Consider the following 66,277-nt stretch of genomic DNA (forward strand, 5'->3'; position numbering starts at 1 on the left):
CTCTGTGATCAACTTCTTACCCACGTTTTCTATAAGAACCATCACGCAGACAAGGGATTACATGTTTAACAGCATAATTTGTTGCGACTTCTGGATGGACCAATTATTTTGAATTCATTTTACTTGCTGTGGTTTCAGATGCTTCTTTTTGAAACAAATAGGCTTTTAAAAATAGAAGAGCCCCAGCTTATTTCTGAGGCTTGGTATCTGCTGGCCATTGACAAGGGCCAGGCCGGCTTGCTCAGTGAGAGGCAGCATGCCCACCTCTCTCAAAGCCGGCCGGGGCTCCCCAGACCAACTCTCAGCATTTTGGAGCCCTGCTCAGAGGAGCACAGCGAGGAGACCTGCTCTGTAAAGAGCAGGGTCAGGACCACTGGTGGGCTCTGATCAGTGAGCTCATTTATAGCAGTAACAGCTAAACCAAGATAGTTATACCCCAAGAGCAAGGCATGCTATATATATTTGCACACAAGTGACTGGTTCCTTTGAAGCTGGCCGTGCAGAGAGACAAGTTGTCTGTCCCACAGCTGGTCCAGGAGCCAAAATCACTTAGGCAAGGTCATAACGAACGCCACATTTCTATGACCGTTAATTCTGGGCTCTGCATGCCCATCGCCAGCTGTCTAAATCCGACCATAACCTCAGTTCTGTCCAGCTAGCCAGGGCTCACAACAGACACAGCACTGGGTTTGCAATAGCATCAAGACGACGGGCGACGCTCTCGGGTAGCCTGGCGATACAGAGGCAGCCCATCAGAGCCTATATATAGAGCAGTTTGCAGCAGCGGAGGGTTTACATCAGGTCAGCCTGTGGCCACTGTGGGCTTTCAGCACAGCCCAGAGCCCTAAAGCCACCAGGCCACGGCACAGGACAACAGCAAGGACTCAGACGCTATCAAATACCCCACGCTTTCTAAAATGCCTGTGTACGTATGCACGTGCGTTATAGGTACACGGCTTTCTGAAAAAGCAAGCAAGGTTTTCCAGGCCACCATATCTAGTGAGCTCATACTGCTCTACCCCTGTTGTGGCAGCTTCAGTCTGTACAGGTATAACTTTAAAACAGCTCTAGCAAAGCCCAGAAAAGTTTCACAAAGCCTTTCCAGGGTAAATACATTTTTTCTGCTCCTCCACATGCCCCAGCAGCAACAGGAAAAAAAAAACAAACTTGAAAAGCCACTTGTGCTTTCAGATGTTTTCTTCAGAGAGCAAGAGGCAGGGCGGACAGCAGGGCTCGCAGCATAATCCGGGCAGCTGAAACACGGCCAGGTATCTGTGGCTGTTCCTTGTCAGACCAGCCAAATTCAGGAGTGAGGTCACAGCCACCGGTCCCCGTGCGAAATGGTGCAGCGGCGCTGCCAGGTAAGCAGAAAACAAGACCTTGGAGATACCCGAGCAAGCGGCACAAACAGCGCTGAGCTGAGCAGGGCTGCCGAGACCACAGCTGTACTCGTGAAACGGGCTAAATAAGAAGAAATGGGCGCGTTTCGGTTGAAAACTGACCCGTATAGGAACAACTTCACGATATTCAGGGATGTCAGGGGTCCAAAAACGCTAAAGCTGATGCTAAGCAGTTGACAATTTCTGAACAATACAAGGTCTTAGTGCTGGTTCAGCAGCGTGGGAACCTCGACGGAGATCAGACCCTCTGCACCGGGCTGCCTGTGCAGAGCACACCGGGCAGCACACATAAACCGAGCAGACAAGCCAAGGGGAGTGGGAGAAACAAGTCAGGGGAGAAAAATATCTCTTCCCCTGGGCAGACAGCAGACAAGTGGCAAAGCTGCGGTTTTAGTCTTTGTTTTCAGCTCAGGGTAGTGCCCTTATTACCGGACCCTGCTGCCTTTGCCACCTAACTGCTCTTCCTTAAGACTGGGGATGATCTACAGTGCTCATATTGATGAGTTAACACTTCCTCACAGCAGAGTCAGGAGGAACTAAGTGCTACGCAACCACTGGAAAAGAGCCCTCCAGAAGCTCCCAAAGTGCTCCAGAAGTATCTGTGTCCTTGTGCCTCCTTTTACTCAGAGAAAGAGGGAAGGAGAGGCAACCTGCCCGAAGTTACACAGCAGGCAGAGCCAGATACATGAGATTATCGGAATCATTCTTGCGTGTCTACTCTAGGAGTTTATTCTGACCTCTTCTGGCATTCCTGCGCACTACTTGAAACGTCACCATTTCCTTCACAGTTAAAAATCAAAGAAAAAGGCTGAGGTGGAGCAGTGGGGGAAAGTCTACAAGGGGGTTCCAGGTGCTCAGTTCATGCATTTCTGGGCTGGAGTATTTGATCCATACCACCCCCGCGGCCAGACCTGTCCTGCAAATTCTTGTGACATAATTACATCAGGCAAGCATAAAATTAAATGCAATCCCTAACCTCGGAAAAACAACCAATGCCCAGTTTTTACCAGTAAAGTTTATTTTAGGTAAGGAACCGTTCACTGCGGGAGCACAACTGAGCAAGGTGCATCCCTAGCTTTGTGTGGGTCACTCCTGGTGCCCTGCCCATCCCATTTAGATGCAGCCACTGTCTTTACCTGCAAACCACTTGCTGCTGAAGGAGGTCTGATCCCGAGCATCCAGGACAGCAAGATATTCGCATGCTCGAGGAGCAGGCAAGCAGACCAAGATACCCTGTGAAAAAGCTCTAGCTTCCTGACACTGCAACAGCGTTTATCACGAAGGTTCTGCAGAACAGTTGTTTGGAGAACAGAGGAAAACTGGCAGTCCGGACGCAGCTCGGGCAGGAGACCTCAGTCGGTCTCCCTCATCGCCCTCGCTGACCGGCGTCTGTTTGGCTGCCCAGTTCAGAAATGAGACTGGGGAGCAGGATGCTCCTGTTTTAACTGGTGGATGAGCTGTGCCCTCTAGTGGGGTCTGGCTCAGCAGGAGCCAGAGAAGGGCCCATCCAGGAGGCAGGCGCCCAAGCCTGCGCAAGGCGCGCGCTCCCCTGGGCCCCAGAGGACTCGGGGGCATTTACACCAGACAGGCCATAGCGCTTAGTTGCGGGCATCTTTTCTTACACCCTCTCCTTTTATAAAAGCCCTTAACAAAGGCATCCTGAGACATTACATCTGCTCGGGCAGATGAGACTGGTATGAAAATAACAGGGCACGAGACGGGTGCTTATTGCAGCAACGCAAATTGGAAATGCAGTTTCTCTTAGCAGCTACAAAGCAATCCTTTCATAAGGCTTCAAAGCCTTCCAGCCAAGACTGAGCGCCCCGTTTTTTTACTAAGATTTTAAGAATTAGATGCTTAGTTTAGATGCATGATGTTACCCTAGCTTGTAGGTCCAAAACAGTGGGTAAATGGGAGCAGGCTGCCTTTCAGCATCGCTCATTGCTGTGGGCAAGGATTCTTGCAGCAGTAATCTCAGCTTAACATATCCATGCCCCCAGCCCTTCCCAAACCCTGAAAATACCTTTCTACCCCTCTGCTGTGCCGGTGTGACAGGGTCACACTGAAGCTCCCACTGAAGAACTGATCTATCCAAAGCCTTGGGGAAAAAAAATAGGGCTTTAAGTCAGCTCATTTCATAGCACAGCCTTGTGAAACAAGTTATGGGAGAGGGGTGGGAGCACAAACTGCTTCTGTGCTGAAAAAATTATAACCAGCCTCAGAGGGTTTGAGTTTTCATAGCGTTGTTAGGAACGGTCTTCAAAGGATCCCCAGATCTTGTTCTAGGGAAGAGACGTGGGAAGGTAAACGCTTTCCTTCCTTCTGGCAAAAAAGCTGCGTGCAGGCTAAGATCCGCTCTCAGGCTGGAGGCGTACGTGGGTATACTTGAGCCAGTTTTGCTGCAACGGTGCAAATCCGTGCACGGACACATTCCCAGAGGAAGGGAAACACTCGTTTGGCTCACAGACCTAAACCTCTCATGGTGATTCCGCTTGGTGGGGGCACGGCTCCCGTATGACATCTGTGCAAATCCTGTACATGGCATTTCACCATAGGAATGGGAAGTGGTCGAGCCGCAGCAGTCAGGCCGTGGAAGTCACAAGACATGCTCTTCATTTCAAAACTGGGATCACATTTTATTTAAGCTTGTTTGTAGGACTCCTGCTTTTCACCCTGCTCCCTGTGACTATTAGGACTAGGTTTCATAAAGTCTGTTTCACTTCCAGAAAACTTTAGGAGCTGTTACTTGAAGGAAAGACACTGACGGAAATAAAAAACCTATCTTCATTTAGATTTTTAATTATCAGATCTTCCTGTTCTCACTCCAGACCTATTATCTCCAATGCATTAACATGCTGTGATTTCTCTCTCAAGATTTTAGACCTTTAACAAAAGCAGTCTTCTCCAAAGCACCAAGCCCCAGCTGCCCATGGTAACTAGTTATTACCTTAATTAAAAGGCAGTAAAAGCCCAAGTGCTCCGTTTTTGCTCGCTTTGCACCTTCCCAGCTCATCTGCTGAAGCACTGAAGGAAGAGAAGCGGGTGTGCTGTCTGCCAGCAGCTGATAAACCAGCCGTGCTCCTGAAAACAAATTTTTTTTTTTTTTTTTGCCCCCCCTTGGCAAGCCGGAGCCCAGGTTATCTGAGCCTGTACCCTGGCACAAGACAAAAGCCAGGTCTAACACACGTCAGCAGAAATTGCCGTATTATAAAAACCCAGAGAAGGCCAGATTCCTGGCACGCTGTGGCGCCGGCCGGCCCCGCACCCAGCCCTCCCTGATCCTCAACCCCCTGTGCTGGGGCGCGGGCTACTTTTACTCTTCGTGTTGCTGGTAGCCAAGCTGGCCTTGGACCCCGAGGCACCGGGTAAAAACCCATCCATTCATCCATCGCCAAACCCCAGCAGGGGAAGCAGGGAGAGATGGACGGAGGGGGTGCCGGGGGGCATGGCCATCGGCCCCGCTTGGCGTGACGGCAGCCCTGTGGTCCCGCCTTGCCAGTGGGTCTAAGGTTCAGTGATCTCCAGTCACCCTCACCTTTGACATCGCTCCTGGGAGCTGCCGGGTGGTTTCGCTTTTATTTGTCCTCAGCACCGAGAGGCTTGGGCAGCCGGACGGGGCCATCGTCCCACCGTCCCCGACACCACGGACCGGAGTGCTGGGAGGAGAGCAAGGCTTCGGGAAGGTAACGGCACCCTCTGCCCCAACCCTGACCCACCATCTCCGAGGTGCCTTTCCCAGACACGCTCCCGGGACTCTTACCCTCCCATCGGGAAGCAGCCCCGTATCCCAGCCGTAAAGGGACATCCAGCACCATCCTCAGCGGCTCCCTGCCCAAGAGGGGAGATTTTAGGAAGACTTAGGAACCCCTCTGCCCTACCCCCATCCTCTCGAGCAGCCAAAGAGCTGCTGCATAGGTCTTAGAGCACTTGGTCTCACTCGCAGCCCAGGGAGGTCTCCGTTTGTTGTGCCTTATTTCCCCAAGTCGCTCCGGCTGCGCAGTTAATGACCCTTCTTCTGTTCCCCTTAGCTTTGAGGAGGGCTGATTGCATTGAGAAATCAGCACTATGTAAATCTAACACTGTTTACACATTAAGTCATTGCAGTTGAGATTTTTCATATCCCCTGGTAACCTTGGCTTAAGCGAACTTTCCAAGCGGCCACGCTCCTATACCAGCACTGCCAGAGCTTTAGCAGGTAGGAGGAGGCTCCCAAAAGCAGAGGAGTGCTTTGAGATGAATACTAGAAGTTAATTGGGGAGGTAGGTGCATGACCACTGTCCAGGGGTAAAAAAAAAAAAAAAAAAAAAAAAAATCTAGATCTGAAAAAATCTGAAAACATAGTGTCCAAAAATTGCAGGGCTAGATACGGCAGGCTTACATGGGAAGCATTGGGGTCCTGCTTTTTCCCCGAAGAGCTCATTAACTGTGGTTCTTGTTCATGGCTGCACCCCTGCAGAAACTCAGCAAATGTCTTTAAGGGTTTTAGGATCTTGTTGGAGCTTGTGGTTTAGAAAAGTGTAGACATCAGTTAGATATCATTAGACTTAAACATCATGAATTTCCCAGGAGGTTAGGGTCTTAAATAACACTTCTCAGTAGCTCCATCTCCAAAGGTATGCATTTCTTTTCTTTTTTACTGTTTTCCTTTGGAAATAAAAGGCTTATCCCCTGACAATAAATATACCAGGATCCCCCCTCCCTAGGTTAAAAATACTGCAGAGATAGTAATTTATCGAGTGGCAAAAGCCAAGCCCTTGCTGTTGCATTCCAGCGCAAAGATCTACTTTGCCACCTCACGTTTCTGTTTTTTTATTATTAGTGTTTATGCTGGTAAAACATGAGTTTGAAAGGATGCTCCTCAGATAAAGTCTACTTCCTTGCTAATTATAAACAACTGAGTCACCCTCACAAACAGATTTGTCAGGTTCCTTCTTGGAAACAGTGAGGGCAGGCGGTTCAAGTGCAGTATCACTGATCTGGCCCTGCTGCCGTGCACGGCAAACAGGTTACCTTTAAGTTGATTTACATTAAACCAGTGGGCTGCACAGGGGAAGCTGGTTAACGCTGGTCAGAGCTGCCTCCGCATACACATCCATTGCCCACGGGAAGGAGAGAAGAGACGTCGAGACGGGGGAACGAGGGTGTCTGGCTGAGGACAGAGTCTTCTGGGTGCAGTGATGCTTAATCCTCCGTTAGGAAGTGAGAAATGATCTGCGTCGTGGCTGTTTTAGGTACTCACCTTCTAGGTAAGTGTAAGACCTGGCAAGCCTACCCTGAATACCTGCTGCTAGACACAGCTGTCATAAAATATTAAGCTGTGTTTGGAGACTAAATCCACCAACAGTATTTTTACAGCTGATTTATTGAAGAGAAATGCTTGTCTAGACTAACCTCCAGCTCTTTCTATAGAGTCTGAGCAGGTTCAGCTTTCCCTGCCCCTCGGCATGGCCTCTGGGCACGAGGACAGGACTTGTAACACTTCAGCTGCTCCCTAAGTTGTTGCGTTATTCTTTGTCGAACTAAAAAGCCCCGAAATCCAACATCTAAGCAGTCCCAGTGCAGGTTACACCTCAGCCTTGCAAAGCCTGCATGGGAAAAATTTACTAATGCTATTTTGCACGGAAGCATCGGTGACTTCTTCAGAGTTTTGAGTTTGCAGTGAGATAAATCAAACTTGTTCCAGTTACACCGACCGAAGCTTTCTGGCATGCAGGTGCACTCTGCTGGGGCTTAACTCACAGAAATCAGCAGGAAAATTGCTTTCAACGTTTCTCCTGGATATGCTCAGTCAGTCAGTCCCAGCCCAGGGAAGTCAGGGAGGATTCCAGGTGAAGCTTCCTGTGCTTCATTGGCAGCGCAGGCTGAAAGAACAGGGATGCTGTTTGCTGTGAGGCAGCAGCACCCATATCGGCACCCAGAGCGGGCATCGGTAACCATGCTGGAGCGGCATCCTGGCTTTGCAGAGCTGACTGTAACCCTAAGCTGGGTCTCGCCAACAGGCCCTTCCCCAAGGCAGGGAGCAGCCACAGAAGGGGGACTACCAGCCACGTGAGATGTCTGGAGGGCTTTTCCCCACAGTCCCTTACCCAGCGAGCACTGCGTTTTACTCTCTACACTCCTTTTTCCACCAAAAAAAAAAAAAGAAGAAAAAGAAAAAGAAAAGAGTTTCCCCTAAATCCTATTTTCCATTGAATCAAAAAAAACCCACTTGTTTTTCCTTCCTTGCTGTTCTCCTCAGACGGAAAGGGACATTCACCTTCTGCCTCTTAACACGAAACAGAAATTGTTTCAGAGCTTTGGCAAAACTCCCCATCTCTAATAGGTGCGTGCTAGCATGAAAAGTTTGCAAGGAAATTTCTGTCATTATAGTCATTCTCAGGTGAGCTTTATTCCAGCATCAATACAGCCTTCCAGGGTTAAACAGAGAGCAGCAGAGTGAAATAGTGAGAAAGTGAGTTTAGTATAGACAATCTTGGGTGGTTTCATGCAGCTTCTTGCTTCCCTACAGAGTTTTATGGCGTATCACCTATGGTATCTAACGTAACTGCCCAGAAAAGATAGCAGTCTTACTTCCAGGCTTACAAAAAGGCAAATGTATGTAATTAATACCATAAGGAGCACCCTTATGCTGGATTTATGGAATTATCTTTTTCCTGCTTAAAAAAATACTACAGCCCACTCCTAACTAGCTGTTCTGCACCAACTACCATCCTGCCCTTCATCACTGGGCTGTGTGAACTGGGGGAGAAGGATTTACCCCTGGTTTTTAAGGGGATGAAAGCCCATCTCGCACAGAAGTACGACCGCTCCCGTCTAGAGGTAGAGACCCGGGTTCAGCCAGCACCGAGGAACGCTCTTAATGACAGCCTGCTTTGATGACAGCTCAGGGAAGGGAGAAGAATTAAAGGTCTGGAGCCTGCCAGATTGCAGGGGGAAGATAGGCAAAAATAAAGGAGAAATTTGGGATAAGCAGCGCGCGAGAACAAGCGGCTTTTGTCAGACAAGGGAGCTACATTGCTAGCGCCGCTGTTGGGTGTCTTTATAAAGGTACTTTTTCTTGCTTACCTGCAAGTTCTGCGCACCAAAATCCCACCAGCCCCAGGTAGAACTGCAGCAGTTTCACCAAATCTTCATTATAAGTCTTGCAGGTCCCTGCTCTCTGGCTGACCGGGGCATTCTTGTCAAGAATGGCACATCCCATGCCAGCAGCATTCACCCCGGCACGGGAGGCTCTTCACCTGACATGCAATAACGGCGACAGGGTCAGGACGTACAGGCAGGGACCAGCAGCAGGACGTGAACATTTCAGCGTCCTTCGCAAGGCTCCTCTGCTGCCTTTGGGCGTTAGAAGATTAGATCTACGTAAGGAGGACACGTCGCATCCCTGCACACAGCAGTTACAGGCTTGCTGGTGGCATATTTCCCCTTTGCTGCTGTGTGTGAGGTAGGAAAAGCACATGTAAGGTCATTTCATGCCCTCTGCTCCTCAGTTCAACACCCCATGACCCTTCATCTTCAAGCTCTGCATGAACTTCCCTCTCTCCTGCATAGCTCTCCACACGAGCTGAGTACTTTTGGAGTAAGGAGGAGCCAGGACAAAGCTTTGGCTAGCTGCGAGACAGAGTTATTTGCCACCCTGTGCTGACAGTTCCCACGGACAGCAGGGCAGTGTCACTTCCTTGAGCTCAAGGCTGGGAGAAGGGGACACGTGCCACCCAGGAGGGCTCACACCGACCGTCCTCTTCCCAGGGTACGGCCAACACTCTGCAGCGGCTCTCCTTGAGTCAGGTTTGAGGCAACCACCGATATTTTGGGCCATGCTCCCCCACCGTCCTTGGTCAGCGTGCAGCATAGCTCCACCCCGAGTGATGCAGAGTCACGCTCCGTGGTGCAACGGTCATGAGAGCGTGAGACTCCACGGGCTTGGTCTGCCCGGGGTTTCTTAATCCACAGGGGAGGAGCGTGTGCTGCTGTCCTCAAGGGTGCTTGAGTCAAGTCCTCTCACTCCTGCTTTTTTACCCTGGTGAGCAACATGCTGACTCAAAGTGGTGCTGCCACAAAGCCCATCAGCTCCCGAGGTGCCCAGCCATTCCCTGGGCAGTGTCCGTAGCAAGCTGGTAGCAGCATCACCTCCACGCCTGAGCACACTTCCAGCCTGGCTTCGGCTTTCCTGGTATAACTTCCAACCAGGACCCACAATAAATACGGAACATCAGCCTAAGCTCTTCACCAGGACTTTGGGGAGGGAGGTGTGCTCCAGAGCAAGGCACACCCATAAACAATGTCCCTCTGCCATTAACCCCCTCCAGCATGTTCTCTCTTTAAAGGAGATGCACCCAACCCAATCTCCTTGTCTACATCCAAGAAGGCCTCTTGCATCAAGTTTCTTCCTAAATATCTCCACCCTCTGGTCATAACAGACAGTGGCAGATGGTTTGCTGTATTAAATTTGACTCAGAATATTATAACAATTTTATTCTAGCCTATTTTGAGGTTAAACCCCACCAGCCCTGCTGCCACCCGTCAGGAGTTGATGCAGGAGGCTCAGCTGACGGACCCGAGATCACTGCAGATGTATGTTGACCGGATTTGGTTTCCTTGCAGAGCGTGGCGCAGAACGCAATGCTGGGCACCTCCCTGGAGGGGATTTGTCCCACCTACATCTACAAGGTGGTTCTTCTGGGGAGCACATCGGTGGGAAAGTCAAGCCTGGCCTACCGATATGTGAAAAATGACTTCAAGGAGTCGCTGCCAACCGTGGGATGTGAGTGAGTGGCTTCAACAGCTTTGATGGCTCTGGACAAGAGACCAGGCCTGATGCCCTTTCTTGCGGTGGGGTGGGATGCAAGAGAATCCGTTAGTACATCTTGCAATAGCACAGGCCCACTTTTGAACATGATACAGGCTTGCCCCAGAGCCAGATCTCCCCCTTCACAGTCATCTTCGGGTCTCTGCAGCCCATTTTCCTCAGCACCAGGCTGTAAGCAAAGCCACATCCAAATTGCACAGGTTTGGCTTGCTGGAGGCAGATGAGCGTCAAAGTGAGTGAGACCTGGAGCCCAAAACGTACAGCCCACCTCTCCTCCGCGTGCTTGGTCCTGTGCTGCCCTCACCGCTAGCCGGACACCGCTGTATACGAGCTGCCCCAGCCTCAGCGTCCTGCGGGAGCGGGGAGGTTTGGGCCCGGGTGCAAGCAGACCCGGCATTGCCCGATGGTAGGCTCGCAGCAGTGCCTCATTTCTCCAGCCTGCCTGCAGAGACAGGAGCGCGGACCTCCCCACGCCCTGGCCAGGCTGCAGACCCCACGCTCTGCCCCACTGGCAAAGGGGAGAGCGTCTTCCCCTACGCCTCTTGTCCTGACAAGCCACGCTGAACAACCCGCGTCCCAAAGCGGGCCATGTGCTTGCTCACGCTTTGCCGAAAACCGCCTGGAGAGCTGCGAGAGCTCCGCTCCCTCTTACGACCCCTTGGGCCAGCGCGCCTGCTGGGACCGAGCTGCCTCCACTGTACGTTCACATCAGCGCAGCTTCCTACAGCACGCGGGCATCGTAGGTGTTCACGTCACACGCTATACCTGGGCTTTGCCCTAAGAAGGCACAGCGGTTGTGGTCCCACCCGGAGCCTGAAGAGCTAGCTGGTGGAGGAGAGCCAGGCGCTGCGGAGCGGCTCCCCTCGTCCTTCTGCCTTGGACTCTGGCTGGTCCACAAGCAGCCGTCTGCTCCCTGGGAGCAGGGATGGAGGCTCGCCTCCCCTGGGAGCCCTTTTTGATGGGTATTCCTAGTCGCAGCTCTCACCCACCAGCAAGGCTCTCTATCTGGGGGCTATTCTGCAAAGCTCAGAGCTACCTGATGTCAAAACTGGCGTGCATCCGCCCAAATCTTCTGTCAGGAAGGGCTCCCAGCCTGCCACAGGCTGCCCTGCCTTGCAGCGCTCCATCCCATCAGCGGTGCCGGTGCTTATGACAAACCCATCTCAATTTTGTGGATTAGAGCATTGTTACCGGCTCTCGGGATGGGTTTGACCTCACGGCAGCGGATCTGCGCTCTCTGCTCTCGCTGCAAGCAAACGCGCACCCTGCGTCTCGCTTGCAGGCTCCTTCTTCACACAGACGCTCAACCTGGAGGCAGGGACCATCAAGTTTGAGATCTGGGACACAGCAGGCCAGGAGAAGTACCACAGCGTCTGCCACCTCTACTACCGGGGTGCCCACGCCGCTCTCCTCGTTTACGACATCGCGAATAAGGTAAGGCAGGGGATACTGACCCCGTCTGCACCGAAACTAGGCTCTGCTGCAGCAGAGCCAGCGGGGCAGAGGTGTCCAGGCGATGGTGTTTGTCCCTGGTGGAGCAGAAAGCAGTACACGAGTGCTGCCCAAGATGACGACCATCCCACCTGGGATGCGTCGGGAGCTGTCCCTGCCCGTGCAGGACCACGCCACCACCCCAGGGATGCTTTCTGCTGCCACACAGAAAGGGGACGTCCCATCCAAGGCTGGTTTATCCCTAAAGGTTTTTGAGCAGCGGTGACCTGTTTCCCTGAGGGAGAGGGCAATCAAAGTCTCCCCACTACATCCTCTTGCACCCTCTTGTGTTCGGAGCCACCCATCCAGCTTTGCTATGCCTGAGGCAAAGGGGTTAAATCAAAACTAGATCACTAGGTGGTTTTTATCTCCGTCTCTCCAGGAAACGCTCAACAGAGCAAAGCTGTGGCTGAGGGACCTGGAGAAGGAATTCCTTCCCGATGAAATTGTCATTGCTTTGGTGGGCAACAAGACAGACCTGGCTGCTGAGCGAGAAGTCACCACCGAGGTGAGTGCCCACGGGGAGTTCCTAGGCCCCCTCATCACCCCCTCAAGCACTGGGATATGACCTAGCAAAGCTGAGAATTTAAAAGGCTTTCGGGTCTCTCCAAAGTCCCCATACAATTATTGACCTGCCATGAAATGCCACCGTAATCGAGCAAGCAGCCCGAGAGGGGGCTGGGGGAAATAACTCTGCTTGTCTCCACCTAGGAGGGGGAAGAGTTTGCAAGGACCAAAGATCTCCTGTTCATGGAGACATCCGCAAAATCCAACCACCAAGTAAACGATATCTTTATGGCCATAGGTGAGTTGTATGCTGGCTCTAGGTGAGAGCCAGGGCGGATGAACCATGGGCCCCAAACCTCTGCTTCAAGGCTGCAAACACCTTCCTCCACCCCTCCTCAAAGCTAATCCCCTCCATTGCTCATGCTTGCCTCCAGGGTTTGCTTCCCAGCCGGTCCAGCCTACACCTTGCCTGGCAGTTTCAGAGCAACATGTCGCACCTCTCGAGGCAGGAGGACAGACGGATCCATCCCGGGATGCTCCAACAGCAGAGATGGATTTCAGGCCCTTTCTGAAAGCCACAATTTTCTTTTGCTTTAGTACCCAGTCTAGGTGGAATGGTGTCCCTAGCATAGCTGTTCAGTAGAGATCTAACACGTTACCGTGGGATGGTACCATCAGCCACCAGTGGCTCCCCTGGGGTGGGACAGGGCAGCCAGCGCATCCCACCCCACCGGCAGGAGAAACGAGCCCTTTCTCAACTTGTGTTTCTTCCTAGCCCAAGAGCTCCTGCAGCGGGAACGAGAGAAGGCGTCCGCCCCATCCCCGCATGGGAGGTCGATGGTCGACCTGGGGGAGAGCGGGACGAGGACGGAGTGCTGCCGGCTCTGAGGACGGGCAGTTCTGGACCTCAGCAGTGGCTGGATAAGGTCTCCAATAGGAGCAGTGACGAAGCAGGGGGGATGCAGAAGTGCAAGGGCGGCTCAGCCCCACCACCCTCCCCCTTGGGGTGAGGTCAGAGCCCGTCCTGGGGGCATGGGGCCTCTTCAACCCTCCAGCACCGGCTTCCTCCAAGAGGCGAAGCCCAGGGGTTTCTTTCATGACCTTCACACTTCCAGAGAGAAGTGTGACCCGCCAGCACTGCTGCCACTGGCCCTGACTGATGACATCCCCCTGCCCCGGCCGCACATCAGCTCCTCCATGTCCCTTCCCATCCAAAAAGGGAGGTTTTAACTTTCTGGAGAGAAGCAGGTGCATCCTGGTGGTTTTACACCCAGGCTGCAAATAAAGAGAATATTGCCCCAAAGGTGTTATTTTTTTATTCCTGACCTGGATGTCAGCCCGCAAGTGGGGATCACAGGAAGCCTGGAGGCAGCAGGGACCAGAGACGATGCTCCTCTCACCCCGCTGGCTCCCGCACGACCCATTACAGGGGTCACAGCCCATCCTCGGGAGAAATCACCAGTTTGCTGCCGATATAAGAGCCAGGACTAGGGTCAGAGCAGGGCCAAAGCAAATGGGGCCATTCCCTGATGGCAATGCCAGCCCGTGGGACAAGGCTTGGCTGGGCTGAGCTCAGCCATGAGGCAGCAGACACCTTTGAAGATGCTCCCCCTTGGAGAGGAGGGGACCACAGCACCCTTGGGCCAGGTTTGCCAGGCCAGCCCCCTCCCCAGGACCCCCAGCACCCCACACCAGCCAGGAGCACCCACCTGCAATGCCTCCCCAAGGCAGGGCAGGAGCTCCTTCCCAAGAAGGCGGCAGATCTACCTCCTCCTGCCTAAATCCCCTTCCCTATGGGCAGCTGGGAGGCAGGGGTGCTAAGTGCCACTCATCTGCCCCGGGATTAACACTTCCCTCACCAAACAGCCCTGGACCCCCAGTGCTGGGCCAGGAGCCGCAGGCAGGGATGCTGAGGGCTGGGAGTCACCCTCCACTGTGGACCCTCTTGACCCCAAACTGGAGAGGGAGTAAAATGCTCTGGCTTGGGGACACAGTTCATGAGGGGACGTCTGGGGACCTGCAGGGCGAGGGACGGGTTCCTGTGTGCTCCCCAAGTGTTTCTGACCTGGGCCATGGCAATGGGGTGGCTGTTTCTGACCCCACTACCATGGAAATGAAGGTGTTGAGGGCACCCATGGGTGTGGGCACCCGCTGGGCACCCCAGGGGATGCAACTGGGAAAGGGGTGGCCTCCGGGGCTTTATTTTTAGGGTGCTTTTTGGGGGGATGGGGGATAAATGTGCTGTGCTGTGCAGGGAGGGAAGCGCCGGAAGGCTGCAAACCCCCAGCGAGACCAACAATTTTTGGGGTCGCATCCCCCCCCCCCCACCCCCCCCCCCCGCCCCGCTCCCCCCTGTGCTGCGTTTCGGAGCAGAGAGGCTGGCACACGGGGACGAGAGGAGAAGGGCTTTTATTGTCGGCTCCAGCTCAGGGGCTCCGCTCCACCCGGGGGGGCTGGGGGCGAGGGCGGCGGGGGGCACAGGCTCGCCGCTGGCCAGCCCCCCCGGGATGGGTGCCCTCGCCCAGGGCTCGCCGCCGCCCGAACCTCCCCACCGGCCTGATCCCGCGCCCCGTGTACCAGGAGGGGTTGATGTCTGGGTCTGCAAGGCAAAAGTCGAGGGGCCATCAGGGGGTGATGGGGTTGGGGGGGACACAGAGCGGGGGCAGGGCGTTGCACCCATGGGTGGGGGGGTGATGAACCCCAGGGGAGCGGGAAAAGGGGCCGGGGGGGGCGGGTAAAAGCTGTCGCAAAGGCTGTTTCAAAGTCAACCTTTGTTTCAGCGTGGTGACTGCCCCGCGCCGTCACCCCCCAAATGCAGCCGAGTCTGGGGATGCAGAAGGGGCTGGGGGGAGTCCCTTACTCCTGCTCTCCTTACTCCTGATATCCATGGAGCGCTCGCGGATGCGGCCGTGGGCGTCGGGCAGGGCCAGGCAGGCGAGCAGCAGGCAGAGGAGGCAGGCGGCCCCCAGCTTCATCCCCGGCGCTCTCCCTCCGCGGCGGCTCAGCCCAAAGCCTCCCGGCCCCCGGCGATTCCCACCGGCGCCACGAAGACGGTGGCCTCGGAGGCGGCTGCGGGAGCGAAGGGGTTTGGCAGGCGCGGGGACGCCCCGCTTGGCCTAAACGCTCGCAGGGTGAGCTCCCCGTCAGGAGGGGAAGGCTGCGACGGAGGGGATGGGGCGACGGTACGGCTGCGGCCATGGGGCTGCCGGCCCCGTCGCCGTGACCCGGGGCCGGCAGCCGTGCAAAGGGCATCTCGATCAAAACCTGGGGCTGATACCTCTGGGGAAAATCTCCCCTGCAAACGTGAGTTGTACAAACCTCACGTTCATTAAAACAGGTTTTTACCCTAGCCCAGCACCTTAGGCCAGGCCTGGCGTCGCCCCTTCTGGCTGGGACCCCCAGCAAGCCCACGGTGGTGGGACCCTGCGGCCCAGGAGAGAGGGAGAGGGGCCAGTGCCGAAACATGGGGCTGGAGGCACAAATGGGGGTGACGGATGGACCGCGGCCGCCTCTGCACCCTTGGCACCCACCCCCGGACCCGGCTGCCGAAACGACAAAGCCGGGAGCACCCTGTAACAGGCTTTGTGGCGCATCGAGTGGGACCGTGCCGAGTGATGGGCTTGGTTTCGGCAGCCCCCTGCGGCGAGGGAGCAGGCGGGGGAGCTGGGTTAAGCGGGACGTGGCGGGGACACGGCGGCAGCTTTATTTCCAGGCACTTTTGCGAAGGGGAAGTTTGCAGCGTGCCGGGCAGGAGCCCACCTGGGGAGTCTTTATTGACATCCGACATCCCCTCCTGAGAGCTCAGGTTCGCCGTGGCCAACCGACGTTTTTACACCCCCCTTTTAGACGCCCCCCCCCCCCCCGCCCCAGCTGGCTGGACAGACACAGGGACACGCGCGGAGAGGCAAAGCAGCGCCTGGGAGATGATCCGGCAGCAAAAGCACCACGAGAGGGAGAGAAATGTGTTGCTCCCCCCCGCCGGGGCTGCACTTACCGCGGCGCGGCGCGGCGTGGCGAGGTTCCCGGCTGCCGTCCCGCTGAGCCGAGCGGCCGCCGTCTGAGCCGGAGTCCCCTCCGGTTGCCGTTTTTATGGCCGGTTTGGTGCTGATGTCAGAGGCGAGCCCCAGCGGGGGCCAAGCCGGGGCATCTCCCCTCCCCGCCGTCCCCACTCATCGAATCAGCACAGAGGCTTTCGTGGCTCGGAAGGGACCGGCGTTTTATCTTCCACCGGCCGAGGCAGACAGCTTGGGAACACGTTCACCCCTGCACCCCACCCGCTGCAGTTTTCCGCTTACGGGGAGCCTCTCGCCCGAAACCCACTTCGCGGGGTCAGTGGGTGATGCCGCCCCAAATGCTGCGCCCACGCGTTGGGGTCCCGCCGCCCGGCCCCACCGTAGGGGTTACGCCGGGTGCCCCCACCCTGCAGCCTTCAAACCACCCCTCAAAAGCTGCTTTAAGGAAATCAGAAAACTAAACGTGCGGAAGAGGGGAAGGCGACTGGCTGGGGGACGTGGACTGGCAGGAGCGGGCTCATCCCTGTGGCGTGGGGGCTTCAAACCTCCCCGTTTTTAAATGGGTTAACCCTCTCCCCGCCCCCCCAAGTAAAGATTTCTGGTGAGGTTTGTTCCGCCGGATTCCACCGGAGGAGCCAGCTCGGGTCCCCGGCACGGGGGGCTGGCCGGGGTCCCAACGCACCTCCGCCCCCAGGCAAACCTGGAACTACCGAGACTTTGAGGGACATCCCGAAACGAGGACTGCTCTGCGTTGGCAGGACGGTGAAGACACCGTCGCTAGTGGGGCGTGGGCAGGGGGCTGGCGTCGCCCTGGGACAGATCCCCATACCGTGCCACGATCGGCTCCCGTGCCCGAGCAGAGCCAGTGCGGGGGGACAGAGACGGGAGCAGCACGGGACGGAGCGGGGGGGCTGCGGAGGGAATGGGATGAACGAAGGAGGGAGGGAAAAAAAAAAATCAGACAAGGAAACCCAGATCCTGGGCTCAGCAGGGCTCTCTCCACCCCAAGGTTGTTGCTGTTACTTAATACAGATTTTAAAGCAACCCCTCAACGTTGTGGGCTTGTGTGTCAGGTGGCATTGGCTCCCAAATTTGCTCCTGAGTTCCCACGCGAGTGGGAACAGTGCATTGCAGGGCCAGCCCCTCCTTACCCCCACCCCGTGCATCCCCCGCGCCTGGCTGGCCTCACCGCTGGGTACCACCGACCCACGCTCATCCCACCCCCGGCTCCATGCCCAGCATCTGGCACGTCACCGTGCCGTCCCCCTTCATCACCACCTCCCCGCGTTCCGCTTCGGTGCTGCTGATGGGTAGCACCGAAAAAGCGGTGAAAAAACCCACCGCAAAACGAGTCCCGGACGCAAAATTGGCTTTATTGCATGACTTAGTGTACATATATATATAATCTCTACACGGGCAAATGGGGCAGGAAAACAGCAAGTAACAGGATGGGGGACTAGAGCCTGAACGCCGCCTTCGCTTGCGCTGCTGAGGCTCACTGCGAGGGCTTCTTCACGGGGCCAAGCACCCCGGCAGCTGTCCGGAGGGATGCGAGTTACGGCTGAAGCCGGTGGGGTGGGGGCGAAGGCCGAATCCCGACACCAGACGGGCCGGCGCAAACCCGTTGCCCAGATGGTGGTGGAGCTCCCCGCTGCCAGCCCAGGAGCTGCCATCCTCACGCCGGGGCCGGCTGAGCAGCAAGATACGCGCCCGGCCACGCCGCGGTGCCCGGGAGAGTTTCCGTGACGGCGGTGGTTTGCACTTACCCTCTCGGGCTTCAGGCCAGAAGGATTTCATTTCACAGTAAGGAGCCGGTTTTGGCTCCAGCTGGGAAGCCCAGACTTACAAGACCGTGCTGGGACGACCGCGGCACCAATTTCTAGGCAGTTCGCAGTCTCTACTACTACCAAAGCCAAATGTACGTGTTACTTGCACGAGAATTCAGGCTACCGCTGGTAATTAAAGGGGGTTTCGTTCAGATGCACGGGAAGAGCCTAAAACGGTCCAGTCCGAGTGGCCATCGATGGGAAGCTGCCGGCATCGGTCCGGCATCCCCGCTCCGGCTGCGAGCGATCCTCCCCGCATCGCCTGCTGCAGGGGCAGGGAGGCGGGGGCTAACATGGACAGGGGCCAGTGAGTACCAAACTTTGTCAACGGGAACCTCCCCCAAACTCTCCTGCAAGAGAAAGCAACCCCCTCCAGGTCCCCATGCCCTGGGCACAGGTATGGGGCCAGGCACCGATCCAGCGGGATCAGTGGATGCGGAGAATTAAACGCTGGAGGAAAACAAACAGTTTGGGGGTTCTGGAGGAGGGTGTTACCAATGCTGCTGTCACCTGGCAGGAGCCCAGGGCCACCGCAGCCCCCAGAGGCCATCACAGCCCCTCCAAAGGATCGGATGGTCCTACAATCCCATCAGCAGGGACATGCTCATCCACAGAGCACCTCTTGGCACGGGCTGACCCTTCGGCGGAGTGGGGAAAACCTCCAGAGGAACACCTACTCTCTGCTTGCTGGAGTCCTTCCGAACTTGCTGGGAGAGGGGACATTTTTGGGAGCTGGAAAAACAAACCAATCCCCAAGGAGCCCTCCGGCCTTTCTTGCACCCTTCTTGCCACCGCTTCCTGCAAGCCTTGCCTCACTCACGTCCCCAGACGGTCACGGCTGCTTCAGGCACGGTGGCGAGAAGCCCCAGCGGGTGTTTGCGTAGCTTCGTGCAAAGGTCTGTTGGCCAAGCGCTCGCTGGGAGGGAGCCAGCGCTGCTCTCGCCCTGCTTTGCTGCTCAGGGAAGGGAAGCCATGCTCCGAGGGACATCGCGTGGAGCCGGGACCAGGACACGAATGTCAGCCCGGGATGCCTGGGCCCCTACTCTGCCTGGGGTACCCCTCAAGAGCATCCCACGCCTGCTGTCAGCTCCGGTCCCTGCTCAGCACCAGCCTGGGAGAGAGCAGGGACAGGCCCCGACAGCGACGAGATGACTGTGGCAGACGACATTGACCTTCTGGCAAGGGCTGGAACCAGCTTTTGCCAAGTGAGGGCTGGAAAGCCACGCCGACACCCAGCTCCCGCCAAGGAGGTCGCTCCCGCTCTGCACCCCTCTGGTCCCCTTGGTTGACCCAGTACCAAAGAGCTGCCCAAAGCTGAGGTCTCCCATGAGAGCCCCTGGCCACAGGTCCACATCGCCGCGCCTCACTCCTCTCCCCAGCAGCTCCTGGCAAGACCCCTGCCCGTGGCCTTTGGCTTCCCTTCACGTCCGGGGTTTCAGGGAGAGACGGGTGCGGGAGAAGGAAGAGCAAGCGTCGGGGCGAAGGTGGCGAGGCTTTGTGCCGAGGTCTTGTATCATGGGTGAAATGCGGTGGCAGGAGGGTACCCCTCTGCTCAGGACAGGTGGGTCATCACAGGCTTCTGCAAGGCACCGGAGGGAGAAACCTCAGCTCACTGCCATGCCTGTGCCACCCCGAGCCACCCCAGACAACGAGGCCAGCTCGCTCCCTGTCCCCTCCAGCTGGCACCGCATGGAGCAAGGACCTGCCCCATCCCATGGACCACATGGGCAGCGGGAATTCAAAGATGTACATCTTGCTTGGTCCCCCCACTCTGGGGATTACGTCATCCCAGACCTCATGGGGTGACGCCCAGGCACGCCTGCCTTCACCGGCCACGGTGAGACCAACACCACGAGCCGGGGGCTCTGCCGGCTCAAGGGGAGGGACAGGTCCCTCTGCACAAGCCCAGGGAGGCAGGTCCCACGCTGAGCCCAGGCCAGCAATCGTCCCGCGCGGCTGGGTTCGTACCGCAAAGAGCCGCTCCACTCTCCTGTTCTTCCCGTTGGGGTTTCTCTGCGTCAAGGAGCCACGGTAAACGGACTTACGGTCAAAAGAGTCGTCAAGACCTGTGGTGAGAGAAGAGAGACGGGCAGCAGAGGTCCTCACCCGCCTCGCTAGAGGTTTCAGTTACCCACCAAGCCGCTTGGGTTTTACTGTCCCCCACTTGATGTGGTTTTGGATGCATCACTGCTCTTCCCTCTCCGGGACGGTGGTGGGAACCCCTTTGATCACAGGGAGCCAAAAGCTGCTGCTACTCAGGTTTCCAGAGCGCCAACACACACAGGTCAACTTTGGGGCCAGGCCCTTTGGACGTGTCTCCTGGGCTGTGCCTACAGCGGTCCCAGGCACAGCCTGTCGTGTAACCTGTCCCCACACGTGTGCAAGCTGGGTCAGCCTGCCAGCAGTCAAATGCCAAGGCCTCTGGCTCTGGAAACCTCCATGGCATGGAAAAAGCCCAGCCCACAAGGAGCTCTTGCCCCCCAAGCCTATGACACTCTCTTGACCTACTAAGCCATGTCCCCTTCTCTGCCACCAACCTCCAACAGCTGCACCTTTGCAGGCCCAGCTTTGCAAGTCCTTGACCTGCATGGAGAGCGGTCAGGAGACCGAGTCTCCCCGCTCATCACCCAAGCTCAGGCAGTGGGGATTAAGCTTGCCTGGTGACGTCCATCCCGATTGCACGTCTCTCTCTCCTCGTGGGGCTGACGTGTCTGCTGGGCTGCCTTTATCTGCTTGCCCTTTGCAGGAAGGAGAGCAGATGACTCCTCCTTAGCATGAGGAGAAGGGACCTTTCCACCTACCACCCTCAGCATGGGAAACGGGGCTGTTAATTGTCTGTGTGCACGGGGGAAACACGATTCCTTCTCTGCATTAAATGATCTTTCCCTCTTCCTCTCCCTTCATCTTCCATTATCTGGAAGGAGAGCCATTCTTTCTGCCTTTAAGCTTATGAGGTGAGATAAGAGAGAAAAAGTAATTTCCTAATGGGCGATATCGGTCAGGATGAAACATTTCCAGTGATTGCCCCCTGCCACACAAGCTGCTGTGCCAAGTTTTAGGTGGCCGTCTACTTTGAAGCACTCCCAAGCTGCTCTTTGTCACAGTTGGGCTCTTGGAGGGCCTCTTGAGCCACCAGAGACCAGTGGCTGAGGAAGGTGGCCAACAGGGTCAAGGATACCTTCCCCACGGTGACCAAGCGAGGAAGAAATTGGTATCAGAAGAGATGATGGGCTTAGGCGAGGCTTTGAGGTCTAACAGCTAGCACAATGCCACGAACGGCGTAACGCAGATGTTCTCCCTGGACTCCGGGGTGGCAGGAGCCCGGGCTGCAGAGAAAGTCCCGGTTCCTGCAGGACTGAGCCAACTCAACCTGACCTCCGCTCTGCCATCGCTGCCCCCGATCCTGCCAGCCGCCCCCTCCTGCGGTTACCCCATCCTCGCAGGAGGCCACGAGCACCGGGAAGGGGACCCCCAGTGCAGACACACAACTGGGGGGGGGGGGAAGAGAGAGAGAGGAGCGAGCACCCCCCAAAGCCCAGCCCAGCCACCCACACGTCCCCACCTCCTGCCGGCAGAGCCGCGGTCCTTACCGGCAATTTCGAGGGGACGGTCGAACTTCTTCTTGAACCCTTGCACTCCGGGCACCGCCTGCACGAGAAGGGGAGCAGCCTGCCGCGGGGAAGGGGACGGGAGGGCAGAGGTCCCCCCCCTCACCCCCCCCCCACGCCACCGCTTTAAAAGCGGCTTCCCGGAGACCCGGCTTGTCCCCAGGCTCAATGCCGCGCCACGGGTGCGCCGGCGAGGCGCACCAGCCGGCTCAGGTCAAACACGTACTCACTTCAAGGTCACCCGGAGACTCCCCGGGGGTGCTGCTGGCGGCAGCGGGAGAGGGGAGGCAGGCAGCCTGCGGGCAGAGGAAGGGCAGGGGTTTCTCTGGGGGTGCAGAGGAGGCAGACGACCCCCGGTCTGCCCCTCTTTGCGTTTTCACCCCTTCTTGCTTAGCCTGGACGGATCCCCGGGTGAGCGAGAGAGGCGACGCGCTGCCACGGCAGCGATTATTAAAAAAAACCCACCGGTACGGAAACACCCGGAGCTCAGCCCGGGCTGCAGCGCCTGCAGCAGCCCCCCGTGCCCTCCCCCGGGAAGAGCCCCAGCCCCCAGACACAAACCCCCTCCCTCGATACGCGTACGGAACCAGCACCGTGCGCCGGCCTCGGCGAGACGTCGCTCTCGGCGCCTCGGGGCAGAGACCCGGGCAGCAGCGAGGCGCCGGGCACGGCCGGGCCGGGCCGGGCAGCCCGTCACAGCGCCCAGGGGCGGCACGTACGTCTTCGGGCCGGGACCCCTCGGGTACCCGCCGTCCTCCGTGCTCACCTGCCCGCTCGGCTTCTTCCTCGCCTTCTCCACCGACCTCACCGTCAGCCCTGCGGCGGACAGAGCGGCGATTCGAGATTCGATGTCCGATATCTTTAGAAAGCGGGGGGGGGGGAGAAAAAAAAAAAAATCCATACGGATGGTGGCCGGGGGATGCGTCCCCGGCTTCGTTTGCCATCACTGGCTGGGGGTCTGGGCAAAGCAGCTCTCGGAGCCGAGCCCTCACCTCGCTCTCCGCCTGCTGCACCTGCGCGGCCGCCGAGGCCACTTTGTCCTCCAGCTCCGACAGCTCCGAGTCGGTAGTGCCGCTGTGCTGAGCCCCTTCCTCAAGCTCCTGCAGGGTCTTCTCAAGCTGGTAGGTCTTCCCAGCCGTCAGGTACAACTGAAATGTAAGGGAAAAAAAAAAACCAAACCAAACCACGTAACAGAATGAGCCTCTCCGCAGTCCTCCTCTCCCGGTGCGACTGCAGCCCCAGCCGCGGCAGCTCCTGCCGCTGTTCTACGACTGCCGCCATGCCTTGCGGCACAGGCAGGCCCGGCCGGCTCTGGCAGGGCTTTTCCTCTCATTTCCTCCCTTCCCCAGGCTCTTTCGAGGGCCGCTACCGAGGGGGCGAGGCGGTGAGAGGCTCAGTGGGAACGCCGGAAGGATCAAACCTCGGTGACCTACTCGAGCGGCGTCGGCACCCTCGCGCCGCGCGCTCAGAGAGGAGGCAGGTACCGGCGAACGAGCGCGGGCCGCCACGTCCCGTGGCGGCAGGAGGCAGCCCGCCTCTCCCAATCCGCTCGGCTGGGGTGCCTGGAGGAGGGTCGGGGGGTTTGGGGCTTTGGTGACCAGCCCCGCAGCCGGCAGCTTCGCGCCGGGACGATCCGGGCCGAGAGCCCCAGCAACCGCGGGAAGCCACGCGCTACCTTTGCTACCCGGATAAGAAGGGTAAAAGGACCCGGCGCGAGAAAACCGCCGGTTTTGCCGTCACTCGCCTCCTCCCGGGCTACCACAAGGACGCAAGCCCAAGCGAGGTGAGGCGAATACGTCTGCATGCGATCGCAGAGGTCGATCGCACGGGTTGCGGCCGCTGTTTTGCTGACCGATCCCAAAATCTCGGTACTGCTAACGCAACTCCTGCCCCTCCAGCCCTCTCCGCTTTTTTTTCCTGGGCTGGGTGTTGCGTGAAACTGCCTGGCACGGGCCCGCGTGCGTGCAGCGAAGTACCGGCCGCCCACCCGAATCCAGCAACCGGCGAGTCACAGGGACGTAATTTGTTCTCGGGCCATGGAACCCTGCCGGTGCCCTCCGAGGTGGGTGGCATCCCTCGGAGAGCGGCGAGCCAGCCCGGGCTCAGCCGGGGCCCCCGAGGGAACGCGCAGCTCCCGGGGCCATCATCTACGCACCTGCCCCGCCGCCTTCCTCACACCCTTCCTCTCCTGGGAAAGGGGGAACCTCAAAACCTTCCTCCAGCCGCCCCCTCTTCCCCCGGGATGCTGCGTTTGGCCGGCCGGCGCGGTTTCCGAGCACATCCTGCTCCCAGCAGCTCCCTGCTTTGACGTATAAGCTCTCGCCGCTGAGAGACCGGGACGCGTCCGACGGCGAAAGCCGACCGCCCAGTCGGGGACGCGACACTCCAGCCCGTCGCTGAGCCGTTTCCTCGCGGATGCAATCCCTCTCCCGCGGGGAAATGGATTCACAACGGGTTTTACGGCAGCTAAAAGGAAAAGATCGCCGGCGCTTGGCGGGGATTACGCTCCAGCCGTAAACGTACCACCCGCGGGAGCCCAGCAGCCCCGGGCGCAGGCAGCCTTAGCGAGCAGCCAGCTCACGCTCTCCTCGTCGGTAAAAGCCAGGACGAAACGCGGCGTGGGAGGGAAACGGGACAACAGCTTCTGCTGCAGCTGGAGCACAGGACTGCCGCAGGCCAGCTACAGCGAGCCGGGGACCGCGCTCGGGGTCCCCGGGGCAAGCGAGGCACGGGGTGCCGCGGGACAGGGCGTCTGCGCTGGCTGTGGTGCCATCGGCCCCATAAGTCGGCCCTGGCCACCGCCGGCCAAGACCAGACTCTTTAATCCCTCCCTGGTGCCCATCCTTTTAACGCTGCCCTACCCACTTAACGAGAAATTTGGGGGGTGGGGGGTGTCCTTCGTATTCCCACCCCCCCGATGCCCTCTCCGCTTGCAGAAAGCTCTCGTGAGCCTTTTCTCCAAGCTCACGGTACGCCCCGGCCATCTCCTTCCCGTCTGCCGGGCCGGGGAGCTGCCCCGCGGAGAGGGCACAGCCACCGCTGCCCCGGCTCTCTCCACGCAAGGGCTCACACGCCGCTTTCTCCGTGGCGCGTACGGCTCTCGGTACTTCGGCCGTGATTTCGCTCAAAGCCTGAGCCGACGACCTCCGTAAACGCCCGGCACAGCCAAAGCGGAGGGTGGGGAAAAAAAAAAAATTTAAAAAAAAAAAAAAAAAAAGGGACATTATTTTAACGTGGTGTACAAAACAAGTCAGGGGCGAGAGGGGCATCAGACCTTCGGGAGCTGGAGAAAGACGGAGAAGCGGATAATGAAAGGGTTTATGCTGTTCCTGAAGGGCTCTCCACCAGAGACGTGGCTAAAGTAAAAGCTTTGATCTCAGCCCGCGCCTTCTGGAGGATGGCTGCGATGAAAGAAGTCATCTCGAAAGGCTCGGAAAAGAGGTTATCGAGGGACGTGTTGCTGGCTGGAAGCGGTGCCACCGGACCCGTGTGACAGCAGCAACGCCTTGGCCACCTGAAGGCCACTCATTTACTCAGCAGTCAAGGTCTAATTGCAGCATATTGCTTTACGCTTCAGCACGGATGCAAATAACTCCTTAAGTTTGTGGCAAAAAAAAAAAAAAGAAAACCCCAACCCATAAAATTATTGTATTGCCACGCTGCCAGAACTTGGGACTATAATGTCCCTTTCCCAGCCCAAGGAGAGCTGGAGGCAATAACGCTCGTAAAAGCTGCTTTTCGCTCGATAAGGCACTAAGCACATGTAAAAATGGGCTGAAGAAACTCATCATCTCTCTCTCAACTGATAATTCCCTAGAAACCAAGGAGATGGGGGTGATATATGCGCTGGCGACAAACAGTTGTGTTTACAACTGCACGGATTTCCAGGCAAGCCGTCCTGCAGAGAACCAGCTAACTCAGCCCAGCTGGTATTTTTATCATTTTATGGTGCCTTCATGGTACGGCAGAGGTTTGTTGGGGTTTTTCGGTGTGGGGTTGTTTTTTTTTCCCCCCACATTTTCACTAAAAGCCCGTGCTTTCATCACAGCGTTCCCCAGTTAGAAGATTTCCTCCTGACTGGAGAGGAGACTCGCCCAAAGACAAACTCAGAATCACGCAAAATCCAAGCCTGGATCTGGTATAAGGAAAGTCGCTGTTAAAAAAATCCACGCTGACACAGCTTTTGACCAAGGTTGGCCCGTCTACGTGGCCGCAGGCATTTCACTCGATACCGCACAGAGGTATTTGACAGTTTGAGCGATGCCCCAACGAATTTTGCTTCGTTTCTTAGATTTCATCCCGCTTGGGCTGTTGCAACCCAGGTGGGTCTCTCTCTGCTTCGGAGCCGTCAGGTAGTTCCCGTGTTACCTGCCCGCACGGCCCCACTGAGAGACGACAACCGTGCCTGTACCCTCCCTGCTCCGTAGCTGGGTTTTGGTCACCAAAATTAGCAAATCTGGGGAATCCAGGCTTCATCTGATGAGAATCAAGAAGCTGACAGCGATACCCCACTGCCAGCTCCTTGTTCCTGCCGCAACCGCCTGGAAATAGGTACTGGGACGATGCACATCCTTCCACCCACGAGTGACAGGTAAGTCTGGCTGCAGCAATCACCCACGAGCAGCTCTCAGGGAAAAGGAGGCAGCGAAGGAGGGTTTCGGTACGGATGCAGCGCGCCGCTGACCCAGCGTCGGTAAGAGCAGGGCAAACGGTACCCAAAACCGTCAAGGAAGCCGTCCTGGGAGCAGTCGCTCGCTCTAATCCCGAGATTTTACCTCGAGCCGTGCGGAGACTCGTACCCGAGTCGCGCCCCGCGAGGCTGAGGAACAAAAGCCCGTCAAAGAGAAGCCTCGCGGCACCGCGGGAGGCTCCGTAACCTCGGACGAAAGGAGCTTCGCAGGAGACGGAGAGGGGCGGCGCGGACCCCGCTCGCTCCCTTCGCCGCGCTCGCCGGCGACGGATGCGCCGGAGCGAACGCGCGCGTACCCCACCCCGCCGCCGCCGAGGGGGAAGGGAGGGGGCGAACAAATCGGCCATTAGAGACCCACCAAGGAGCGCCGGCCTCTCCGCTCTGCGCTAACGGGCCGCCTCGGGAGGCTGCGCGCGGCCGGAGACGCACGGGACGATCTCCCTTTCCTTGGCGCACGTCTGAGCCACCCGGGCCGCCGTCGGCCGCTCGCCCCCGCCGTGGGGAAGCGGCCCAGCAGCTCCAGCCCGGGCAGCGGTTCTGCCCCGCACACGAACGGACGCCTCTCCAGCCCCGCCGCGGGGATCCACGACCACCCACCGCGGGGCGGGGGGGGCAGCCGGCAGCCGGGCTGCGAGTCCAGGAGATGCTGACCTAGCAGAGCGGAAGCGGGACCAGGGATTTTGGGAGCCCCTTGCCCAGCGCAGGAGCACCGGCAGGTCTGGAAGAGACGTTTCAAAGCTGTAGCAGGTGCCTGGCAAATGCTGCCGGTACTAAACCATCACCGAGCTCTCCTCCGCTCGGTAATGACATCCAGATCCTGAGACAACTCTTCCAAAGAGACACGGAGGTCGTGCGCCTCTCCCCGACGGGTGATGTCCCGCAAGACCTCCAAGAGGCTTTACTTTTGGCTCTTGGATGAGACTGGGAGAGCCTACGAGGACAAAGGTCCAGATCCAACACCCCGGGACCCCCCTATTCCTCGACACTCTGTTAAAGCAGGCGGCCGAGTCAGACACACCGCAGCCCTGGGAAGCGTCGAGGTGGAGGCGTGGGACGGAACAAGAGACGCGTTACCACGGTGTAAGCTATAAGCCACCGAGGGCGGAAGGAACTGCAGGTGGAGCCCAGAATGGTCTGGGTGGTAGGACACAGGTTACCTTTCGAGCATCCCTGGCCATGTCATCACTGGAGGAACTAATCTCTGGTTTCTTTGCTCTCTCCTTTTCTTCACCTTCTTCTTCTTCAGAAGAGACATCTTTGTCGCTGATGTTGCTGGCTAACTCCTCCAGCTTCCTCTTCAACTCCTCCTCCTCAGCATCAAGTTGGGACTCTGGGGCCGGAGACTGAAGGAGCAGAAGAAGGGAGCTGTGTAAGAACCTGCTGTGGTGGACAATAGGGTCCAGACACACTCACCAAGACTGGTCAGCAGAGGAGCTGGAGGAGTGCGACCACAGATGGACTTGGCAAAGGGGACTTTCAGCCCCCCACTCCGCACCCATTTTCACAAGGGGCGGTCAGACCACCTGGGGGAGCAGCAGAGCCCAGCGAGCTGCGCCCCGGCTCCAAGCCGAGGAGTACAAACCCTTGATTTAAAGAACCTCCATTCCCATTTTCCCCACGCACAGAACTTGCTTGTGCCCCGCCCCGCCCCTTAACAAGGTTTGCATGGGGGATTCGGGGCCAAAAATCACCGTATTTTCATTAGGAACCACGGTGTGGCTGGTGGCTCCGAAAGCAGAGATCACAGCGACCCAAAGGCATGGTCCACCGGGCTGAGGGAAGCAGCCACGTGGACTACCGCTCCCCCAAGGTAGCTTTCGGAGCCTCTAGGTCGTCGTATTTGCGATGAGAAAAGACGCAGCAAATTTTCCCGTAGGACAGGTGGCATATTTCCACCACCGGCCCCGTTATTAGGTGCAATTCTCGTTACCCGGAGAAGAATCCTGTTAAACTCCCAGGCACTGGAAGGGATCTCCAGAAGTTACTGAACTCACCGTCCCTTGCGTTAAGATGGGAATTAGCTGTGTCATACCCGATGGGTTTTTGTCTAAGCTGTTCTTAACGACCTCGAACAACGGCATCCGCAGCAGGCAGTCTTCCTCCCAGGCAACCTATTCCCGGGCTCTGCTACCCTTTCTGCCCAAAAGCTTTTCTTAATAGTTAACCTCAACCTGTCCCGCAGCAGTTTAGACCCATTGCCTCTACGCTGATCTGCCTTAGACGCGGGAATAACGCACGGGAACCGGCAAACGTGCGCGTCTCCTACTCCCTCGGTCAGATTTACCGACAGGAACACTGAATGGTTACAGACACGGCCATCCCCATTACGAATTTTAGAAAAAAGAAGAAATTGCCTTGTTTCATCTACGCCTAGGGGACTTCTCTCTAATTATCACTGTCCGCGCTACTGAGCCATCAGCCGCCAGAGCAGCGCGTGGCGATGGGTTCACACAAAGGAAGAGTGCGTGGTCTAAAATTAGAAATCCAAAATCAATGTTAAGTGACCTAAGTATTCACAGATTCTACATTGCTACCCAGGTTTAACTTAATTTAGCTGTTTTCTCCCAAGCTTGATGGCATGGTAAGACAAGGGCAGCTCAGAAGAGATACAGCAATCCTTCTTGACTCAGAGCTCATATTCACAATGACTTCCTCCTACGTACTGATTGATTCTCCCATGGTTTCAAATGAGCCGTCACAGCTCGGCGGATGTACCGACACCCACTCCACAATACTCCTAAAATTAGCGCTTCACAGAGCATCAAGCTGAAACCCAATTCTCCTTGTGCAGAAGGGGTGAGGAAGGCACTACCTTGCACGGGGGCCTAAATGCCATGGGTTACAATTTACTTCTGTTTCCACCCTGCCACGCGATGTTTTCTAAGGCACTCCATCACCCGGGACTAGAGAAGAGCCTCCGAGGCCAAAACAGAGGATTAAAAGCAAACAACCTGAGCCGTTTCGTCTCCCCGGCTTCCTCCCTGCAATGCTGGCTGTTTCCGAGCAGCCCTTCCGACGACAAGGGGAAGGGACCAGCACAGCCCACGCGCTCTCCCTGCGGATGAAGTGCCCGGCTTTGCCCGGTTACCTCGTCGGAGCGCACCAGGATTTTTTCCTCCAAGCGGTTCAACACGCGTTCGATTGCGGACATGCGTTTGTTGAGCTCGTGAATCTAGAGGAAAGGGGAGAGAGAAAGAAGTAGAGAGCAGACCAGCCACCGCTGCCGGGACAGCAAGAAAACGGCGCAACCAGCAGAAGCAAGCAAGCAGCAAGACACCGTCACCATGGGCCGAGTTAAAAGACGTTAAAAAAATAACGTCTTTAAAAAAATGGCCCTGGATACCCCGAAGAGCTCCAGGAGGCACACGGCCTCTCCTCGAAGCTGGAAAACTCGAAGCGATGCCGAGGACCCAGCACGCCGCAACTCCCACCAAAGCATCGGTCGCAGCGAGCGTAAAACGGCATCACTGACCCCTTTGTCCGGACAAAAGCACCAAGCTGCCACAAAGCCGTTAACACCTTTTTTCGATGGCAAGAATGGTATCTTGCCATCATTCGTGTGCTGCCCCAAATTCGAGTCGACGTCGGTTGTCGCTTCCTACTAACACGTTTTTCAAGCGGCTACTGCCCCACCATCCCCGTGCCGACACAGCGCTGGAAAGGAAGAGGGAAGGAGGGAAGGACTTCCCATGAAAAATTCCAGATAGAAAAACTAACACTGAAAGTTTCCCTCAACACACTTGGAAATTTTCTGACTTCTCTCCGTGCGGTGGTTTACCAAGATGCTTGCCCCTCTTTTCTCCCTCGCTCTTCCATCTGAAAAGAGGGGCACGGAGAGAAGAGAACAGACGAAATCCTGAAAATCAAAGAGAAGTCGCTTTCTATACTCAGGAGCCAAGACAAATTTTTGTGGTTAAATCACTGAAAACATAAAAGGAAGCTTGGGGTTTTTTTCCTTTTAGAAATTGAAGTTTTGCTTTCGTTAAAAAAAAAAAAAGTCTTTCTCCTTTGATCCAAACAAATAAAACACAAATGACAAGAAATATTGCCCGTTTTATATAGATAAAACACGACCTCCCACATCACTCCTGTTCCGAGTAGCTGCCTCCCATTCAAAGGGGAACGAGCAGCAAATGCAGTAAGTAAACGCAGTAACAAAGAGATGCAAGGGCTTGGCTTTGTTTTTCCGACATTTCCATCCTCTCACTTAGTTTTTGTGCTTCCTAGCGTTCGATTAATTAGATCCTCACAACAGCCTAGAGAGATCGCATCTGCTTAAGGGAAGATGAATATAAAAACCTGATGCTCCGGAGACCAGAGCGCTGTAATTACCGTCCCAAACTGACTGCAATTTCAAGCAGCATTAAACCCGCAGGCAGGAAGCCATCCAATCCATCTCCAAGTGCTTTATCAGTGCCGGTTAAGGCCTGGCTTTTGCATCACTCCCCGCGACAAGGAGAAGTCTGTTGATGGCCCACCAGCTTCAGAGGAAGAGATGGTGACAAACCGAGTGCCCGGACGCTACCGTGCCTCCCCAACGTAGAGGTTGGGAGAGGGCAGAGTGTAACGCACGGTTTGCTATTGATGGGCTACAAGGAGAGAAGCTGAAGAGCTTGCTTTCCTTCTCCTTCCCAAGCGAGGCTGGCTTTAATGCCTGGTGGTCACCCCATTAGGGTACGTCGCCATCAGGGGCTGGACCGCCCTGCACTGCTCTCTGCGTGACAAAGGCTGGAAAATGCTGCTCTGTATTAAAATACTTAAAAGCAGAGAAACTTAAAACACAGCCCATAAAGAGGACATCAGTTAGAGGAAACCATCACTTGCTGCCAGGGAGGGAAGCCAGGTTATTCAAGCAGAGGTGCTGCCTCCAGTCGCTCAAATACCCAAGACCGCCAACAGAGGCTTTACGTAAAGAAGAGGAGCCAGATGACATCAAAGCTTTAGGAATCCAGGACCACTAAGCTCCCTTGAGGTACAGCAGAACAGCTTTTGGGGAGAAACGTGGTAAATCGGTGCTGCTCCTTGTGGCTTCATCCTGCTCCTACCTGGCTTCTGAAGACCTAAAGGGAAAGACCTGCAGTTACCAGTTCAGGGCTTTTCATGTCTCATCAGGTTTCAGAGCTTTTTTTTAATTTTATTTTTTTTTTATTTTGTTCTAGCACCTTCAGCTGCTGGAGTCAACAGGGAACTGCCTCTGCTTTTGTTACTGGAGGAGTTAAGTTTCTTGTGTTTGGGACTGAGCAGCGTACCCTCTCCAGAATTAAAGCAGAACCGATTTTTCAGTTCAAAACGTATTTTGACAAACTTGCACCTGAGGCAGTTTTAGGACAGAGGGTTTTCATCTGTGGGGTCAAATATAACGCAGGGCAAAGAGCTGAGCTCTCCACCTCTTGAAACCTTCAGATGCCAACAAAGGGTCTACCAGGAAAAGATTTCTTTTGAAGCCAGGCTAGGGCATTCAGTGCAGGTTTAGCAGGCGTTAACAAACATGCTTCTGGACCCTACACCCCACGGGCCAACATCTTGAGTTGCCAAAGGGCACAGTCTCCGAGAAGTACGGCGCCAGGGTGACTCAGCCATGTCCCCTGGGATGTCCCGTCAGGGGCTGGGATGCCCCAGAAGCCCTGATGATGGCTACATGACATACCCTGGAAGTGCCGGCAAGCGACTCGAGAGCCACTGCTTCACTGCTCGGGAGAGTGGCTGTCCCAGATTCTGCTGCTCAGTGTCCCAGATCCCTCCTGGCCCATCTCCACCCCCCTGCCCAGCCCTCAGCCCCTCCATCTCCTCTAATCTCAGGACAAAGGGATGGACACCAGCCTTTTCTGAACCTCTTCCAGCTCTGTCAATATAACAGAGCTGGCTAGCACCGAAACCTGGATGTTCTTGCCTTCTCTCTTCTTTGGGCTTGTACTTGGCCTCTCCTTGGCCAACGGTGACAGCAAGGCACGCGTGCATCATTCTGAAGTTAATGGCCCAGCACACAGCTGGGTCTCTTCCTGCTGGGCAAGGAGAAGGCTCGGCAGGAGGACGGTTGCTAGCTGTAAACGCATCAGCGGCGCAAAGGGCAGGAAGGATGAAAAGCTATTTACACTAACGAACGATGTTGGCATAAGAGCAAATGGGGTTAAATTGGGAGTGAGAAGGTGTCTCGTAGCCATTAGAGTGACGGGGCTGCACAGCAGCCTCTGAACTGGTGTGATGGGGCAAGCCGCAAAACACACCAGACCGTCCTGACGCGAGAGCTTGCCCCGCTGATGAAGGAAGTCATCTGAAGCGTTGGTAGGAATTTGGCTCCATTTCCCCACCGCAAAGCACGGTGCACATTTCATGCCTAACGTACCGTGGCCTCATTAAGGACACCCAGTCCAGGGTTCTTCCATTTACTGCTGACTGAAAAAGGAATGGCATTTACTAATTAAAACATGTGCCAAGAGAAGTAAAAGGCAAAGGAAAGGTTTCCCTACGCAGGCACAGGAAGCGTGCTGCCGGGGGACGGCTGTGGTTACAGATCGCCCCACCGCTTACCCCGAGGCCGGGTCCAGGACGTGCAAAATGACGAGCTGTGAGCAGAGACCGGCAGCTGGCTCTCCCCGTGTACCTGCACCAAACACCGCCCTGCGCTTCGTTGCTCAAGAGGTCTGAGGGATGCTTTACCATTCTCACCGCCCGCCACTTGCAAAGGCGGCATCAGGAACCGCAGGTCCTCGCTTGACAATTAAAACACGAGCTCGCAGCCTTTTTGACACCCCTCTCTAGACCGTTCCCCCTATTATCGTCATTCAGGAGCGAGACGTGACAGGTCGTCCCGACCCAGTCCTGCCGGGGCAGGAACGCTACGCACTCCAAAGGAAGAAAAGGATCTTGATGCTTATTAAATATCCCTCTCCAAGCCTCCGTCTGATCGTAAAGCACCGGGGCATTCAATGGAAGAAAGCCTTTTTGGGGACACAGAAAGCCGTAATTAACTCGCTGATTAATAAGGACAGGCTGGAAAACTAACAGCAGGGAAGGCAGGCTTGTTACTGCGACAGCAGCATGGGCAGAGCGAAGCACCAGTGCCCGAGTTTCTCTTTGCCATGGGCGTAAAAGTGGAAGGGCTGGGAGGAGAGCAAGAACAGAGCTCCGGAGTACTTCTGCATCATCCTAACAGTGCGGAGAAACGTCTGTTCTCCCCCACCTTAATGAATGAAGGAGCTTTAAACACACCTTCCCAGGTCTCAGCCCTGCTCTCATTTCATCACCACCTTGGCAGGTCCCTCGCATCACGGAGGGCAGGACACGGCCTGGGCATTCATCTTGCTGGTGCCACGCAACCGCGATGTGACACCCAGATGAGCCAGCTCCTAGGTCGTCATCCCACAGGCAACCGCTCCAGCAACGTGAAGTGGCTACACTCCCAGCTTCTTCAGTTCCTGAGCTGAAGAAGGGAGAAGGATCTCAAGTCTACTGAGATCTGGGATCCACTCTGCTCCTTCTTGGACCCACACATGGGAAGCACGGGCACCAAACTGCTCCCACTGCATCCCGGCCAGGAGACCACCTTGGTCTGGCACCACTGCTTCCCTTCTCCTCTGAACCACCCTGCGCCTCGCAGATAACGAGCCTTATTTATGGCAAGAGAGGCTTGGCCGCAGGCTCGGTCTCACAAGAGGTTCAAGAGCTGTGTGGTACCTGATTGCCGGAGTGGCTGATGTTCTCCTGGGAGGAGGCTCTGTTCCGGCGTTTCGCGTGATGGGGCAGGTAGGCAGGGCACTGGGCTCCCTTCACGTCCTCATCAGAAGTGTCCGTATCTGCCGAGTACCGGGACCGGGGCTGCTCGTTCCAGGGGCTGCCTTTGGAGAGAGAAGGCTTCAGCACAAAAGGTACAAGAGATTCACGCCCCTGAGCTACCTCCCGGACATCAGCCCCACCCTTAAGACAAGCAAATAACGAGGCAGTTCTCCAAATCACGCTTTCTACCCTTTGGCAGGAGATGCTTCTGCAAGAGAGACCAAGGTTAAGGATGGCTACGCCGGGCCAGGCTGCGGCTCCATCGGCTGTGGCCGCACAGCACCCAGCTCAGCAGGGCCCCCGGCAGTGCTGCTGAGATAGCAGCGGGCGCAAGGAGCATCATCCTCGCTCTCTCATGCCCCAAACAGCCAGGCCCTTCACCACAACCTGCTATTCTAAACTTTTCCCAACTTTTTTTCCAACAATTGTTTTTTTTCCCCAACACAATTCCAACTGTGTTGGAGCACAGGTTTGCGACGCTGCCCTTCATGCACTGTTCAGGAGCTGGAAGACGTACCGGTCTAGGATAGAGCATTTATGAGGGTGCATTTTCTCCTTTTTAAAGTAGAATTTCCAATAAGACAAAAACGATGAGAGAAAATGGAATTAACAAGCCAGGAGGCCCTGCTGCTGTGTCGCTCCGGAGTAGGAATTTAACCAGCGCGTAGCAAGGTTTCTCCAGCGTTCCCCAGTGCCCTGGAAACCAAGCACTTGAAAACACAACCAAGGAGTTGGAGACCCAGAAGGATATCTATACGCTACAGCTGGGTGTGCACAAGCCAGTACCCAGCTCTCCTGCCTCTGCTATCAACAGCAGGAAAAAACAGTAGCAGCAAAAGGCAAATTCCGCACCATCGGAACCATTGCTGGGGTATTGAGAGATGCACGAAACCACAGGTCCCGCAGCCCGCCGGTGCACCCTGCCCCGCTACAAGGATGCTACTTAGCAGCCCTCAGTGCTTGCCTCCAGTTCTTCTCCAATCTTACTCCAGTTCGATTACCCCTTAAAACTCTAAAATTTCTGCACCTACAACATCCCTTGGCAAGGAGCTCGATTCGTCTCTCCCTGCCTGCAGAAAGAAACACATCCTGTTGTTTTCTAGTCTGGCTTCTGGTAGCATCAGTTGACACAGTTCTTACTCTGGACAAGACCTCCAGCTACGAAAGGGCTGGAGACCTTAAGAATAACCCTTCTGACTTTGAGAAATGAGTTTGTTGGAGACAAAACCAGCCCATTACAACCAAATAACTTCAACCAATTCTCTCAGGGTAAAAAAAAAAAAAAAAAAAAAAAATCAAATCACCTTTGCAGATGGATATTTTGTCTTGACACTCCAGCCTTTTAGTGGCTTTGAGGTTGTTCAAAAAAATCAAAGACGTTTTCATTTTGGTCCGGCTCTCGCAGCCACTCTTCCACAAGATACAGGAGGAGCCCGGCCAGAGACACCTACCAGAGCTTCTTTCCAAGCTCCTTCTCCGTGAATTGACGGTCAGCCGAACCTCGGTGCTGAAGTGCTGCTCCGGAGGGCTGACGCCCGGACCCTGCTCCTGCAAGACGTGGTGGAAGACTAGATCTGCCTCCGTGATCCTGGACTCCTGGGTTGCATCTTCGGCCAAGTTAGGGAAATCTGGGAAGGACTGAGAGATGACGATTGCTGCTTGAGCAGCTGCCCGTGAGGACTCCCTACCTCTCCCCACCTTCGCTAACAGCTCCTAGCCTTATCCTGCAATACACGCATGGACTGACCTTTTATAATGCCAATTATAATCATCAATTTTCAAGCCAACCGTCTCTTGGGCTGCCCACAAAGCCGTGTGGCCAGCGGGGCGAGGGAGGGGGTTCTGCCCCTCTGCCCTGCTCTGGGGAGACCCCCCTGCAGTGCTGCGTCCAGCTCCGGAGCCCTCGGCACAGGAGAGACATGGACCTGCTGCAGCGGGGCCACAGGAGGCCCCAGCAACGCTCCGAGGGCTGGAACAGCTCTGCTGGGAGGACAGGCTGGGAGAGCTGGGGGGGCTCAGCCTGGAGCAGAGAAGCTCCAGGGAGGAGAAAGATGGGGACAGACTTGTTAGCAGGGCCTGAAGCGACAGGACAAGGGGAAATGGTTTTAAACTAAAAGAGCAAAGGTTTAGGCTAGAAAGAAGGAAATGTTTCCCAAGGAGGGTGGTGAACCCCTGGCCCAGGTTGCCCAGAGAGGTCGATGCCCCGTCCCTGCGAACATCCCAGGTCAGGCTGGACGGGGCTCTGAGCACCCTGTTCTGGTTGGAGATGTCCCTGCTCATGGCAGAGGGGTTGGACTAGATGGCCTCGAAAGGTCCCTTCCGACCCAGAGCCGATTCTCTGATTTACCTTGCTGACGAGGCCTGAGCCGTATTCCCGTGGCTGCCAGCAGGCACTGTGAATTTGGACGAGAACCAGGCAGAGCCCCTCCAGCCAGGCTGCAAAACCCTCTGGGCTGTAAAAACGCCATGCCCGTGCGCTTATTCAAACTGCAGCCACCCTTCTGCCCCTCCAACAACCTGCAACCGATAAATCCAACTCGGCCGATCTCAACAGCGGCCAGCCTTCCCTAGGCTCAAGACGAATCCTGCCGCGTAAGGATGGGCTTAGATAAAGAACGAATACACTTGTTTACCCCAAATTCTTATCAGTTTATGTGGAATGGCATGAATTTTTCTTTTTTTTAAAGCCTTTGTTACACATCTCAGCACATCCTACTTCTACCCTACTGCTAGAGTCTTCTTACCTACTTCTAGAGTTGACAGTATCACAGTATCATTAGAAGGAAGGAGGAGCTGTTTAATGCTTTGGAAGTAAAATTTCAACAGGAAAGGCAAACAGAAGCAGCCCAAAAAGCTTGATCTCAAGCATCTCAGGCTGGAAGACCTTTTGCCACATCCAGGGCAGCCCCGTCTGCGTTGCTCCCCAGAGCTGGAAGCTGGGGATGATCCAACACCAAGCCTTCGCTGGGACAGTGCTAGAGCTGCCTGTGGGTCCTGCTCCTGGTCAGGAGCTCCTGTCACTAAGACATATATTGTCTCCCATATAGAAATAACCCGTGCCCATGCAGCTTTTGTTCTCCCCACGTTCACTCCTCTGACTGATGGGGACCCCCACCCCGTGGGTGCTGGCCCTGCACCCTGGGGTGCAGGGATTCATCTTCTCAGCCTCAGAAGGGCAGCGTGTCCCACGAAGCCGTCTGCCAACCACCTCCCCGCTGCCGCCACGCCGCAAAACCAGCCCCAGACCAGACGGGAGAAGAGCCTGGTTTCATTTCATCCCTTGAGCACTGAACGTCCAAAGGCTCGCTGGAAACCGGGGTGTCCCACAGCCTTGGGAGAGCAGAAGCAAGCTGTTGTCTGCAGAGAGCCTCTGGCCCTCTCATCCCACCACCTCTCCTCGCTTCAGTCAGATGTCCTGCTCCTGACTCAGCCTGAGGCAAAGGACTCGAAACGGGAGAAGAGACACCAAGCAAGGCTACGGGAAGCGAAGATCAGCACCACCGCTCCAAACCAGCCGAAGGAGGAGGCGGCAGCGGTAGCGAGGAGGAAGAAGAGAGGAAAGCAACCCCCCCAGCACTCTCCCAGTACCTGGAAAGCGTCCGGGCTGCTGGCTGCTGGAGAGAGCTGCACAGATTGGCGGCGAGACGGAGCAGAGTTCTCCGAGTCCAGTTCGAAATCAAAGGGATGGACAGACAGCAGGCGCTTCGTCTTGCGCATCTTAGTCAGCGGAGGAAACGCAAGAAAGGAAAATTCACCATAAACCACAGCTGACCCTGAAGAAAGGGGAGGGAGGGCCCTCGCCCCCTTCGTTTGCCCGAGTCTGCGCAGCCCAAAGCAAGGCTCCCGCTTTTTGCGGGGAAAATCTGGATCTGACCTTGTCCTGCTCGCGGGGAGCCGGGTATACCGGGCAGCGTGCGCTTACGCTGGAGTCAAGGAAAAGCGGGTTCCGCGTTTCCACAGTCTCTGGATCAGGACTGTGGCCACAAGCAGGCAGGGAGAAGCTCTGTCCTCGTTTATAAAGGCACTACGGGAAAGCTGAGCCAGGTTACAGCTCAGGGATCTAGGAGATGCTGTCGAAGCATCTTCAGAGAAAGGATGCTGTGGGCAGACCTCCCCAGGTATTCGAGGGGCTGTCAGCTGCCTCAGGGCAGGAGCAGCTTGGACAAGCCTCTAAGCCTTCAGAAGCCGATCAAAATGAAGTACCAAGTGCGTGAAGTGCGGTAAGCGCCCGTAGCCCGAGATGGTGGGTACGCAACAGCGCGTACGTAAGCGTACCAGCATTTCAACCACAGCAGCAGGGATAAATACGCTTCCCGTCGGGCTGCTTAGTCAGCGTTTCAATCCATACACGTAGTCCTAGAAAAACCCGGGACTGAAAAAGCTGGGTTCGTGATGGAGACAACTCCATCACGAACCCAGCTGCGTTTTGCTACTCTACCGGGTATCTCTTCTTCTTCTAGTAAAAAAACCAGATGGGTTCTCATTATACGGGTAGCAGCTGGGACTTTTTTATTAATTGGGGACTTCCCAAGTGTCAAGAGTGGGTCTTTTTTCCAGAGGACAAGTATTTGCGATTTTGCCGACTCGGTCGTTTCTACGCAAACTGGGAGAGAGGCTCATCTCGGAGAAGGAGAAGAGAGAGAAAGGCCGCGTCTTGAACGTGGCCCAGAAAGCCACCACCACCGCCACCACCCAAGGCAGGCCAGCAGCAGCTGAGAGCACAGAGCGAGGCAGAAGGGGCCCCAGAACGAAACACTTACTCTGCTGTAGCACTCTGCTTCAGCTCCACGAAGGACGTCATCTTCGTCATCGCTGTCGTCCCCAGTGCCACCACTGGCGAGGAGCTGGCGTTCGCCTGGATGGGAGACAACAGCATGCTGTGGACGGGCAGCTCCTGCACCCCGTGCCGGGGGCAGGTAAGTCCCCACCATGGTGGTAACACCAATGCATCTGTAGGTGAGGCCATGCTTCTTACATAGGGTGAAAAGGTCCAGATTGGAAATACCTCCCCAATTTTTTTTTTTTCCTTTTTTTAATTTTTTGCATGCTACACCATGGCTGATAGGTTGCGTAAGTAAAGGGAAAGGGACAAAGGACGGGAAAGGGACAGGAACACCTTAAGGCAGCCCCAGTGCTGCAGCTGGCATGCAATGACCAGAGTCTAAGGTCCGCAGGGTAGAAGCTCTTTGGGGTGCAGCTCCCGGGCAAGCACTGCAGATACCCACTCTTAGCACCTGATCTTGCAAAAGCTTGGCTGGCCTCTCATTGCTTCCCCTTCCCGCTGTGCGCCATCGCAGATCTGGAAGTGGCCACCGCAGGAAGATGAAGGGCACCTGCACCCCAGAGAGCACCCCGAGGTCCACCCGGGCAACTCCAGTGTTTGAAAGCTCTACAGCTCAGCCCAACGTGGCTCTGCTTCTGCTGTTCCTGCTTCCCATCAGCCAGCTCTGCTATCTCTCTGTGGCCTGCTCCTTTCCAGGTCCTCACCTCTGTACCCAGGTCACGGCCAAGCCCAGCAGTACGTTGGGAACAGCACAAAGGCCAGACCAAGTCCAAAGTCAAGGCAGGCAACGTGCTCTTTCCTATATCAAATGGCATGGTGCAGCAAATCTTTCCCGCAAGGGCTCCTAAGGAACACACCTGAAGTCCCAAATTTAGCGGGTTCCTTAAGAATATGGCCAGCTTCGAGCGTATGACATAGGTGCGTTGAGATGAGTAGTTGCAAGCTTCACGTTTGGCATGTAACTAAAAGCCCTGTGTATCTGAGTCTACCCTCGGAGACCCCAGGCGTACCGCAGTGCAAGAGATGAGCATTACAGTCCACCTCCACCGCAGTGGAGAGATGTCCTCCCTGGTCCAGCCATACCAAACCATTGCTGGAGCGCCCAAAGCCAGAGGGTGTGAAGAAAAAAAGTCATTGGAAACCTCTCTTGAACTGCAAGCCGCATGCTGTGATGCTCTTTTTTTACTTACTGTTAATGTCCGGCAGGCTGTAAACTCTGTCATGAAGACCTAAATGAAAAGAAAAACAGTGGGGAAAAAAAAAATTAAAACGTTTTCTCCAAGTACCTCGCAGAGAACCAGCCTCAGAGCTCTCATGCTCTAGCCTTCACAAGGCACCATCATCAAAAAGGCTCTTCACAGAGAAGAAAACAGGCGCTTGGGGACAGGACTTGACTTTTAAAAGTCAAAGAGCTTATTGCCACCACTTCCACAGTCCTGATGCAACACGCCTGGGAGCGCAGCAGCAGGCGAAGGCACAGCCAACAGCAGATGGCCACGCAAAATGCCGTGGCCTCATGTCACTCTGCTGTAACTCCTGCAACCAGAGATCGGTCCCACAAGGAGACTCCTGCTTGTTCAAGGGTCAAGCCAATTCGGTGGTGTTAATGAAGAAATAACAGCAAAAACATCTCTTTTTGAGAAAGCCATCAGTGTCTCGATTTAAAGAAGCCTAAAGCACTGTTATGCCCACGCTTGGTTTGGGTTTCTCCTGGATCGTCCTTTTCTGTCTGGTCTGATGCATTTTCAGACTGAACGCTGCATAAATTGTCTCGCAGTCCATTAATTTTATATTCAATGCCACCACCCTCCGTGCTCTTTCCGATATTTCGACCACGAGCAGTCTGGGTAAAAGAACTATTGGAGCAGTTGGATCAGCTCACGTCTATGGTATTTGTGTAAACTTTTCTGTGGCTCTTGGGGATGGTTTGCGGCTCTTCAAACGTTGGTTTGCGGCTCTTCAAACGTTGGTTTGCAAAGGCAATAGACAAAACAGTGCAACAGCCATATGGATGGCAACTAACGGCTACCCAGTAAAAAAATACCACATTAATAACAGATTTCTGCATGTGTTTATGCAGTATCAGACCAATCTCAGAAATACTGAAGATCTAGAAAGCTCTGAAGAGCATAGCTATGGTGACGGATAACTCACTAATTTTGATACAGTTTTGTCAGTGCCATAGCATCATCAGATTGGCTGTAAAAAATATTAGATCATGGAGAAAAAAAAAAAAAAGTGCTGGCTTTATCCAGCCGGTTGGATGTTTTGGACCTGCAGGTTACACTCGGGTTAATTTCACGAGCTCTGCCTGGTGACAAAAAGAGCTAAAAGAAAGAAAAACAAGAGCTGCAACTCTTACAGGACATGAGATATTTAAAAGTAAACACGAGATATTCTCTAGTCTATGGTAAAACCTTAAACCTTAACGGAAGGAGACAAAAAAAAAATCCACTAAGAACATCCACTCTGCTGCTCCCAGTACAAACACACCGCTCTGAACCTCCGCGTCCTCCCCAAAATGTTTTGCACGGTCTCAAAACCACACGGCGCCCGGAGCGGCATCACCGCTGACGTTCCTCGCTTGGTGCATCCCAGTGCCTGCTCAGCCCCAGCACACAGCAGGGCGGGAGAATCCCTGGCGCTCTTCCTCACCTAGGCGTGGGGCCATCACCCCCTGCCCCGGCTGCAGCCGGCCGTAGAGGGACTGAAGCACTTTGGCACTTCCGAACCTCTTGAAACGGGATCGCACGTGTTCGTAGTACCACTCCAGGGAGCCGATCTTCACGATCCTGCTCAAAGAGAGGATGGACGCACAGGTGAGCCAGCCCAGCCACGCTCATGGTGACCGGACCCTCACTCAGAAACTGTCTCTTAACAAAAACACAACCCGTTTTCTAACCAGCCGAATTGATTTCTAACCAGCATAAAGGGATGCTGAGTGTGGGCAACACTTTTTCTTGATCTGGACCGACTGGAGAGTTGGGTGGAGGGGGACCTCATGAAATTTAACAAGGACAAGTGTAGAGCTCTGCACCTGGGGAGGAGCAACCCCATGCACCAGTACGGGTTAGGGGCTGACCTGCTGGAAAGCAGCTGCATGGAGAAGGACCTTGGAGTCCTGGTAGACAATAAGTTATCCACGGGTCAGCAATGTGCCCTGGTGGCCAAGAGGGCCAATGGTGTCCTGGGGTGCGTTAAGAAGAGTCTGACCAGCAGGTCGAGAGAGGTTATCCTCCCTCTCTATTCTGCGCTGGTGAGGCCTCACCAGGAGTATTGTGTCCAGTTCTGGGCTCCCCAGTTCACGAGAGACAGGGAACTTTTGGAGACAGTCCAACAGAGGGCTATGAGGATGATTAAGGGACTGGAACATCTCTCCTATGAGGAAAGGCTGAGAGACCTGGGGCTGGTTAGTCTGGAGGAGAGAAGGCTGAGAGGGGACCTTATCAATGTCTATCAATATCTGCAGGGTGACTGTCAGGAGGATGGAGCCAATCTCTTTTCAGTAGAGCCCAGCGGTAGGACGAGGGGCCATGGGCATAAACTGCAGCACAGGAAGTTCCACCTCAAGGTGAGGAGAAACTTCTTTACTGTGAGGGTGACGGAGCACTGGAACAGGCTGCCCAGAGAGGCTGTGGAGTCTCCTTCTCTGGAGACCTTCCAAACCCGACTGGACACGTTCCTGTGCAACCTGCCCTGGGTGATCCTGCCTTGGTGGGGTGTTGGACCAGATGATCTTCAGAGGTCCCTTCCAACCCCTACCGTCTGTGATTCTTGAACCTTGGCACCGAGGCTCGCCCTGCCCCTCGCCCTCCACCGCAGGAGCCGTACCTGGAGAGACGGCAGGGATCGCAGACCCAGCCTTGCTCGTTCTTATTGTAGCGGCTGCAGTTCTTGCAGGTGTAGCAGCGGCAGTCCAGGCACTGCCGCTTGCTGTTCAGCAGGAACTTGAAGGGCTGGAGACAGTGGATGCAGTGGGTTTCGTTGAGGTGGGACTGATTCGTCAGGAACTCTCTCTTGCTGCTCTCCTGGTCGATCTTGCATTTCAGCTCCCTGCAGAAAACATCCCAAAACACAGGAACTTGTTTTCCTTAGCATTTGGCTGCGGACTCTCACGCGGTAAACCCCACCACGCTTTAATCATTTCGGGAACGATTTTCCAGGGAACGTTCCCGAGTCGCGCAGCTTGTGGAAACAGCTGTAGGGCAAATCTAATAAACAACGTATCACGAGTTAAATAAGCTGAGCCCAGCAAAGAAGAGGGCTTCAGATTCAGGGCAGGTCACTAACACGCTAGGATCTGCTGCCGTTCCATTTAAGATTAGGGTCGGTTGTGCCAAAACCTGTCCCATTTGCTTCGCAGGTTATCGATCATAAATCCCAGGAACCTCAGGAGAGCTACTCTTCTCAAAATCTCTGCCTGCATCCCAACCCAACACGATCTCAGAGCCTGAAGTCCAGCTGGGAATTAAAAGCTTTCTGGAATTCTCAATTAGAGGGGGAAAAAAAAAAAAAGGCAAGCAATCTGAGACGAAAAAGGATTAAAAGGGGTTTTAATCTAGTCCTTCGGTGCTAAATTCAGCCGAGACTTTTATTAAAGGCAGAAGCGACGTGCAACAAGGTCTGGGCTGTTCCGCGACAGCCCGGCCAGCACGAGTGCTTTCCCAGAGCACCTTCTCCGGGCGGTCCGTTGCCGCAGGCAGCCTTCGCTACGCGGACCCGGCCGCTGGAGCAGGTCCCCGTGCAAGAGGGTGACGGCGCGAGGCCAGACCCCCCAGGGACAGCCAGGGCCGGCTAAAACGCCCGCCAAGCCGCTAGCCAGAGGCTTCCCTTCCGCGTGCTCCCCGCGCTGCCTCGGGGATGTTTGCCTTCGGGGCTGGGGCCGAGAGGAGATGTTTGACTTGCAGGGAAGGTCCTAGAGGGTTGTTTTCTAGGCAGGGTGAGGAAGCTGCGTTTTCCGGAGCAGAAGTCAGCCTGGGCCAGAAAAAGCTCAAGCCATCAGGTCTGGGGGCTGCTTCAGGAGCGCAGCACGGACCACGAGACTCCCGGCGATGCTCCCAGTGCCCCCCCAGCCTCGGGGAGACGGGCCGACGCCGGGGCCACCGCAGCAGGAGCCTGGCTGGCACGGCTGCGCGGTGCCGCGACATCCACGGGAGCATGGGAACGACATGAATGTAAATCAAGCTAATCTCTGTTTAACCAAATCAGTTTGCACATTAGGGACCAGCTCTCTTTTTTTTTTTTTTGTTTTTTGGGTTTTTTTTCCCCGGGGGAGACTCACCGTCCGCTCGCGGCCAGCACAGCGGGCGTTGGTGGCTGTTATGCTGCGGCAATACCGACTTGCATTAACCAAAGATCTGGGGCACGTAAAAATCGGTATAAAGACTGAACCGGCTACCTAGGTTTTATATCCACCTGTTTACCGTCCCAGTGGCGTTTTGAACGACCCAGTGCAAATATTCAGCAGTAAGTTTACATGCGGCTACTGGAAACAAACCCCCACGTAGAAAACCCTTGGGTCGGGCTCAGTGCTCCTTTCCCAATCCCGTGCTAAGGCTGTTTCCAGCCGGATCCCATCTTTCACTGGACTGCTTTTTCTGGTTCCCAGAGACCGGTCGGATCCCTTCACCTCCCCTCTCTCTCACCCACGGGATCCGGCGAAGGACGGACAAGTCTCAGCCAAACCAGTTTAAAACCCGCAGGAACCGCACGCCTCTCGCCTCCCCTCGCTGGCAGAAGCGCAAGCCAGCCCCTTCCCCGCTCTGCTCACGGCGGAATAAATCAGCGCCGGTGGGATGCAGCGGGGTCCAGCTGAGCTCCGGGAGGCGTGCGGGGAGCCATCCCAAAAACCAGGGGGTTGCTGGCAGGGAGGTTTATGGAAGGAAGCAGGGAGAGGCCCCCCCCCCCCAAAGTGGCCATTATTTAATTTCTCGGGGAAAGCATTACCCTCGCATGGTTGTGCAGTTTCTGGCCAGCTGAAGCCTTTGTCTGTTGTGGATGAATAGCTTCTGCCAAAAAGAAAACTCAAAGAAGTAGCAGAAAGGGAAGAAAAAGACCGAGCTGGGGGGGGGAGACGGGACATTTCTTCAAGGCTTGCGGGTCGAGACAAGCCCAGTGAACAGAAAACCAAATGAATGGGAAAGGAAATGAGGATGGTCAGAGCACAGGGTGGCTGCCGGCAGGGTCTCCCATAACCTCACGTCACGTCCCAGCTTGTTACAGGCAGAAAACGCTCACGCAGCTCCGCGTCCCGCAGGCGGGAGCACGGCAGGCTCTCCCGGGCTGGTGGCCCGGTCTATGCCGGGTATTACAGAAATACCCGATGGACGGACTCGGCCGTGGCTGAGCCTGCGGAGCGAGGCAGCCAAGCCTCGGACCGGGTGACGTGCTCTACCCCAGAGCACGTGCGGGCACCGCCGGGTTAACGCCAGCCCGCCGCGAGGCAGGATTAAATGACAAATTTAAAAAAATAAAAGCAGCCATGACTGCTGGGACAGAGGGAACACTGCTCTGGGGAGACAGCAGCCAGGTAGAAGCATCCCGAGACCTTCCCCCTACCTTGCACACCCTCTCGCACCTCCCGTACCAAGGCGCTCAATTTGGCAACCTCCTGGGCATCAGAGCTGACCCAGATAAGCCAGTCTGGCGCCAAGGTCAAGTAGGTAAGGAATTCACCTCGCCTACTTCTTTGCTGCAGGGCACAGCAACGTGGGTCCCCATCTCCTTCCTCCAGACAGAGCTCACATCCATCACAAGGGAGACGTTCACCCTTTCCAGGGTGATTTTTTTATTTTTTAATTTTTTTTTTTAAACATCCTTGTCTGGTCTCTGTGCTGCACCTCAGAGCTACCAGCAGAGCAAGGCAGTAGATGATGATACTGAATTATCTCTGCCTCCCACACAGGCTGGGTTTTCCCTGGCAAAAAAAAAAAAAAAAAAAAGAAAAAAAATCAGGAGGTTCAAAAATACGAAAATACGTGACAGAGCTTCTCGTGGCTTATGGTGTAAACAGCGAGGCTCGCACACAGCCTTGCATCGAAACCCACGCCAGCAGGCTTTCGGGGGATGCTTCGACAGCTCGGGTGCAGATAACCCAAATGCAGAAGGAAGACTCTCGCCCCTCACCTTTGGATCTGATGGAGGAACCGATGAGCAGCCCCAGGTATTGCCGTGCCATCGGCACCAGCCCTGGCTCACAAAATTCAGAGCTAAGAGGGGACGAGGGCTCAGCGGGAGTGCAGCGCTGCCCAAACCCGGCCCGGGAGCATGGGCCGCCCCGCTGGGATAATAAGGAGAACTTGGCTAAACCTTGGAGAGAGACACTGCAGCTTCTTGAAATAAAGTTAAGAAATTATTAAGTTCAACGCCTAACGTAGTTAATGAACAAGGCCTAAAACTCCACAATTTCCCATGCTCAAAATTCAATCTAATCTGGCTGAACATTGTTCAAACGGCACTTCCATCAAATGCTCGGTTTGTAAGAACTGGGAAGATACATGCATTTGCCACTCCGGTGATTCTCAATCTTTTCCTAATCTGCGGCCCCGTAAAACTGTCACAGGACGGCACAGCCCCCCTTATAGCATATTTAAGGCTACTACAGTAGCTTTACTACTCCTCTCATTTATTTTTCCAGGATCCTTCAGGAGTCTGTAGACTCCCAGGACCCACTGAATCGCTGCAGACCCCTCCCGCCCTCACCGCACGAGAACCATCATGTGGAATAAAATCCCACCCTTCGCTCCAAGGTAAGCTCTCCCCCGCGAGAGCCACGCCGGCGTCAAGCCCCACGAAGGCATTTCCCGAGCGGGGGCCCAGATAGTTGTCCCCATAAACCGCCGCAGCGACGTCGCTCTGCGTCGCCAGTTCGCACCTTGGCGGCACGAGCGCGTCGCCTCGCCGCCGATCACGTCATCTATTAACCGCTACGTTTGATTTTTCGCCGCCAGGTCTTGGCGGTCCCTTCCTCGCCCGCAGCCGTAACGCGTCGCTTCGTTCCTACAGCCCGGCGAGGCAGCGGGACGTACGGCGACCCGCCGCCGCGTCCCGCTTGCGCCCAGCCTGGCGGCCCAGGGTGCAGGTACTCACTCCAGCCGTTCCTCCTCTTTTTTCCGCAGGTCAAAGTCCCGTTGAACGACCTCCCAAACGTGCTTGGCCTCTTCATCGGTGAGCTTGGAGAGGTCCAGCTTCCTCCCCATCCCGCCCCAGCGAGTCGAACCGGGGCCCGTTACTCGGCGCTCGCTCTGCCGTACCCCGCGACGCCGACGGAGCGGGGGGACACACACACACACACACGGGACGAGCTCGGCCCCGCCTCGGCGGCTGCCCCTGCAAAGCGGGCAGAGCTGCGGGCAGGCCGGCCGGCTCCCGGCAGCCCCGCAGCCCGTCTGCCGAGCCAGCCCGCCCGCGGAGCCGGGCGGCGAGCGGGCCTGGCGCCGTGCCTGGCGGGCAGCCCTGCCTCCCCCCGCGCCGCCGCCGGCGGCTCCGGGCCGCGCCCGCCCGGCTGCGGTTGGAGGAGAGGCTTTCCTCTCGGCAGCGCTGCGCGAACCCAGGGAGACCTTCACACGCCTCCCCGGGGGGGCAGGTCGCGGGAGGGGGGGCTGAGCATCCCCGGGAGGAGCCGCGCCCGCACGCCCCCGGCTCCATCACGGGGGTGGGGGGGGTCCTGCCCCACCGCCAACCCCTGCCGCTTGCTTCCCCAGCTCTTTCGTCCGGGTCTGATCTCCTTAAAACACCCCCAACAGCTTTGTAAGGAGAAAGAAAAATCAAAAGCATCCGGCTCCCCCCCGCCCCAGTACAGCCACAGCCGCGTTTGCTACCTGCCCTCACAGCGGTTTGGGGAGCTGAGGTTTGCTTGTAGCAAACAGCTTAACCGGGGCCCGGTGCTCCCCTCGTTTACAGTTAGCAAGAGAAGACGATTTGATAGGATTTTAAGGAAAATGCTAAACACATCACATACCCAAAGGGCTAGATACTGCAATAAGCCAACTACCAAAGCGGGTCTCTTGCTCCGTACAACGCTCCCTGTGCCTCCAAGCAGGAATTCCCCAGACCTGGGATGTTAAAAGAAACCCGTTTCTCATCGTCATCAGAGCAAATATCGATACTTCACCACACTTTTTTTCCCTGACAGGGAGCATGATGGCAAGACCGAAGAGGAAAACTCTTCTTCCTGGTGGGACTGGTAGTGTCGCATCTACACGTTTTTTAGTAAAGCCACTCCAGGACATGGTTTAGTGGGCACGGTGGTGTTGACTTGATGATCTTAAAGGTCTTTTCCAACCTTAATGATTCTGTGACTAGGCTCCCTGCTGCTGGGACACCGTGCTTGCCCACCGGCGCAGGGAATTACCCACCCTGGCAACCCACTTAAAACAAACTAGATTATGAACAGAGCCAGAAAAGGATTATTTGACTCCAAACTCGGATGAATTTTGTGCAGAAGAGGTGATGATTACAGATGCAACGTTGAGCTCGGATATCAGGAACGCGTGATCTTTGCTGGAAGCCTGAAACTGATTTCTGATCTCTGCCAGCTGAGATGTGGTCCCGGCAAACACAATTAGTTTATTGGCAGGAGCCAGACATCAGCTGGGCTGCTCCTTACATAAGCGTATTTGAGAGCCCGTGCTCGCCCCACTGCATCTGAACAGCAGAGCGGGTCAATAGATACTAATTAAAATCACAACGAGACCCTGTTCCAGGGCCTGTCACAGGTACAGTCATGCCAGGACCTCCAAAGCTGGGGGTTGCGCTGCCCAGATCCAAATACTTTCTTCTCCAAAAGGATAAGGAGGTTGCATAAAATCAGGAAGATGGGGCCTGCCACGCAATGAAAATGTGAAAAACGCAAGCGCTCAGCAGTGCCAATGCCCCCAAAAACGCTGGTTTAGCTGGAAAACCACCAGCAACACCCCAGGTGCATGTCCACAGAATAAATTTCAAGCATTACATTGGCCTGGGAACTGCATCTGGTTGGGGAAACTCTCCTCCCCCAGCTCAGTGGTGTGTGTACCAGCAAAGACTTTTTTTTTTCCCCCCCTCTTTCAAAGCAGTTTGTTGAATTGTGCTGTGTTTCAGACCCAGCAACCACCAGATTCCAGCAATCCTCTGCTTTGAGAGGGACAATTAAACCTGCCTGCCCACAGCTCTTTTCCTCCATCATCCAACCATGAATAAAGGCTCCCAAATCTTACAAACTCCTGCAAAACAACAAAAAAAACCCAAACCAGAACCCAGAGCCACTCACACAGAAGTGAGGAAGATGCCCTTCTAGATGCAGGGCTGGTCTTGCAAAAAGAATATTCACATGAGCTGTTATCTTTGCAGTTCTTGGTAATTTTTTGTAAGACAACTGTGAACTGCTATATAGGACAAGTGGCCTGGACCTCCTCCAGCTGTCCACTTTACAGTGTTTTTTTCTGATAACTGGAAGTAAACCCATAAGCAGGGTTCAACAAAACCGATGGATGAAGACAGGATTCAGTCGCTTCTAGAGATAGCAAATGTCAGCCCAGTGAAACCAGCCAACATTCTCACTCCCCCATCCTACTTTTCAGCTTGGCATCTCCAGGTGCAGAGGGCCCTGCTTGGCCAAACCAAGGGGGAAAAAAATCCAATAATTTCTCTAAGTATAACGATACCCTATTTTCCAAACAGCTGCTCCAAGCACTTGCAGAGGGAAGACGTGCCTACACAAGGTTCCCACGCAAAACCGGTGCTGGCACATGCAGGCAGCCACGACCGAAACAGAGGGTCAAATGGCACGTGGGGATGCAGGAGAAGGACAGGTCGTGCTGCTTCCGACTTGCACAAGCGGATCGCCATGCCGGGGCGACTGCAGCACAGCACGGTGCACCCGCAGCCTTGGAGGTGGGAAAACAGGGTCTTGCGGGCAAGAGCTTATTGGGATAAGCTGCTGAAATGACGCTTGGGAGGTGGGTTGATTTATAATGGCCCCAGCTCCAGCTTTGCTCTGCAATCCATGGATGACTCCGACGGGCGTTTTGGCTCCCGTTGGCGTAGGGTCAGCCCAAGCTAGAGGAGTTTCCAAAAACCAGGTGGAGTCAGACCAAGAGCATCCACCAGCAGCTCCGGCCCATCTCCAAGCCACAGGCAGAGAGGACGCAAGACCCTTAATTCACCGGAGCATAGCAAAAGCAGGGCAGCTCCAACCAACAAGGCAGCAGCAAACCTACTGCTGCTGATCCTACGGAAGCCTTTGCCGCTGGCAGAGGCAATTTCACGGGTGCCTCTGCCTCTCCCACCATGCCCCTGCAATCATCTCCCAGTCATGAGATCTCTTAGGGCCGGGACGGCATTCCTTCTCCCTCCGGCTTCTCGGCAGTTTTACAAAGACCTCTTATCGCTCCCACCACGTCAGAGCGGAACAAACAGGGCAGGGAAGGGGCATACAATGCCGCTGCTCTTTCTGTACGTGACCGGCGAGCGATTGTTACGGCTTTTACCTATTAATACGAGTGTTTAACTATGTTATGGCATGACCACATCTCATTTGGAATGACCCCAACGTCCTCGCTTAAAGAAAATGGCCGTTCAACGTTAATTGTCAGGGGCAACGATGCTCTGACATCTGTTGCAATTAGAAAAGTACCATCACGGAAGACTTGAAAACAAAGTTTGTGGAGTATTCTTTACAGGGTGAAAACTGTAAGGACATTTTTCCTAACTATGTGAATGTTATAGAGCTTTAGTCTGGATGATGGTGCAGTAGGATATGCAATGCCTCCCTTCTCTTACCTACCCCAATTTTTCTAATACGGATCTAATCATATTTTTAATGGATTATGCCACAAGCCTACTGTCAACCTGACGTGAGAAGCGCTGCATCTTTGCATTGTTTACAGAGAGGTCTATGCACCAAAACCTGATCCAAGTTCACCACACTGCCCTCATATTGCTCACAGCCCTATATTCCCGCATAGCAGGGATTATTTCCCCTTTCTTCGCCTGTTTTACCAACACGAGCGAGACTGAACGATCCCTATTCCGTTTCCAGCTTGCCTTTGGAAAGGAGCAAATGCCACAGCCTCTATCCATCGATTAGTGCCTTAATATGAAGGGAAACCCAGACACTTGCCTCACAAAAGGCAAGCTGGGAGAGTTCCCACCAGACATTAAGTTTTTTCACAGGAATGGGATCTTTCCCTAGCAAGCTAGGTAAGCTTGGTCCTGTGGGAACGCATCATTTGCGGTGATCAAAAATATAACTCAAGCATCTGCCTTTGGGCAGGTGGTAAAATACTTGGCAAAGGCCATCACCCTCCACAGCTCGTAGGAGGTACCAAGGTAAACAAGCAGCTGAACACACTCGAGCAAATCCCTACAAAATCAACACGAATCCAAGGCCACTTCCCACACAGGTGTCTTAATGAATTATGTCCTATTGCAACCCAGCAGCAACGGACAAAAACAAAGACTGGTTTGGGCTATGTGGACTGTGGAGGCCACACAAATCCTACCCGCAGTCTGGGAGATGCGATCTGAGAAACACCCTTGGGGTCAGCACCTCGGTCCCGCTAAAGTTCATCACGGCCTTCAACACGGATGTCGGAGTTACGCCAGAGACCAACAGTTCAACACATCTTAAGTGCAAAATGCCGATGGATTGGGCCAAGAGTACTTCCATACTTCAAAGATCACGAGATCTAGGATGAAGGAGACTACTCACTAGGCAGGCCAGTCCATTCCCACTCCTCCACAGCTCCACGAGGAGACCAGACCAGATCACGACAGCCAAGTTTCTACCCTTTCCCTCTGGAGACTATGTCCTGGCATATCTCAGAAGACTGGGCTTTAACCCAGATACCCCCCATTGCCACAGCCTAGAATAGCCCGAGGACTCCTCAAGTCATCCCTAGTAGAGGTGGAGGCCTTTGCAAACGGCTTAAACGCAACATTGGCCATAGTAATCTTGGCTCGAGGCAGGGGATGGACCAGCTGCACCGCTCTAGGATAGTCCCATCTAGTCTGCAGTGAAACCTAGAGTTTTTTCACACTATTTTGACAACGATGAAGTGGAAGTTTTGCTGCAGACAAACTCAAGCGATGCCAGCAAATGTCCAAGAGGGTCATCCTGGCAATTCCCACCCCCCCCACCCCGCGCCCCCTTTAAATCTTAAATGTAATTATGTTGTGCCTGGGATTTCAGCCTGGAGCAAGGACTTGGATAAACACTATCCATATGGAAGGCAAAGCTGTGGAAGGGGCCGGAGGCTTCATCAGTTACACCGAAACAGCCTGAGCGTCTACGAAGACGTGAAGTTATCAGGTAAGGGCACTAACTGGATCTTCCTGTTCAATTAGCAGGGTCAAAAATGAAAACACGCACAGTTTTAGAGAGCTAACCACCTGAGAAACGAAGCAGCTTGTGCATGTCTAGAGCACTTGCTCCGGGCTGTCTGAAGGCACAAGCTGTCATCACTGAACTCATTCCTGCTCTGCAAAAGCCCAGAGGGGTCTCTACCACGGTTAAGAGGCTGATATCACTGCAAAGAAGAAACAGACCCCAAGTATCTGTCCTTTGCTACTACCTGTCTGCTAAAAGATGATGTTGGGGAGACAGCGTAATGAAACAGATGATAACAGAGGACTCAACTTCTCTAAAGGCCACCAGAGGCAAGTCCGCGGAGTTCAGCGGAGATCCACAGGTGTCAAAAAGAGACAAAAATCAAGCCTAAAAACAGCTTGGAAAAGGCTTCAGGGCTGGGAACAGGAAAAACAGGCCATTCCCACCGAGGGAAACCCCAAACCAGAAACTCTCCTGAAGGTCTTGTTGGCTGCCCGCACACACAATCACAGCTGGCTTTTGCTTTTTAACTCGCCCAGGACGGCGATCAGGGCAAAGGACCAGGAAGGGGCTCAACATCGTCATCGACACGCAGACCCCGCGGACTAAACCAAAGCCTCTTTGAGGCCAGGAGGGATGGTTTCTTCTGTGGAAATCCCCGTGTACCCTGAGCACCCTTATCTCGCCAAACAAGGGATTTGGGGCACATGGGAACCAAGACTGGAGCTGGCTCAGGTTCTGCTTCCCAAGTGCTGCTCCTGGGCACTGGTTTGCAAAGTCGATCTCCTTTTGCCTTCAATATTTAAACACTGGAAACAGCAACCAAGCAGTTGTGAGTCCACAGAAAGAGCTACCCGACATGAAAATCCTAAAATCTAAACCATTTTTACCCTAAAACCTCACACACAACGCATTTCTCAGCCCCCCCCCCCCCCCGAGGAGCATCACAGCATGTGGTGGAGGGGCAGAGATAAGCTACGCTTAGTGCCCGACCGAGAGGAAAACGTGACTTTCTGAACTGTTAAGCGAAAAATAAGCGTATTTGACCCCTAGAACCAGCACTGGGGCAGGGGGCCGGAGACTTGGCTACCTGCGACCCCCCCGGAGGAGGCGGAGGGCAGGCATCCAGTCACTGCTGCTGAAGAGCAGCTTGGCACACCTCTGCCAACCTCACCGAGATGCCCTAATAGCAGAAGTCTCCTTCCCTCACCCTGTCTGTTAACCTTATTTTTTTTTTTTTCCCCTTTGTAGAAGCTGGAAGTTGTTCTGAGCTTACTTGTTAGGTTAGTACGGGCTCATCGTGCCTGAGTCTCTGGCTGCAGGCGTACGCCCACGCTGTGGGATGTTTTCAGACCCCGGCTCTTATTTTCCATAAACATTGAAACAGATAATTGGCTTTCCTTCTGTTACCTCCCAGTAACCCGCTGCGATGGGCGGCAGCGCTTCGGCACTCCCAGACCTGCCCCGGGGCTCAGAGATGCCTCTGCCCTTACTCCAAGCGAGGGCGTGAAGCAGGAAGCCACGTCTCGGGCTGGAGGAGGTTTGGGTGGGCGTCCGAAGGGGCAGACGCGGGCGCGGAAATGAAGGAGAAGGGCCCCGAGGCTGGGGACGAGCGGCTGGGCAGCGCCTCGGGCTTGGACCCATGGCCTGCAGCTCCGCAGAAGTGCAGCCAAAACCCATCTCCTTCATAGCCACGTGGCTTTTCTTAAGCGCTGCCCAGGCTACCTGCTGCGGCTTGGGTTTGAACCGACCGGCAGAGAGCCTGAAGCAGCTCCCCGTGTTGGTTTGCCCTCGGAGGAGATCTACTCCATTCTTGACTCCCGGCCCCGCGCCGGTCTTCCCATGCTCTCCGGCATCACCGTTCCTCGCTCTCGATCTGGGTGGCTTGGGCACCAGCCGCGGGATCCATTTTGAGCCGCAGCTTGTTTCCAGCCTGCCGACCTGCCCGAGGCTCTATTTTGAAGCTCCAGCTTCCAGGAGGCTCCCTGGTCCCTCCTGAAGCTGCCCCAGTGCTTCCTTTGCCCTCCTTGTTCAAGACGCGAGATGCCTTCCAGCTAGGAGAGGCAGAGCACGTTGCTTTTCTCCCCGCCAGACGTGACCCCGGAGGGACGGGAAGGACCGGCGGGAGACAGCCCGGCAGCCTCGGCGCCGCGCAAGCGCTCCCAGCGAGGTCGCCTAAGGAGAGCCTCGCCGGTCGATCCGCTCCCTAATGAGTTTCCCCGCGCCCGTCTCTGCCCCGCAGCGCCGGCGAGCGCCACTATTCCCGTCCCCTTCCGAACGCGCCGCTGGCGGGTGGCTCCCGTCGCCGGGCCGGGACGAGGCGGCCGCTCGCCAGGGCTCGGAGCGGGCGGGGGGGGGGGGGAGGCAGAGCTGTTCTTCCAGCTAGGAAGAGGCTGCAGAGGGGGAGGGAAGGGCGAGGAAAGAATCCTTCTTGCAGTGGTCCGCTCCCTGAATCCAGAAAGCTCCCGGCGCTACCTCGGCTTGGCTCCGCTCCACGGGGCGGCGGAGGGGAAGGCAGGGTGTCTCCCCGAGCCCAGGCACCCGCCGCCCCCGGGGGTGCGACAGCCCCCCGGGCTGCTCCCTGCCGATCTAACGAGCGTCTGGTGAGCAGGTTCACGCCAGGATCCAGCTCCTGGGCTTCTGGCTCCACCGCTCCCGCTCGCCTGCTGCTCCAAGCCACGGAGCCAACGTCAGCCCCCGTCCTTTTTCCCTCGCCCGAGCGGAGCCGCCGCGCGTCACCGCGGGATGCTCACATTACGTAATATTACATATAGATATATGATGCAGCGGTAGCGCAACCTCAGAGACGTACCCGGCCCTGAGGCTCCACGCTGTAGGGCAGGGATGTGTGTGCCCAAGCAGCCCTGGCTGGGGCACAGGGGGGGCTGCAGGAGGTGCTGGGGGGGGCAAAGCCGGGGTCTGCCCACCCCTCCTGCTTCTGCAGGCTCGCACTTGAGGTCGCCAGCCTGCTGCAGCGGGGGCTCGGTGGTGGAAATGCCGAGGGATGGGGTCCTTCAGCTGAGCACCTCAGCAGCTCACCAAGGACCCGAGCCTACGTCCCCCGTAGCACCTGTGCCACCCCAGCCGCACGGGCAGGGCAAGAGGCCGTTCTTTCTGCCAGATTTTGGGGGTCTCCTAGCCTGCAAAATGCCAGCTACCCCTCCGAAGCCTCTGCAAGCCCCGTCACCTCCCCGTACGTTAAAAAAAAAAAAAAAAAAAAGCCCCCAGCAACACGAGGCCTCGGCTCCGCAGGGCGAAACGTGGACCCGGCGACTTGCGCAGCGCCGGGAGCGAGCTGGCATGGAACATCCCCCCAGCAAAGCTCCCCAAACCGCAAGGGCTACCCGTGACGCGCTGGCTCCGCTCATCTCATCCGAGCGAGTCATCTGCTTATCAACCCCCTCTTGTCACACCCGGTAATAAACGAACAGAAGCTGTTTTTTCTTTTCCTCCAGCCGTTGAGGCAAGCTGGAGGGGAAACCAGAAGCCCGGCTGCGTTTTGGTGGTTTTGGGCAAGTCACACGAGTCCCGTCTCCACCATCTGAGCCGCCAAGCCCGCTTCAGCCCCGGGGATAACAGCGACGATGAGCGCGGACTGGCGCAGGAAAGGCGTCTTGTGGCATGATTGGAAATGGCAGCCTGGATTGTTGTTTTGGGTTTGGGTTTTTTTTTCTTTGTTTTCCCAAAGGGAGATGCAAAATTGAAGTCTCTAACTCCTGGTGGCTTGAAGCAGGCGTGACCTGCTCAGTCTGGAGGGGTGAGCTGCCACCCAGAAATACTCCGGCTGGAGGGGTAAAGGATGGTCTGTGGGACCCGGCGGAGCTGGCAGGATACAACATGGGTAACTCCAGGCTTGAGAAGAAGCACCGGGGTGGTGAGCCGCGGGAGAGGCAGAGCTATCTTGCCGGGGTCCTTGGATTGATAAGGAGGAGGGAAACTTTTTAGTCCAGCCCCACCAGAAAGCGTGTTCCACTTCAGAAAAGAAAAAACAACCTCGCGTGCGTCTGCAGCTGTGGTTTCCTCCTTTGCTGGCATTTCTGATAAAGCTCCAGCCAGACCCACGCTCGCTTTCTTGGGGCTGTTTCTGGTATAATTCAGATTTCATCCTGGGGTGCACCCAGGGGCATGGCGGGTACCTGCTGTCAGAAGGACCCCACAGCAAAGAGCTGTGGGGAAGGGGAGGTGTCCCCATAGGGGTGCAGCAGTCAAAATATGACCAGCCCCAAACCTTTTCTCATGTTGCAAGTTCCCAACGACGACGAACGCATCGCGCTGCACATCACCCTGCTTGGCACGTCCTTTCTGGGCGGCCAGCAAAACATTACTCCAGCTAAGAAGGAATAATCCCCACGTAGGATTTTCCCAGTTCCGCTGGAGGCTAGAGCCGAAGCTCCCCAGCCGGCTGCTGGTGCAGACCCAGTGCCGAAAAGTGCAGTTTGGGGAAGCCCGAGCAGCCCAGGGATGCTCCTCTGGAGCGAGAAGTTTCCTTCTGCCACCTTGTGGAGTCCAGCAAAAAATACAGGCAGCAAGCATGGGAAGCCAGCACAAGAAAAGGGACTTTTCATATTAAAAAGAGTTGTTGCTTTGCCAAAGCAGCTCTCTCCTTGTTGCTGAATCAGAGCACACTAATTTCCGATCTGTACGTTGACTCTGAGAGGAACCTCCATCCCTAACACGCATCTCGATGCCTTCCCATTCGCTCTCTCCTTGTTGCCAGCCCAGCAGTGAGAAGTTATCTGTCGAGTCCATTAACCCCTCTACCCCCCCATCACCTCAAACGACACCTCGAGGCTGCAAGTATTTGCCTCAGCTCTGTCCAGAAAGAGCAAGTCTGGGCCACCACCCAAAGGTGGAAGCATCCAAAGCATCACTCAAGCCAGCTCTGAGCCTGGAACAGCGTTCATGCCCCCCACTCCCCCACCCCCAAAAAAAAAAAAAAAAAGAAAAAAAAAAAAGAAAAAAATGACACCCCACCAGACAGTTCTGCCTGTCTTCTTCCTATCAACCAGACCCAGGACCTCCTTTCTGGAGGACCTCTCTAGAAAACCCCTCTTTGCAGCTTCAGGCAACCACGATCTCCGGCAGCGTGATGCTGCCCAGGAGCAGCTCAGCCTGGGCTCCCGAGCTCGGGCACGCTCTGCGTGCTCCGCTGTCCTGGCTTGGGGCCAGGCACGGAGACAAAACAGTGGGATTTTTGTCTGTAATTGAAGACACTGCACATTTCTCTTTCATAAAGAAGTTTTTCACAGCTCTCTTGCCAGGTACTGTCAACAGAGAGGTGTTCTCCCCACCCTCCCGAAAAGCTTGAACCGTGGAAAAGAAACAAATACCGTCTCTAAGAGTCCCTCTTATTTTTTTTCACCTTTGGAAAGCTCCCTCTGGGGAGAGCTAACAATTGCCCTTTTCTCCTCCTGGTAGAGAAGGAAAATCCCAACTGCTATCCCATGACCAGTAAAGTCCAGCCAGGGTTGGCCTCTTATGGGGAAAAAAAAAAACCCAAACCAACAAATCTCCACCTTTCTTTTGCTGGTATTCCTCACCCTAGTTGAATACAGGCCAAACTGGCATTTCTCTGAAGAGTTTCAGGTCATTTATGTAAAAATAGCTCCTGTTGTTAAATGCCAAAGAAGATTTGACCCTTGTTTTCCGTACATCTAGAACCCCTGCAGCATCTTCCTTTAAACATCCCCCCTCTCCCAATTAAGAAACCTCATGGCCAACTCGGACTTCATGGTGATGCCTGTGGGCCACCAGTTTGCGATATGGAAGCACTCAGTTTGGGGGAGGTGGAGGGGGAGTGTTTCCCACTTCTCTTTGTGCCATTGACCTCTTTGGTCATGTCCTTTAGACCGAGAGCTCCTGGGGACCGGGGTAGTGTCCCACCCTATGTACGTACAGCACCTTGCACAGCCTTGACCCAAAAACGGTGCCCCTGGTCTCCACCAAAGCACAGCTGGAGGGCACCGAGCCCCCGAGGCGCTCCTCGATACAGACCCTCGTATCTCTGTAGCCACGCAGGCCAGTTTATAGCCACGTAACGCAACGTCGATTCACCCGTCACACCCCCAAGCCCCCAGAACATCCCAGGAGCCAGCAACCCTGGGGAGATGCTGGACACAGAGGTGAGCCCTGAAGACCCTCTGAGCTTGTTCCCTTTTGAGGGGGGGGATTTATCCAGCTGCCGGGACGATGCTGTAAGCGCAGGGAGATCACCCCCCCCCCGCCGCTGGGTACCCGGTTACTGCATCATCTTGCCCAAAACAGCCCTTCTGCTGTTAAAGCGTCGGCCGGACCAGCCCTTCCGGGGCAAGGAAGCCTCAGCGCCCTGCGGACATCCCCGCTGCCCGCCCCGAGACGCGAGTCTCGGCGGGGCGCGATTCCACGCACGGTGGCTTTGCATTCCGCCCACGTCTAATTTGATCCAGGCACTCGCGGAGCGGGGAGCTGGCGGAACCGGGCGACCAGATGTTTTCCGAGGAAGCTTGCGCTCCTCTGCGGCACAGCGAGGAGGACGTTCGCGGCAGCCTGCTCCAGAACATAGATCGACGGAGAAATTAGTGAGAACACGCTGCTGTCGGCACGAGCGACGTACATGCCGTACTCTGTACATCACGGCACGTTCCTGCTCCGCCAAAGCCTCCCTGCCGCAGGGCGGAGGAGGTCAGGTTACTGCACCGGTGCTTCGGCTCCACAAAAATCCCTCGGCGTTAGCTCCGCAGCGGGTCGCCCTCCCCCTTGGTTCGGGGGCACTGGCTGGTATTTTCATGCCCCTTGGGTGCCAGGTTTTGGAGTTGAAGAGGGAGCGGGGTGCTGTCCGCCACGGCCCCCAAGACTGGACCACGAGCTGCGACACAGCGGTGTCCCCACCCCGGTCTGGGCATCACGTAAACCCCCTGCTGGAGCTCGCCTTCTGGTGCGCGCGCACAAACCGGGGCGGGGAATGGCAATTTGGAGAAGCGGCCCCGACGCTGCAGCCTGGGCTGTGCTTTTGCTGGATACGGCCTTTTCCATCACGCTTGAGCCACCGAGGTCCATGCCCCGCACTGGAAGGATGTCCAGCAAAAGACGGGTTATGAGCTGCAGCCTAACGCCGCAGGAGGGTGCTGGCACGGTCACAGCCATCACCAGGGGCAATCCTTACATCCTTAGCAGCCAAAATGCTGTTGCCACCAGAGAAGGTGCCCCCCCAGAGGCAGAAGGTTAGAGGCAGTCCAGTGGAGGTCGTGCATGAGGAGCTGGCGCAGATGGGGGGCACGGGGGAATTTAAGCCCCTGCCTCAACAGCCCATCGGCAGGGTGCTCATCCCGCCTCCTCCTGGAGATAGCCATGAGTTGCTTTCCTCTTCTCCCTGTTGGCGCCCAACGTGATTTTGGATGCGCGGCTTCCAACGGGCCATTCATTAAGGCTTAAGCCCCTGACCGCCAGCAGCATTTCGTTCACGGTGGATCAAGCTTCCCTTACGGGCCAAAAAGCACCGCCAACACCCAAATATATAGCACAATTATTTTCTGGCTGGCGACAGCTTCGCCTCCAATCAGCACAGCAGGAGAGGGTTGGGAGAGGCACCCAAAGCAAGCACCTCGAGCGGGTAGCAAAGGTGGTCTGCTGTGGGGCTTCCTCAAAGCCAGGCGTAAGAACGAGCTCTGCTTTGTCTCCAAAGCCGTTTCTGCGGGGAGAGGCTGGAGGATGAGGTTAGCCAGAGGACCGGGGCGCGGCTGATGGTGCGGCAAGGTTTTGGTAGAGCAAGAGATGGAGACTGCTTCTTGGAGCTAGGGGCAAGCAGGTAGAAGGCGATTTCCTCTTTAATTTCTGGGTTTCCATCCAAGGAAGGGTAATGCATCTCTGGAGCCTCGCATTTGAGGGCGACGAACTCATTTAGCTTTTACCTTCACGTCTGTCTCGTGTTTTTGAGTGCTTTTGGGGCAGCTGGGAACCTACCGGTGTTTCACTTTCCTGGGAGGACCGACCAAACCAGTAACTCCCCAAACACCTGTCCTGGTCACCGGTACCTCTACCTTTCCTTTGCAAAAGCTGGGGAGATCCATCTCCCCGGGGTGCCCGCCACCACCTCCCTGCCAGCGCTGCTCCCACGGGCGGCAACAGAAAACCCCCGTCCTCCGTGCGGGATGCTGCTGGCACGAGACCCCGCAAAGCGAAAACACATGTCGACAGCAGCCGGGCTGGAGGCGAGCCTTTCTAATTCGAGAACAACACGTTCTGTGGGCTGAGGAGTCAAAGCTGCCAGTGCCAGAGGACAAACAATTAAATCTTCAGAAGCACTAGATTGCTCTGAAGACAGGAAGGAAGCCTAACGCGGATTAACTGCCGTTTGGGAGAGGAAACCAGTGAAAGAAATGCTGGTGGTTGTGGATGGTGCTCGCTGGCCGCTTGGCACCCGTCTCCTCTCCGTTTGGAGGACCAGGGTTAGGTAAAGCAGGAAAAAACCGCGCAGAGAGCAAAGCAAGAGGACCCAAGCTTTGGAACCCATCCCCGGCGAGGAAGAGGAGCTCGTTGGCACCCAGTCCCCGGTCTCAGCAGAGCTGACGCGCGCTGGTGCATCCCGTGGAGGTAAAGCTGGGCCATCAGCTCTCTCGGATACGAGCCCTCGCCCCGTCCCGGGCTGCCTGACAGCAGCCTGTCAACGCTGCTGGGTTTTTTTGTGTCTTGAGAAAGCCCAGAAACGGGCTGAAATAGGGGCTTTTTGTGCCCAGCAAGCCTCAGCTGATCCAGCATTTACCAGAAGGTTTGGTGAAGAACGGAGGTTCAAGACGGAGAACGTTTGCTAACCCGCCTCATTTATCGGGCTGGAAAAGCGGAGTTCTGACCGCTCCATCCTCCGACTCAGACGACTCCTTACCTGGTGGAAGGCGGGCAGCCCCCAGCATATCCACCTCTAGCCCGGCTCCGAATCACCCCCACTGGGAAAATCCGCGCTACCCGCCCTCGCCGATAGCCCGAGATCGGGACAGGGTGATGGAGGCTGCATATATTCGGAGGGGGGTGGATTAGACGCGCTTCAGCTCTACTCGCTCGCAAGAGGATAAAACATCCCCTTTAAAAGCTGCTCAGGCTCGGGACGCTCGAAGGCTCCCGCGTCCGAGCCGTGGAGCGCGGGTTCAGGCAAGGGGAGCGGGGGAAAGCTGGGGGGGGGCAAGCCCTCGGGGCGAGGGCGCAGGGTCCCCGCTGGCAGCTGGTCTGGGAGGGAGAAATTCGGACAGAGCATCACCTCACGCCCTCTCGGCGTGCCTCCTCCCTCGGAGGGAGGGAAGGGGACCGCGTTCCCGGCCACCTTATTTACGGATCCCACGTCCCCGCTGCGGAATGACCGGGACGTCTGACGGAGGACGCCTCGGGAAGGCTGGCCAGCCTGCTGGCTCCGGGCTTTTTAAGGAGCGCTGAGGGCTTTTTTTCCGCTTGCTTCTGCCACGAGCGGTCGGGAAGGGTGATAAACAGCAACGGTAACCATGCAAAGCCGTCCCCACCTCTTCCTGCCCGGGACAGGTTGGTCTTTCACATCCAGGGACATCCCCAGCAGAGCTCCCGGCACCGCGGGAGGCGGCGGTTGCCCAAAAAGTTGCCTAAAGGTTCATTGCCACAGAGGTTGCCCGGCGACTGGGAGACGTTTCGAGCTGCAGCAAGGAGGATAACGACCTCCTGAGCCTCTACAGTGGATGTTTGCTCCCCAAAACTGAGCGACAGGACAAAAAGACTCAACTTCTCCCGTGGCTCTACAAAACCAGGCTGGCTTCCTCAGCAAAGAAAAAAAAAAACCAACAAACAACAAATCCACTTGCCAAACTTACAAACTTCAGCCAAACAGTATTCTTCTCCCCAGGCAAATAATTTGCTAATGCCTTTTTTTTTTTTTACCCCGTGTACCCTGATTTTAAGTAGGAGTTTACATCTGGTCATTTGTGCAGCTTTATCAGATTAATTTGGTGGTTTTTCTTTCCCCACACCTATGAGAATTTAATTTGGTATCGAAATTAATTTCACTTTCTTACTAGCTTGCATTTGATTGAGGATGAATAACCCGGCAGTGCTGAGGAACTGACATTTGCTTAAAGAAAACCTCTCCAGTTAAAGATTGAGGTTGCGTCTGCGGCTCCGATACAGAAAAATACGTTGCTCTGAAAAGTGCCTAGACCAGCCACAAAGGCACCCGTGCTTTGAGTGAATTTCTAGATGGATTTGGGCAAAAGCCTTGGCTTTTTAAACTTCTGAAGGAGCTCCAGTCGCTTACAGGGGGCAATTCGGCATCTCCCAAGCGATGCCTCCCCCAAAGCAGCGAACGGCACGGTGGGAACGACACCGTTTTACCTCCTCGTTGGAAACCCGGCGTCTCCAGATGCCTCAGACACAAAGATCTCGAGCACAAGTTATTCCATTCGCCCGCTGCGAACGGCAGGCAAGCCCCCGAGGGCTGGATACGTACCGACCGCACACGTGCCGTTTCCTGGGTTTTTTGGTTTTTTTTAATGCCAACTCCGAACAGAACAGCGACCATGTGGAGACGCTGTTTATATCAGCTCCCCGTCAAGCGACGGGATGTTTATAAGGGAGAAGATTAATGCAGCCTGGACACCCCCCCGGCCGCGGAGGAGAAACAAGCGCATCCCACCCTCTGGTCCCTTTGGCGACGCGCGGATGCTCGGTAACCAACGCCACTTCTCGGTACCGCCGGGAAACCCGGCGTCACCCGTCGCGACGCAGCAGGTCCGTGACGCCCCGGGGAGCAGCAGCCACCGCTGCCCACCAGGACCCTCCCCGGGCAGGGGACCACGCTGCTGCACCCCACCCGGTCCTGCAGTCACCCACACCCTCAGGGAAAAAGATACCGGTCCTATGTTATGGCCCAAGAGACCAGAGAAGGACTATCAGGTGTGGGAGGAAGCCAAGAGGAATTAAGCCCAGGGAGGAAACTAAGCAGCAGCAGGAGATGGAGAGGGGAATGGGGCTTCAACCCACGTGGCCACCTTGAGCAAAACGTCGGGGGTTTTTTCACCCCTTAATTCACAGGTCTCTTCAATTCAGGGGAACAGCCCAATTTTCACAGCTGAATTAAGCCCACTCAACTTAGCATCAGCTCCGAAGATTAAAAAGAAGCAGGGTTCCCGGCAGAGAGGCACGGCGAGGGCTGATGAAGGACCTGGTGCCCCAGGGGAGCAGCAGCAGCGTCTCTGGCGAGGTTGGGGTGTGGGTCACGATCCCCACGGGGCGTTTCAGACTCCAGCATTGCTACTCCGCTGGCTTTGTTCTCACCCGACCCACAAGCAAGGGCTGCTTGTGGAAAACTCCATTTATTTGGGGGAAAAAAAACCCCACACGGTCAAGGTAAAAATATATATCCTTATTCCTTTAATAGGATGTCCTAAGAAGAACATACCCCCTGGGGACTGGGATGTGTGGCACGTAAATACAGAGCTTTACGTCTCCAGTGCTGTCCTCTCCCTCTTAGCATAACACGGGATTTTTTTTTTTTTTTGTCTTTACCACTGGTGCACAATGACCACAGGTTTCCAATGAACTGGCTACAGCTAAACCTCAGGTCTTTCCCTCCCTGTATCTTCCCGACTAACATAACACTCATTCATGGGTATGAATAATTCCCTATAATTCCTCTTCGGCTCGTCCGCCGTTACCTCATCCCACCCCCGTGGGCAGGGAATATTGCTGGCTTCTCCCCGACTCCAGCTCTTTTCCAGCCATCTCGCTTCTCTCCCCGGTAATTAGTAACAGTCGTTTCCATCACAAAATGGGAAGTTTCATTGAACTGTTGAAATTCAGCCCGTTGCAAACAGCTTTTTCTGCGGCACAGCCCTTTGAAGTTGCCGTGGGACATGGAGGCCACGACCTGGAAAGATATTTTTTTTTTTGGATCCCCTCATGCAAGGCATCACCTGGTAGTATCTAACGCAAGAAAACAGGAGCAACCCAAAGCGAGGTCTGCATCAGCCAAAACGCATCTCACGCGTATTCCCCGCTTTCTCTCTTATTCGGAAAAAGAACTCGGCATCTTTTTTAGAAGCCGAGCATCACGGTTCACGTTACAGTTTGCTGACCTACAAGCCACGCGTTGTGTTTGAGGGGAAAATATTCACGTTATTTACATATTTGAGAGTAGTTTGTTCCTTGTCGTCGCAGAAGCTGATAAGCCTCTCGAGCAAAAGGGCTTTCTGCAGGATGCCGTTGATCAGGGCTCCAAGTTTCTTCTTTTGGCTTACAATCCCTCCTATAGGCCACGGATTAAGAGTCTATATGCACTCAGATAACACACACAGCCCTGGTGTAGGTTTGCTTTTATCGCTTCTTTGGGCTTAGCCTGTTGCTGTGATTTATTAGCAGTATTAGCCTCAGAAATGTTCCAACAAAACAGGCACCCTTTTAAGAAATCGCTGATATATCAAAAGCAAAATGTCTTCTGGCATATGCAGAGGTTTGGTTTTTGGTTTTGTGGTGTAGGTGTTTTGTTTGTGTTTTTTTTTTTTTTCCTAAGAGCTTTGATTTGGGGGAAAAAAAAATTTTGTAGAAAGCAAGATCAAAAGACTCCAACCTGTGCTCAACTCCGTAGACAGCTCTTTCCCCTGCAGCAGTTGCACGGATGCTCTTTTTTTTTTTGCCCTTCACGTAAGCTAGGGAGGCAAACGCCGCTCTCTTACAGATGAGGCGAGACAGAGCGGACAAGTCCCCTGCAATCATACAGCCGGCGGCAGAGAGGTCCCAAGATGGTTTTGCGGTTTCCCCGGCACCCCCTCAAGGAACGCACCAACATCCATCCCACCGACCTGTGCCGGGCTCCCGATGGTTGGTAATTGGCAACCTCCCCCCCAGTGCCAATTCGGGGGATGCAGCCTGAATTGCAATTAAGCCCAGTTTGCACCCAGTTTGCATCCCAGGTTGTTGGGATGCTCATATCATCCCCAGGGCTTTCCCCAAGCCCCCTCCCAGTGCAAGCCGCTATCGCAACTTCATCCTCGAGGATGGGAGGGAGGTTTTGCAGCAGCGTTTTAATTTCTTTGCCAGGGCTGCAGGGTGGGAAGGGCAGAGCCGGGCGGCTCTTCTCTTGCCCTAATTCCCACCCTGACCTGCCCAGCTCACTTTCCACCCCCCCCCATCTCTGCGTGCTCTGGAGATGCTTCTGCCCTTTCCTCCCCGGCCGTTTCAAAGCCGAGGGTGGCATCGAACGTGGCACAAACGCGTCAAAAGACATTTGCGCAGCGGCAGACAGACAGAAAGCGTTAAGAGAAAAGCAAAACCAACAAGAGCTTCATAAAACATTTCCTGGGCCACTTCGTAACTGGGGTGCTGGGGCGGGGTGGAGGGGGGAAGTATTTGGACGAAAGCAACAGCAAATCCTTTGGGACTAATGAAAACTACCTGTTGCACGAAAAATTACCTGCCAGCCTGCCCTTGCTGCGGCGGAGCAGCTCTCTGCCTCGCTTTGCAAGCAGGAGAAAGAGCTTGTTCTTTGAAATCGCGGCGCGAGGGCCACGGCCAGACCCCCCGGCCCCAGCCGCTGCGCAGGTGCTCAGGCTGTCGGTGGCGAAGGAGCAGAGCGACCCCCAGTTTTGGGGGTGCCTCCGAATTTCGGAGTAGCAGCCGGGTCCGTCTTGGGGAGAGAAGGTGACCCGGGGTTTGGCGGGTGCCTGGGGAGGCCCCGAAGGAGAAGCCAGCAGAGGGTGCTCAAGGATGGGGCCAGGGCGCCGGCCGCCGCCCCCCCCCCCCCCCCCCCCCCGCAGCATCCTGCCCTGCGCCTGTGGGAATCACAGCGCGGAAAACCCACGCGGCATTTCTTAAGCGGACTAGAAGCGGCCCAGCTGAAGCGCATCCGCACGCAGAACACTGCAAAATTTCACCCCGCTTTGCCTGTTTCACTGTATTTATTTATTTTTTTTTAAAGGGTCTCGAGCAGAGACCTTTATTGTGGGGATGGGAGGATGTCGAGGTCCCCTTTGCATTCAGGCAAGGAAGGAGCACACAGAGCTTTTTTTTATCATGGGGGGAAAGAGAATTCCTCAAAACCCTCTTCCTGACTCACAGCATTAATCACATCTAGTTATTAATACAC

General features: G+C 55.5%; 3 protein-coding genes across 3 annotated transcripts; 1 reads left to right on the top strand and 2 right to left on the bottom strand.

The window, feature by feature from the left end:
- Nucleotides 1-9,995: 9,995 nt before the first annotated feature.
- RAB17 (RAB17, member RAS oncogene family) lies at nucleotides 9,996-13,095 on the top strand (the record flags this gene model as incomplete). The annotated part of the gene is made up of 5 exons (XM_082001584.1): nucleotides 9,996-10,164; nucleotides 11,492-11,643; nucleotides 12,083-12,208; nucleotides 12,412-12,505; nucleotides 12,983-13,095. Coding segments are annotated over 5 exons (654 nt in total), but the record flags the coding sequence as incomplete, so codon positions are not given.
- A 1,538-nt stretch (nucleotides 13,096-14,633) lies between these two features.
- On the bottom strand, nucleotides 14,634-15,182 carry PRLH (prolactin releasing hormone; the record flags this gene model as incomplete). Its single annotated transcript, XM_082001585.1, has 2 exons — nucleotides 14,634-14,806; nucleotides 15,083-15,182. 2 exons carry the CDS (start codon nucleotides 15,180-15,182, stop codon nucleotides 14,634-14,636), a joined length of 273 nt encoding a protein of 90 aa, XP_081857711.1.
- A 4,416-nt stretch (nucleotides 15,183-19,598) lies between these two features.
- On the bottom strand, nucleotides 19,599-47,098 carry MLPH (melanophilin; the record flags this gene model as incomplete). Its single annotated transcript, XM_082001650.1, has 17 exons — nucleotides 19,599-19,625; nucleotides 20,015-20,112; nucleotides 21,637-21,694; nucleotides 21,885-21,950; nucleotides 22,421-22,513; nucleotides 22,647-22,802; nucleotides 24,606-24,800; nucleotides 27,502-27,687; nucleotides 29,433-29,516; nucleotides 34,019-34,175; nucleotides 35,565-35,755; nucleotides 37,706-37,834; nucleotides 38,878-38,972; nucleotides 40,091-40,129; nucleotides 41,556-41,692; nucleotides 42,732-42,953; nucleotides 46,989-47,098. The coding sequence occupies 17 exons, from the start codon at nucleotides 47,096-47,098 to the stop codon at nucleotides 19,599-19,601; spliced, it is 2,043 nt and encodes a 680-aa protein (XP_081857776.1).
- Nucleotides 47,099-66,277: the final 19,179 nt, after the last annotated feature.

The sequence above is a fragment of the Phaethon aethereus genome (assembly GCF_964289735.1).
Source record: "Phaethon aethereus genome assembly, chromosome: 6".
In the NCBI taxonomy this organism is placed as follows: domain Eukaryota; kingdom Metazoa; phylum Chordata; class Aves; order Phaethontiformes; family Phaethontidae; genus Phaethon; species Phaethon aethereus.